This window comes from Cricetulus griseus, chromosome 4, assembly GCF_003668045.3.
Source record: "Cricetulus griseus strain 17A/GY chromosome 4, alternate assembly CriGri-PICRH-1.0, whole genome shotgun sequence".
NCBI lineage: Eukaryota > Metazoa > Chordata > Mammalia > Rodentia > Cricetidae > Cricetulus > Cricetulus griseus.
Genome location: NC_048597.1, coordinates 218,888,125 through 218,959,876, shown reverse-complemented (window position 1 = coordinate 218,959,876; position 71,752 = coordinate 218,888,125). Strand labels below are relative to the sequence as shown.

At 46.2% G+C, this 71,752-nt stretch overlaps 2 protein-coding genes and 1 long non-coding RNA gene across 3 annotated transcripts; all 3 read right to left on the bottom strand.

Annotated features, from left to right (window-relative positions):
- Positions 1–5,934: 5,934 nt before the first annotated feature.
- On the bottom strand, positions 5,935–22,150 carry Dclk3 (doublecortin like kinase 3). Its single transcript, XM_035443893.1, has 4 exons — positions 20,714–22,150; positions 10,500–10,632; positions 7,095–7,262; positions 5,935–6,128 (listed from the first exon to the last, which is right to left on the bottom strand). The coding sequence occupies exons 1-4, from the start codon at positions 22,133–22,135 to the stop codon at positions 5,935–5,937; spliced, it is 1,917 nt and encodes a 638-aa protein (XP_035299784.1). The 5' UTR covers positions 22,136–22,150.
- Positions 22,151–38,854: 16,704 nt separating this feature from the next.
- On the bottom strand, positions 38,855–52,782 carry LOC113835514 (galactose-specific cell agglutination protein gsf2-like). The gene is made up of 4 exons (XM_027414252.1): positions 52,695–52,782; positions 39,930–40,838; positions 39,434–39,862; positions 38,855–39,384 (listed from the first exon to the last, which is right to left on the bottom strand). The coding sequence occupies exons 1-4, from the start codon at positions 52,780–52,782 to the stop codon at positions 38,855–38,857; spliced, it is 1,956 nt and encodes a 651-aa protein (XP_027270053.1).
- Positions 52,783–59,997: 7,215 nt separating this feature from the next.
- Positions 59,998–67,001, bottom strand: LOC113835532. The gene is made up of 3 exons (XR_004769558.1): positions 66,967–67,001; positions 61,479–61,594; positions 59,998–60,253 (listed from the first exon to the last, which is right to left on the bottom strand). It is a non-coding gene; the product is annotated as an uncharacterized LOC113835532 (long non-coding RNA).
- Positions 67,002–71,752: the final 4,751 nt, after the last annotated feature.

The following is a 71,752-nucleotide window of genomic DNA, read 5'->3' as shown; positions in this document are numbered from 1 at the left end:
TCCAGAACTACTTTACACTCTAAAAAAGAAAAAAAGACACATAACATCGTCCAAAGGCTTAACAGCAGCTCAGACTCCTGCAGGGGGGACAGTGGTGTACACCTATTACCCCAGGACTGGGGTGGCTGAGCCTGGAGAATCACAAATTTGACACCGACCTGGGTATATTACCAGACGTTTTTCAAACAAAATGTGAAGTTAACAAACGCATTGTCTCCTGCCCACTGCAATGCACCACCAGCAATCTGTATCCTCCACTAGCATGCTCGACTGCGGCTAAACCCAGTGTGATTCCAAATGCTTGGAGCGCCACCTACTGCTCAGGACATGCAAAGTCTGGTTTGTCCTTTCTCCTCAAAATAGTAAAATGGTTCCCTGCAATTTTTAAGTGGTTTGAGGGTGTTTGCTGTCATGATAATCCAAAAATAAGTTAACACAAATGCACACCAGGTTATCAGACTGATAATGATATAGAACTAGACTCCATTATCATGTTTATTTTGCATTTCAGGGAGATTCTGCCATAGGCAAGATAACATCTTAAGGAAGCATTAACATCAACCGAAGCTCAAGGATTCGGGTATCAGCTGCACGGTCATAGAAAGGGCTGTGAGAATGGGGCTAAAGTGTCCCACCCACGTCACACAGAGATCTAATTCAGAAGAACCTGGGACAGGACAGTCAGGGACATGTTCACCACGTGAAAGACAATTGGAAGAACACAAAACATCACGCAGTCCATTGAGCTGGCACAATCATAGATAGATATGGCTTTATGTGCAGCTAATTTGTGATTTTCTTTTGTCTTTGTGATGGCCCGTGATGACAGGGATAAGAAATGTGCACCCGATGCTTGGCAGCGGTGGCGCACACCTTTAATCCCAGCATTTGGGAGGCAGAGGCAGGTGGATCTCTGTGAGTTCAAGGTCAGTCTGGTCTACAGAGTGAGTTCCAGGACAGACAGGGCTACTCTGTGAAACTGTCTCAAAACACCAAAAAAAAAAAAAGCAAAGAAATGTGCACCTGGTATTGTGTGTAATATTTAACGTTGCAGTTTAATGTTTACCATACATTTACGATGTATAAAATGGTTTCATTCTTTCTAGTTTGTTCCCCTGTTTCTCTAGTTCTGTGTGTATCTGTGTTTCTGCCTCTCTGACTGTTATGCAGTCATTCCCTCTGCATTGAAACAATCCCCCTAGAGGGAGAAGGTGGGTCCAAAATGAAGACTCAAACTAATGAAACTTCCAAGGCTCAGAAAGTTACTAAAATTACAAGACTCGGGAGTGTAACTATCTAAAATGTAAGATTATGTATTCAGCCGTAGACAGTAGAAGTTGGAGGTAAACTTCAGGGGAGCTGCCTGCAACTTGAGCAGGGAACTCCTCAGTGATGCAGCTGCCTGAGTCACCCACACTTTTGTAAATAACTCTTCATCCATGTTCCTGTAAAGAGCCCAAACAAGCTAACTGATCACCAAGCTCCACTTGGTTGAATCCTTTCTCTGGTTTGCTATTGGTGCTGTATCTGTTGATGTCTCTCCAGAAATCCTACAAGATTCTGTCTCTCCATTTCTTTTTCTGTCTCTCTCTCCCTCTATTTCTGTGTGTGTGTCACTCTGTCTCTCTCTGTGTGTCAGTGTTGCATCTCTGTGTGTCTCTCTGTGTCTCTGTGTCTCTGTCTCTGTCTCTGTCTCTCTCTCTCTCTCTCTCTCACACACACACACACACACACACGCACGCACGCACGCACGCACGCACACGCACGCACGCACGCACACACGCACGCGGGTACACACTTTGCTATTTGGTGGGTGGGTGGATGGATAGATGGATAGATGAAGTCCATATAAAGTCTTGGTTCCTTTTCCTGTTGCATCATTTTTAAAAATTACCCTAATAAAAGCAACTTAAGTGGAAACAGGTTCTTTTCACTCCCAATTCAAGTCACAGGCCATTATGGTGGGAAAGTTAAATCGGCAGCAGCCTAAAGCCGGTGCTCACCCCACACCCACAGTCAGGACGGGACAGGTGCCATCACTCAGGTCTCCTTTTCCCACTTTTACATTCCAGGATCCCAACCAGGGAAGCAGTGCTGCCCACCGTGGGCAGGTCTACCCACCTCGATCAATGTATAGACAATCCACCCACAGAAATACCCAGAGACCCGTCTCCAGAGGAGTCCAAATTCCGGTCGTTGCCAATCGACATTAACCATCATAAACATGGCACTAGACGTTTATTCCCCTAAAGGGAGAACATACATGACTCACCATTGGTCTGCTTTGGGTTGGTTATGATGTAGCTCATGACAAACAACCCCCAAGTTTCCACAGCTCCTAATTACGACCATCTGTTGTTCTCCGTGGTTCGGAAGATCAGATAGGGCCACTCTATTCCTGTGTACGGGTCAGCTTCCTGTCCCTTCCATGGGTCTGTCTTCTTTAACCAGGAATTCCCTGGGAATGCTCTTTTTGTGACAGATGGCAGAAGCACTGGGGCCAAGCTGAGCAGGCAAATACACCTACAACCGTGGGTCACTGACTTAGGTGCTCGAACCTCATTGGCTAACGCAAATCATATGACTACCTACTTGTGGCAGGAAGGAGTGGTCTTTCAGAAGCTAGAGGAATCTGGAGCAAGGATAGGAAGGTGGGCAGAGATGCAGATAAACCATACACTCTTCCACAGACTCAAATTGGTTGGTTGGTTGGTTGGTTGGTTGGTTGGTTGGTTGGTTGGTTGGTTGAGACTGGGTCATATGGCTGTCCCTGAGCCACCAGCTCCAGGTTCCCCAATGCTTATGTAGTTTCCACAGAGACAGGGGCTAGGACCTCTGTTGACAAATTCTGGGAAAGAACCTTCACCTGGCTGGATATGTCAAATGCCCACCTTCAGTGCAGTTAGCTGGGTCTGGTGTTGGCAGCAGGTCACAAGGCATGGACACTCTCCATCAGGGAAGTGAGATGGGGGGATATAGTGGAAAGGAAATGGCTGGTGTTCCTATTTCCACACCCCAAATTTTACCCTGGTTGGTGTTCCTCATTCTGGGTCACATCCTACAAGCTGCCATTTCAATGTAACACTCAAGTGAGGCTGTCCTGGATGAAGGCTGTCCTGCAATGTAAGGGGAGGGAGGGATACGGGTGCCCATCCGAAGCAGTTGGCCACTAGGCTCAGAAAGCTGTTATTCCCAGGGAGAAGCAGCACCCATGGATAAACGTGGTCAGACAAGTACCTTGAGAAGCAAGTACGTGGGGATGCGTGTCCAAGAGAATACCTGCTGGTCCCACTCTGGCCAAGAGAGGACCTGGTGCCTGTAATCCCAGCATGGGGAAACTGAGACAGTAGGGTCATCATGTGTGGTAGGCCAGCCTGGGCTATAGAGTGAGTTCCAAGCCAGCCTGGGCTACAGAGCAGGGACCTTGTCTCTAAAGGAAAGGAAGAGAGACAGGGACGCTGAAAGAGGAAAGGTGCCAAGAAAGGGGGAGGAAGAGGAGGAGATGTAAAGAGAAAGGTAGCAGGAGAGAAAGAAAAGACGGGAGAAGAAAGAGGAGGAGGTGGAGAAAGAAGGAAGGGGAGGAGCAGAGGGGAGGAGGGGCGGAGTGAAGCCAGGGGCACAGCAACAGGAATCCCCCTCTTGAGGCTGAAGGTTTGGCTTTGGTGTTTGCTAATAGAACCAGGCTCACTGATCTCTTTGGGGATGGGGGTGGGGGATGCTCTTCTAGTTTTGTATAGTTTTGAATGTGTTTTGCTTCTCTTCTTCATGAGTACAAAAGTGGGGACCAGCCAGGGGCCACATCTGAAAAGTGAAGAACTGAGCCCCACGGGGTACCAAAACAGTAGAGCAAGACATCTGTGCTGTGTGCCAGTGGTACTTCTGTTGTGATTTTTCAAGCCTTTTGACCACACCTCTTTCACCACAGAGTTCCGTGTATTTCCTACAGGTGACCTGAGATGAGTCGGTCTGTAAAGCTCTTAGCTTACAAGCATGAGGCCCTACGTACAATGCCCAGAGCCCGTGCGTGTAAAAGCTGGGCATGATGGAGTGATGTAACCCCCCATGCTAGGGCGGCAGTGGCAGGTGGGTATCTGGGGCTCACTGACTAGCCAGCCTAGACTATTTGGTGACTTCCAGGCCTGTGTCTCAAAACACAGGATGGATGGTACCTGAGGAACAGCACCCAAGGGTGTCCTCGGGCCCCTACATACCTGTGCACCTGCACATACACAGGAGCACACGCCACCTGCTGCATTTGACTGTGGTGAGAAATAGAATACTTATCTTCCTCTCCACACATCTGTCCATGTCGCAGATCACAGCCTGACCATCTCCATAACGTAAGAAGCATGGGCACTAGAGCTATGAAAAGCCCTTCAGGGAGAGCCCGTGCCTCTCGGGTACGGTACCTCCAATGGGATGGTACCTCCCTCAATTTCTCCTTCTCTCTCTCCCTATCGGGAACCAATTCTTCAACTCCATAGTGAAAGTATTGCAACAAGAACAAAAGCTAGGAACAACAACAGCTAAGATTGTTTTTATAAACTAAATAATGTTGGGCAAATCAGGCCCCTCCTAGCCCCAATTTTTTCATCTGTAAAGTAGAATGAGAATTGTCAACACAAAAGACACAGCTCTTGCTCCAAAAAGAGTAAGAAATTATTTATTCTAAGCCAGTGTGAGTGATCATGGCCTGGCAACACGCATTCATGTTGTCCTAAATGACATATCCCATCCTAGAAATGATTACATGATATTTTTATTATCATCACCAAATAAAACAAGTCACAAATCAACGAATTTACCAAATATACTGGTGGTGGAATTAGGTAGGTGGCTTATGGCAAAGCAGGGATGTCTTTCTGTAGGCTCTGGATGCTCTTACATCTTAGCTTTAGGATTAGTAGAAGCTAGCAATTGGCTGAGTTAATACGCTCTAACAGCTTTATCTGTTAGGTTGGATACACAATTTGGTGATACATGACTATTAAGAGGACTAAAGATAACCCAAGATAATTTTTTGGCTCTCAGTCTAAACACTCCAATCCTCCACAATCATGAAGTTCTAACCAGTCAGCCTGCAGACACTTGCCCCCCCCCCCCCCCCGCAAAAAAAAAAGTGGTGTCTTTTTTTTTTTTCATGGAATTTCAGCTCATAGAGGCATACTTATTGGTCTCTTTGCTGTTCTGAGATGAAACAAGATTTTACCACAACGTCAAAGGTTAAAACACAGCTGTGTTGAGCTGTACTTCCCCATCTCTCCCCACCATTGAACAAGGCAGCTCTTTCTCTGTTACAGCATGTTTTAGTGAGCAAGAAAAGCCAAGATTCGGCCGGGCGTTGGTGGCGCACTCCTTTAATCCCAGTACTAGGGAGGCAGGGGCAGGCATATCTCTGTGAGTTCGAGACCAGTCTGGTCTACAAGAGCTAGTTCCAGGACAGCCTCCAAAGCCACAGAGAAGCCTTGTCTCAAAAAAAAAGAAAAGAAAAGAAAAGAAAGGAAGGAAGGAAGGAAGGAAGGAAGGAAGAAAGAAAGAAAGAAAGAAAGAAAGAAAGAAAGAAAGAAAGAAAGAAAGAAAGGCCAAGATTCAACCCATTCATTGTACAGGGAGCTCAACCAATGGAGAGCACACTTGTGTAGCCCACTGTGAACTTGACTACAAGGAGGAAACAGATTTCCTTGTTATTATCAAAATTCCTCATTCATGGCAATTCTTACCCAAAAAAAGTATTAAAGACTTTAAATATACAAATCTAAAAATATCATAGAGCATTTATCATTAGGACTTGTTTTTCAAACACTCTTTAAAATGTGCCTGGTGTCTCTTCTTTTTCTCTAGTCTGTGGAAAAGTGTCTTGCATGGTCTTCCTGCAGACTTCCACCTTTTCTGAGTCCTCAGGAAGAGAAGGCTGGCTAGATCACCCAGAGAGAATTATGACACCTGCTCGGCAACCTTCTTGTGCTGGCTCTGGAATCGACCATCACTGCTGGGGGAGTCATCCTTCTGTGAGTTCACTGTGCTCGGATGCCCAGCCATCTCAATCCAGGGGTGCTGAAGGACCTGGTGGGCTGTGTACCGCTTCTTGGGGTCCACCACCAGCAAATGTCTCACCAGATCTTTGGCGGCTATAGGAGGGGAGAAACAGGGGAAAGAGTGGTGAATACAGGTGGCTTCACAGTGTTCTTTCCTTCTGAGCCATGAAGTGGGGGGGAGCACACTAGCCACATCAGTGTGTGGGAATGCTTGTTCAGTACAGAAAGACAGGAGATGGAAACATCCCAGACCTGTTCCAACCACTCATAACATTTGTGTGTGTGTATGTGTGTGTGTATGTGTGTGTGTGTGTGTGTGTGTGTGTATGTGTGTGTATGTGTGTGTATGTGTGTGTGTGCATTTGTGTGTGTGTGCATTTGTGTGTGTGTATATATGTGTGTGTGTGTGCATTTGTGTGTGTGTATGTGTGTGTATGTGTGTGTGTGCATTTGTGTGTGTGCATTTGTGTGTGTGTGTGTATATGTGTGTGTGTGCATTTGTGTGTGTGTATGTGTGTGTGTATGTGTGTGTATGTGTGTGTGTGTGTGTGCGTGTGCTCATTTGTGTGTGTGTGTGCATTTGTGTGTGTGTGTGTGCATTTGTGTGTGTGTTTACCCTGAGATATATGACGTGAGAGTTAGTGTCAGCAATTAAGACTGGAATAAAAGAACCTGTGTTAACCTTGAACCAATTACCAATCTGGCAAATTGCTACCATTAAAATTGCTTTGTGGGTTTATTATTACTCAGTAAATTCTGCCTTTGTGGAAAGAGACACAAGTGATTCGTTTATCTGTGTTGCTGACATAGCATGCTCAGGACAATATCTTTCCCAGGAAAAGTTAACATACACCCCTTCCAAATCCCGGGAGGATCCACAGACTGAAAGGCAGCATCGAAACTGAGAATCCTCTAAGTCTCTCATCTACGCACGAGGACAGTTGGCACGCCACTCCAAGCTTCACCCACACCTCTGAACACCACTCCAGGCCACTCTCTGAAGGAGTAGGAAGAGGCCCACAGCCCTCCCTCCCATCACAGGGAACCCCCAAATCTCACCATCAGAGATGTTGTCCCAGTAAGGGGCGAGGAACTCGAACTGGCCCAGTTGGATGATGTTGAAGAGCTCATCCTGGTCCCTCTCAGGACTTCTGAAAGGGGGGAAGCCACACAAGAGGATGTAGAGAATCACACCTGCAGCCCACATGTCCACCTCCAGGCCATAACCTGCAAGAACACAGGAAACCCCCGACAGGCCGGTCAAAAGTGGCAAACTATCTCTTGAACTGTGTGACCTCAACAACAACACACAAAAAAAAACCTGCTGCCCTTAAGTTGCCTTAGTTGGATATTTTGTCACAGCAAAAGGAAAAGTAACAAATATGGTAATTGATTATGATATAAGGTAACTTTTTGGAGACAAGATGTACAAAGTAACTGTCCTAGTTAGCATTAACTGTCAACTTTTACATAGCCTGGAGTCCCCAGGGAAGGGAATCCCAGGTGAATGGGGGCCTGTGAGTAATAGAGAATCATCTTGATTATTAGTTGATGTAGGTGAAAGGGCCAAGCCCACTATGGGCAGCACTATCCCTAGGCTTGAGGTGAATAAGAGAGCTAGTTAAACATGAGCCTGTGAACAAGCCATCAATCATTTTTCCTTGGTTTCTATTGTATTTTCTGGTTGTGAGTAAGTTCCCTGGTTGGAATAGCAAGAAGCCTGCCTTCAGCATCCTGCCTTGTGTACCCACCCCGACTTCTCTAAGTGATTGACTGTGACCTGGAAGTGCAGGATGAAGTAAGTCTGTTCCTCTCCTGAGTGGCTTTTTTGGTCATGGTGTTTGCCACAGGAACAGAATGGAGCTAGAACAGTGATGCCCAGTTGAGGCTTTTATGCACCTCACCTGTCATCCTCTCACAAATGGGCATGTACACATTTTCAAGCACTTTCTGACTTCTCACCGTTAGAAAATGAACACAACTGGTAGCTTTAAATGGACATTGGAAGTTCATTACTAAGCCTCGGAGCAGGCTTACCAAGACACAAATCAGTAAGAGACTAATGTGAGTAAGAAGTCCCTGATGGCCCCTTTGGGGCCAGCTCAATGATGTTCAGTTCTCAAGAACTGTTAACTCTCCGGGACAGATTCTTCTGCCCCACCTTCTCTCCAAACTTTCTCTTGGCCTCTCAAACTTGTTTTTTCAAAATCCACTTCCATCTTCCATATATCCCAGCCTTCTACTGACTGCTTTCCCTCCTGTAGACAGGACCCGTGGCTTGTCTAAGATTAACTGTCCTTACCCTGCATTGCTGCAGAGCCACCAGCTCACCAGTTCAGTCATCAGATTAAAAAGTCCTAACATGACACATTTATCTAGGACTTCCCTTGCCAACAGGCCAACAGTATGGGTCTATACTGATATCTCTCTATATACAAATGTCTCTATACTGATATAGTCTATACTGATATCTCTATACCAAAGTCTCTATACTAATGTCTCTATATTGATGTCTCTATACTAATGTCTCTATTCTGATGTCTCTACACTGAAGTCTCTACACTGAAGTCTCTACACTGAAGTCTCTACACTGAAGTCTCTATACCGATGCAGTCTATACTGATATCTCTACAGTGATGTCTCTATAGTAATGTAGTCTATACTAATGTCTCTATTCTTATGTGTCTACACTGATGTGGATCTATAATGTTTTAGTTGGTATGCTTTCCCCCATTAGCTTATGATAATTTGCTTTGTCTCTCATCTAATTCATCCTTGCTTCCATTAAAATGTCTTTTGGTGCTCTCTTGTACCATTGTCATCACAGTACAGTGGCCATGGCTTCTGTCCTTTAAAATCTAAACACTTGTTTGAGATAGTCTAAGTTAAGCCTACTGAATCCACTGACTCTCTTCACTCTATAAAACTAGTCTTCTGAATGAGAATGGGAGAAGGGGAGGAGTGAGGAGAACATAAAGGAGCAGGAAGGTTGTGTGGGGGAAAAATAGAGGAGAGCAAAATAAGAGATACCATCGGAGAGGGAGCCAGTATAGGTTTAAAGAGAAATCGGGCACTAGGGAAATGTCCAGGGATCTACAAGGATGACACCAACTAACCATCTAAGCAACAGTGGAGAGGCTGCCTTAAATGCCCTCCACTGATAATGAGATTGATAACTAACTTATATGTCATCCTAGAGCCTTCATTCAGCAGCTGATGGAGGTAGAAGCAGACATTCACAACCAAAAACTGAACTGAACTGGAATCCAGTTGCAGAGGAGGAGGAGTGATGAGCAAAGGGGTCAAGCCCAGGCTGATGAAAACCACAGAAACAGCTGACCTGAACAAGTGGGAGCCCTTGGCCCCCAGACTGATCACTGGGAAACCAGCATGGAACTGATCCAGACCCCATGAATGTGGGTATCAGTGAAGAGGCCTTGGAAATCTATGGGGCCTCTTGTAGTAAGTAGATCAGTACTTATCCCTAGTGTAGGAATGGACTTTGGGAGCCCATTTCACATAGAGGGATACTCTCTCAGCCTAGACACACGGGGGAGGGCCTAGGCCCTCTCCCAAAGGATATGACAGATTCTTAAGACCCCCCCATGGAAGGCCTCACCCTCCCTGGGGAGCAGAAATGGTATGGGATAGGTAGGGTGTTTAGTGGGGGGCAGGGGAGGAGGGGAGGGAGAGGGAACTGGGATTGACATGTAAAACAATCTTGTTTCTAATTTAAATTTTTAAAAATGGAGGAAAAAAAAAAACTAGTCTTCTCAAGTCTCCACCCACTAGCCTCACACATGTTCTGTCTCCTGATCACAGCTTCCGTGTGCCTGTGTTGATGGGGAACTACCCATGCCTTCCACCTATGACCAAACTGTCAACCCTCCCAGAGCCTCTCTCAGCCAGTAGGTAAATTCACTTCACAATGCAACAACGGTCAAGCTATCTTTCATATATTTTCTGTTTATGTGCTTTAAAAAGTAGGTTGCCAAAGTAGTTCGTTTGATCCTCACAAATGAGTAATGAATATTCATGGAGTTTGAAATGATATCTCTTTTGCCTTTACATGGAAACTGGCCAAGAAATGCTTAAACTTTTAGCGTAAGAAATGTTTCCATTTTCTACCCTAGCAGTAGACCTGGGCCTTCTCTGGGCACATTTCCTTTCCACTCCCTGTTCTCTGTCTTTCATCTCAATGTCCTGCCTACACTCATACACACACACCACACACTCACACAACTCACACATACACACACACACACACCCCACACACTCACACACACCACACACTCACACACACACTGACACAATTCACACACACACACACACACACACACTCACATACATGTACATAAATAGGCTTTTTTTAGCAAGCATTAGTTCCAGATTTCTGAGAGTTTTTAAGCAAGGTATTTGTTGGTTGCTGAGCTTGAGTACCAAAGAACAAAGGGAAACACTTACCTTTCTCAGAAAGAATTTCAGGAGCTACATATGTGGGCGTCCCACACACAGTAAATATAGGCCTCACCACATGCTTGGCCAGGCCAAAATCAGCCAGCTTCAAGGTAGTGGACTTGTCTTCATTTCGCTGAACCTGGAAGGAATCGAAACGTCCGAATCATCAAAACTGTGATAGAAGCAAAGAAGGGGTATTGAGACCACATATATGTGCAGCCATGTCAAAGCAGCCCCGACCCATGGAAGCTTCCAGGGTATCCCAGGACGACACACCCTGGCAACTCAGTGCAGCTGCTCACACCGAATCAGGTTCACTGTGCCGTCCAGAACATCGTCACCATGTTATCAGATGGGATGTCCAAATTCATGCTTCAAAACCCAGTTTCTCAGCTGCGCTGGGCACATGTGTATGTCCAACAGCCCCCTGTGAGTTGGGCACCATGCTGGACAGTGTAGACAGAAACTATTTCTACTGGGCAGCACTGGGTTATAACAAGGATCAGTGGTGCTTTGAGCATAAACTAACATATAAGAACAAGAAAAGGCTTTGAGGGGCAGTGCGATGGCTCAGTGGGTAGAGGTGCTCGCCATCCAAACTAATAACCTGAGTTCAATTTCCAAGACACACAGGAAGAGTACTTGACTCCAGCCTACACATATGATGTGGGACACACTCCCACCCCACTCCAAATAAATGTATGTTGCACTCTACATAGCACAGATGATGAGTGATCAGACCTAGTGTTACCCTTCTACAAGTTTAAGATGCATGGTACTCCCATATAATAGAGGCTGGTTCCATCTGGAGGGAAATTAAGGTAACCAGACACAAATTCTAACTCTGGCCTCCTTCAGGGTTAGTAAGCACATACCTATGTAAGACGAAAGATCAACTGCTGTAGAATATTATCTTTGCTAGGCAAAGGTGTGTTACATTTGTTTATGCTGCAGAACATTACTTTGACTGTGTAAAGGTGTGTTGCTTTTTTATGCCGCATTTTTTAATTATGTAAAGATGGGCTGCATTCATTTCACCTTGACTGCCGAAGGCACCTGATTGGTCTAATAAAGAGCTGAACAGCCAATGGCTGGGCAGAGAGATGATTAGGTGTGGTGGCTGCCAAGCAGAAAGAATAAATAGGAGGGGAAATCTAGGCTCAAGAGAAGAATAAGAAGGATGAGAGGAGGAGGAGAGAATGAGGGTCACATCTAGGGCAAGAAGCCAGGCAGATGCCAACCTGACAGATGCAGAGGGGAAGTAAGATATACAGAAGAAAGGTAAAAAGCCCCGAGGCTAACGGTAGATGAAGAGAAACGGGTTAAGTTGTAAGAGCTAGCAAGAAGAGAGAACTACAGTGTAATAGGATAATAAAAACCCAGAGACAGACAGTGGGGTTCAAGCTGAAGATCAGAGAAGCAAAGCAGCCAGCCACTAGAGAGTTCTCACCTCTACCAATGTTCAGACCAAAGGGGCGATCCACTGATTGCATCCCCAGCCTGTACTGCACTGAGATCCTTATATTCTCTATAGTGCTGGGATTAAACGTGTGAGGTCTGTTAATCTTTTAGGATGATTCACTCTTGTGTAGCCCTGGGTGGCCTTGAACTCACAGAGATCCATCTGCCTCTGTCTCCTGAGTCCTGAGATAAAAGGTGTGTGCCACCACTGCCCAGCTTCTACAGCCGTGGCTAGCATTGCATTGTGATCCTTCAGTCAAGCTTTATTAAATCATAAATAAAATATCACCATAGCATAGCCTCAAATTCTTTCATTGGCGATTCCAAAGAAGATGGTAGAGGGAGATCCTGATGATGTCATATTTTCACACATGTGGTTCCACCAGTGAATTGACATCTCTACAAGTTGCAAGTATCTGAGTTGCTGAGTCTGGGTCAAGGCTGGCATATGAAAGGAAACAATGACAGAGGTAAAAGCTGGAAACCCTCCCCAACAAGACCACCATCTGAGGAAGAGCATGCACAAGACGAGCTCTCTCTACAGGTCCACAACTGCCCATCACGGGAGCCAGGGAGCTCGTGACCCTTACCCAACTGGGGCTCATTTCCATTCTCTAACACTTTTCTTCCTTAGTATAAACTCTGTTTCTGTCACTACCATGTGTCCCAGGTCCAGTTCCTTGTTCTGAGACCCTGGAAATCCCAGTGGGTGCCCTGCAGACCCCCATCCAATCTGTACACATCATTGTCTCCTAAACTAACCTGGCCAAGAAGAGAGCATGATTTCAGATCCCCAACACAGTTCTGCCCACTCTACATACAGAGACAGATGCAGCCTGAAAGAAACAACAGAATAATTTAGGCTACAAATTCCTGTTGGAAGGAAAGGAAAACAAAATATTGTCAGTGCCTGGAATCGCCAGATGGACTCTCTACATTCATCATATTTACTGGGTAATTGTTGAGAAAAAATGTTCCCTTCAAAAATATTTGCAAATATTTCCTGACAAATGATTGGCATTAAAAATATCTGGCCAATTAAATACATCAAAAATTAGCTGGGAAAAAAATAGCTGGGAAAAATTAGCTGGGAACTCCCAATTCCAAAGCCTAGCCCCACTGGGCCAATAGAAAGCAGATGAAGTGTTCCGGACACTCAGACTTTTCTTTGTATTGCATTCAATGCCCTGGATATGCTCTCAGAACATCACAACAGTTTTAAATGGTTGCATGGGCCAGTCTAGAACATAATACACTTCTCTTTTCTCTTCATAGCTTAGCTTTTCCCACCTGGAACACCAACCCACTGCTGTACTGTACAGTAAGGAAGACCCTAGCTCAAAAAAAATAAAACAAACCCAACAAACAAACAAACACCTTAATAAATAAATAAAATAAAAAATACACCTTTAGTCTCTGAGCAGAAGAGGGCAGCAGAGTACAGACCAACAGCAAGGAGGAGCCCTTAAACAATAGGATCAGAGTATGCTTATTTATCTCTGCTAAATTACTGCTTGAATCTTCGTGGTCCTTTGGATCATGTCCCTCCAAAGTACATTTCAAACTAATAAGGACTGAAACAATCTTAGAAACCACATAGTATCAAAATGCCCATGCCACAAACTGCTTTACGCTTGAACATAAACGGTACCGTTTCCTTGATCATAATATTTACAGCCACACTGTTCACAGTAGCCAGGAAATGGAACCAGCCTGGATGTCCAGCAACAGAAGAATGGGTAAGAAAATGTGGCACATATACAGAATGGGACTCGATGCAGCCATAAAGAAGAGTGATATTATGGCAGTTGCAGAGGAAAAATGGATAGAACTGGAAATTATAGCATTAGGCAAAGCAACCTGGACTCAGAAAAACAAATGTGACTTGTTTTCTCAAATATAGATCCTAGACCTTATTTTTTTTACATGTATGTTTATAGAGAGAGTTCGTATGTGTCATACTAGAAAAGAGACCCTTGAGAGGAGGAGAAGAGGCTTCATGGGATGGGAAGCAAAGATGAGGGAAGATAAGGAAAGAAAAATAAAATACCCTAGAGGAGGGGACCAGCAAGAGGTAGGCAGAGGTTCTAGGAAGGGGTGTGGGGAAGAATGATCAGCAAAAAACAAAGTTATGAAAACTCCCTAATGAAGCTCGGCACTCTGTACACTAATTTAATTTTTATCAGCTTCTAGCCAGAGAAACAAACTCAGCTTTAATCTGAATATACCAGGGAGCACAACAGCCTGGAGCACAGCAGCCAGGAGCACTATAGCCTGGAACACTGAAGCCCGGAGCACAGCAGCCCGGAGCACAGCAGCCCGGAGCACAGCAGCCCGGAGCACAGCAGCCACCAGGTTGCTTTGACTTTTCATCCCAGCATCTGGTTCAGAGCAGCAGCCTGTTGAGGGAGAATCATCAGACATTCTTGTTTCTAGAGTTGGATCTGATAGCTTTGGATTTCACTGCATGTCACATCACCACTGTGTCATCTGACAGGATGAGAATCAAACTCAAGATGAGGAACAAGGCTTCTCCCTCACTCTGCTCCTCTCTCAGAGATTAGAATCCCAGCCCATAACAATGGCTGCATTATCACATATGGTCAAACCCCCAACTTAAAAAACACACAGCCTATTGCAGCTACACATCTCTTCAGCTACTGTTCCTGTTCCGTCTTGTGACCTACACACACACACACACACACACACACACACACACACACACACACACCCCTTGCAATAGATGTCTGTATATACCACATGCAGTTTTTCACCACCCCTGATACCCTGAACTCAGACAAGCTCACATCCCTGTGATAACCCTACAGTCTCCCTCCTCCATCAAAAAGATGACTCACACTAACTAGCTGCAGACTGGAAACACCAGAGTCCTCTCTCCTCACCCACCGTCCCGACTCTTTAACAATTCAGGGCATGGCCCTTAGGATGATCACCTGCCTCTATTCACTTCTACTGAATGCCCAAAACCAACCTCAGTGTCTTCTACCGGAGCCCAGCTTGGAGCTTACCATGGTCCCAGCCGCATAACCTTACATAACCCCCAGCAGACAGAACTTCCAGCAGAAGATGAAACAGAGACAGAGCCTAAGGAGAGCTTGATCTGGAAACTCATGGAAGAGATTTTCTGAGCTACTTTCTCCAACTAAAAGAATTTTGAGAAATTTAATCTTGGAACCTCAAAGGGCTCACAAGAACACATTCTCCTAGGAAGGTGACAACAAGATATTCCCAGTATTCACCCTAACAAAATGACCTGAACAAAAGGCCCGCTGTATTTCACTCCCTCTTTATTCCATATTATTAATAATATATAATATTATTATTATATACTATAACATTAATAATATATAGTGTTCCATATTATTGCTGAAATCCATGTTTCTTGATTTAATGAAGTCTAGCCTAATGAGATATGCTGCATAGTTATTAACAATTTTTTAAATTGCTAATACTTGGAGCATTAATAAGAAAACAGGGGTATATTTCTAGCTTCTAGATAAGGAGAAAAGAGTTAGAGCTGGGAGAAGAAATGCCTTGTGGATCAGGAAGAATTACTACCATGGAGCTCTTCTTGTATCATAGCAGAAGTGAGAGGGAAAAAAAAAAGAATGCAGGGAATTAAGGTCAACAAAATTACAGAAGAAGCCTGCTCTAGAGGAAGACTGGGCAAGGGATGGGGTGGGCCATTGTCATTCTAGGCTTTCATTGTCACCTGAAGGACACAAACCAGTGCACAATCCCAGCTGTAGTTCGGTAGTCAGACAGCTAGACAAATCTACTTCATCCCAAGACCAACGAGACATCAGAAAGAGGACCCACCTTTGTCTTCACCGCGCTGTGGCCTGTCCCCACCACAACACCACCATTTCTCCTGCTCCAAGCACATACTGGGGCTGTAGCCCCTGGGCTTAGGGAACGATGATAAGATCCAGGAAAAGCAACTTCCTGTCAGCTAGAGGAGCAAGTAATCACCCACCATCACATTCCTCCCAGCGCCTTTCCTGAACAAGACTCCACTCTTCTCTCCCCTTCCCACTGGAAAAGATGCTTCTAGAATGACTCTGCTCCAGCCTAGCATCTCTCCATTGCTTCCCTGCTCACCCAGCTGTCTTGGCTGACTCTACCCAGCCTAGGTGACTTACACTCCCTATCCTGAGTGAGTTGGCCTAATCACCATCTCTTGTCAGGCTCCTGGGTCTTCCTCCTTCCTTCCCTGGGACTCAGTCAACAGTATCCCAACCCCTCCAGGGATCACATACTGGCAGAAGAAGCAATTAACATGGATATTTCTGCAAGCTGGAAATTCTAATAATTAAAACTTTGTTTGCAACATCTCAGGAGTCTAAATAACCCTAAGGGATGAAGAATTGTAATATCAGGAAATGAGATCAGTGGGCTCAGATGAACTTGGCAATACAGGCCCAAAACGTTACTCCAGGGCCTAATTAGCAGATGTAAATATTTCTGTTGATTAAAACATCAAGATAAGCAGCTATATTCATTAAGAGATCTTAGTGCGCTCAGAACATGTCTGTAAAAGCAGCTGCAGTTATAATCCACTGCTCAGTCAGAAGTTGATGCTGACATAATCATGTTCCCAGGCTTAACAAAGACAAGTTTAACAGAAACCCAGCAGCTATCCCTTAAGGGAAGGAAGCATTCGTTTGACAGAACGTTTAGGTAAGTGCAGAACACCAACTGATGGATGGTGAGCACCATGGCAACAGTGATGAATATTGAATCTTGGAAAACCAAACAAATTTGCAACATAATTATCCTATCAACAAGCTTGGAAATGGTACCCAGACAATCAGCAGTTGTCAAGTCTAGCATAAGCCTTATCTTGGTCTGGACCATGTTTAGACTCTGGACATGATATGCCAAACTTTACTTAGCCAGAGAAAGGACAAACATGTTTCATGAGTGTGGTGGACATACCTGTTTCTATAAGTGCATACTGACAAATCACACAGAAAGAGCAATGCATATCTCTTCCACAAAAGATGGCTCGCACATAGCTTCCTGCTGATTTTGAAGCCATACATGTGCACATGCACACACACACACACACACACACACACACACACACACACACACACACACGAACATGGCAGAGAGAGAGAGAGAGACCGGTTGGGAAGAGTCGAGTGAGCAGCATCAGGAGAGGACAAGACACTTATGGGAAATGAATATGCTCAGAATATGTTGTGCAGATGTATGTAAATGATGAAAATTTTTAAAAAGAAAAATTACAGCTAATCTGCAGTTTGTCATCACACACACACACACACACACACACACACACACACACTCTCCACTTCCTCAAAGCACTAAAAGATGTCAGTTATGATATCTAATTCCATGAAGAACTGTGCCTGCCTGAATTTTCATAGACATTTGTCCACATTGAGCATATTACCTTTACTGTTTCTACTGCCCAGAGCAACTTCCCACGTTCAACATGCCGTGGAGCTCACTCACCAGTGAGACAAGGCTGGCATATCCATCCCCTTACTGTGAGAGCAGACTGAACCCCAGACTTATTCCAGTACATTGTTAGAAAACACAAGATAATAGCTGGGCAGTGGTGGTGCACGCCTTTAATCCCTGCACTCAGAAGGCAGAGCTAGGTGGATCTCTGTGAGTTCGAGACCAGACTGGTCTACAAGAGCTAGTTTCAGGACAGCCTTCACAGCCACAGAGAAACCCTGTCTCAAAAAAAAAAAAACAAAGAAAGAAAGAAAATACAAGGTAAGCCTATTGTCCCCAAGTGAAAATGGTCCTGGGGGACACCTGATCTCACATGTGGAAATGATGGGCATGTATAACTGGTAGAATGCATTGGTGGTCATCTGTAGGAAATGCCCAGCTCTCAGGACCCACCCAGGGCTCTCACATGAATCTCTCCTGCTTAAAGGATTCCGTGGAAACAGCAAAGGAAAGAGAAGGACTCTAGACATCACATGTGGAAAATGCCTCAGCTCAGACTCAAAAGACAGACAATAAAAATGGGTGAGTGGAAGGGCCTAGCACACATGAAATTCTTGGTTACATCCCCAGAGTCCCATAAACCAGGTGTGGCATAGGCCTGTACCCTCAACACTTGGGCAATGTAGGCAGGAAGGAAAATGAGACATTTGAGGTCATCCTCAGGCTGCACAGCAAACTGAAGGCAAGTCTGGGACATTTCAGTGAACATGTTAGCCAAAAAATACTGAAAGTAATGATAAAGAATTTTTAAAAGCAGTAGAGAAGGGACAAGGACACCAACAAATATAAAAGTTCAATTTCCCCAATGAAGACTAATTCAGACTACACAGGCAACCAGCCAAGTCATTCTTGCAATTCTATTAAAGCTGGCAAAAACAGGAGAGCCTGAGTTAATGGTCAACATAACCCTCATTTCACCCGACAATGACCTGCCTCAGTCTGCCCTCATCCTGCTCATGGTGGCAGTTCACAGACACAGCTCTGCAGCCCTGCAAATCAAAGAAAACATGCTAAATTCCTGACCCCTCTGCCCCGTTCCCCCCCCCCAAAAAAAAGCCAGTGACTTATTGGCATAACTGTCTCTATCTGCTATTGCTTTAGTCTGCAGCAGCTTGTCTCTGAGTGCGTCTTCATGACAACTGCCTGGCACCACAGTCCTTTCAATATGCTGATCTCAGTGGTATCAGTAGCCAGTGGAATGCTTGCTGTTTCCCAGGCATCATGCAATGATGGCGACCAACTAATAATTTTCCTAAAAAAAAACGAGGAGATGTAGAACATATAAGGTGTGGTCAGAACCTGTCAGATGGTGATCAGAACCTGTCCGGTGTGATCAGAATGTGTCAGGTGTGGTCAGAACCTGTCAGATGGTGATCAGAACCTGTCCGGTGTGATCAGAACATGTCAGGTATGATTGGAATGTGTCAGGTGGTGATCACAGCTATGAAGAAGAAAACGAGACAAAGATTACAGATGGTGACAGTGTGAGATTTGTTGTTCTGACCAAAACTCCCAGGGGCATACTTATAAGATATGTTCGGTTCATTAGCTCACTGTAGTAAGAGAGAACACTCTCTGCTGGAATCTTCATCTAACACAGAAAGCATCCAAAACACTCAAATATTGAGACTGTGTTGGTGACTAGGGACAGTTCGAAAATGGAGGGGTTAGCTTCAGGTTGAGCAGGGTCAGGAAGTGTAGTTCCATGGTATCTCTCTGTTGAGATAGGGCATTAGCCTGCAGGCTATGGTGCACGCCTTTAATCCAGGTCTCAGGAGGCAGAGGCAGGAAGATCTCTGAGTTCATGGCCAGGCTGGTCTACAGAGTGAGTTCAAGGACAGCCAGGACTACACAGAGAAAACCTTTCTCAAAAAAAAAAAAAAAAAGAATCATAGGACATTAAAAAGACCAGGTTGGTCCTTGAAATACCAGCAATGACCTTCAAGTCCTGATCCTCCTGCCTCTACCTCCCAAGTGCTGGGGTTACAGGTGTGCACCATATCTGGCTGTCTATGATTGGGTGTCTTGATTCCATGTGAAAAGGAAGCAACAGTCTTGATAGTCATCATAGGGACATTTAACCACAGTGCATTCTGACAGTGTTGCAAAGAGATATGCTTTTGTCTTGATCCATTCAAGATATCTAGTGGCCCCAGGGAAAGCAGGTGTACTGTGACATTTTTATGTTAAACAGGAGAGTGCCACAGCCAAGCTGGGAATACTGTGCTAACTCCTTCATGTCAGGAGGCTGCTGCCTTTTCTCATGTTTGTTCTCACTCAGCCTCCCTAGATACTACTGATAGCATTATTTTCTTATTAAATCAGGAAACTAGAGCGAAAGATGGCCCATTGAAAAAGAAAGAAAGAAAGAAAGAAAGAAAGGAGAGAGGGAGGCAAGGAAGGAAGGAAGGAAGGGAGGGAGGAAGGAAGGAAGGAAGGAAGGAGGTTGAGCAAGCCATGGAGAGCAATCAGGTAAACAGCACCCCTCTGTGGCCTCTGCAATCAGCTCCTGCCTCCAGGTTAGTGGCCTGTTTGAGTGCCTGTCCTGCCTTCCTTCCATGAGGAGCTGTGATACAGAAGCATAAGCCAAATAAAGCCCTCCCCTCCCCAATTTGCTTTTGACAGTGATGTTTCATCACACCATAGAAACCAATTTGGTGCACGCCTTTAATCCCAGCACTCGGGAGGCAGAGGCAGGTGGATCTCTGTGAGTTCAAGGCCAGCCTGAACAGCCTCCAAAGCTACAGAGAAAACAAACAAACCAAAAAATAAAAAAGCCAAGACACTTCCCCTCCAGCCTCATGCAATTCACACACAACTCTCTCTGCAGACTGGAAACTCCTTGGCAAAGCCTTGTCCTCAAAGAGGACACAGGGAAGGTCAGATGGTAACTGGAAAACTTGAGGGAGAAGCCACCCCGGTAGACACTCATTGCCTATGCCAGAGGATATGTAAATGTTCAAGAAATTAAGTCACATGATCACCAACAAAGAAAACATATTTATCTCCTAGGGAAGAGGAAACATTTTCTGACTTATTTAAATCAGAAGGTTTATATTTCCGTAACAATCAAAACAAATTGATTCAGCAATGTAGGAACTATAACCAAGGTTTTAAAGTACTGAAATAAGCACATTAGAGTAGCGTAATTCTCTCAAGCATAAAGGTAACAGCATGAAGTAGCTGCTGTTTATTCTATCCTGCATTTTATAAGCCCTCTCTGGTAACAGCAAAACTTCCGGGCTTACCAGAAGGTTTTCCGGTTTCAGATCCCGGTGGACGATCTTCTTGTCGTGCATGTGGACGAGGGCCTTGCACAAGTCTGTGATCATGAGTGCAGCATCGGGCTCCGGAAACTTCACACTCTCTATGATGGCATCAAAGAGGTCCCCTCCCTGAACGTACTCCATGATCAGGTACATCTCTGCTTCCGTTTCATAGACCTCGTGCAGTTTCACGATGTTGGGATGACTGAGACTCTGAATGATTAAAATCTCGCTGTCAACTATGTCCTCCTTACCCTTCAGCTTGGACTTGTCAATAATCTTCATGGCGAAGGCCTGCTTGGTCTCGCGGTGCTTGCACTCTTTCACGACGGCAAAGTTCCCGTCCCCAATGACGCGGCCGATTTCATAGTGCTTCCCCACATCCCCTGAGATGATGCCCAGCGCCCGCAGCTTCCGGGCACTGGGTCGTTCTGCTTTGCTCTCTTCCAGCCTCGTCTTAGGCTCCTTCTCCAGCCCCATCTTCCTCCCGCCTGACCCACCTGGCTTCTTCTCAGGCTCTGCTTCCTTCTCCTCCCCTCGGGTCCTGGGAAACTGCGGGGCTTCGGCCTGGTGCTCTCTCAGGAGCCAGGCACCATGCTTGTTCTTGCACGTGTGCCTGGTGTCTTTCCTCGCATCGGCCAGCCCCTCCTGTGCAGCCGGGGGACCTTCCGCAAGGTCCTTCTGGGCCTTGGCTGCTCCTTGGGGGTGACTTTCCTGAGGTTCTGAGCCTCTGTTCTCTTTCTTGTCTGAGTTATGGCTGGGTCTCCTCAGCTCCTGAGGGGGATTCCTGGGGCTGCTCCGATGGCTGTCAGCCTTCCAGCCTTCCTCCCCGTCTGTGGAGTTTGCCTCAGAAGCCCTCCTGCAGCTCCTGGCCCTCACCAGCTTCTCTGAATCCCACTTCTGACCCCTTCCCAGGTCCAGCTCACTGATCCCCAGAGGACACCGCTCCCTCTGCAGGCCCAGCTGCAGCTCCCTTTCTCGCTTGCACTTCTCACACCTGACGATCTCCCCCGAGGTCTTTTCAATCTCCACCCCCAGGTGCTTCTCCCCACTAGCATGAGTCTCCTCCAGAGGGGCTTCCCTGGGTGGTGGCAGGACACCAGGTTCTGGCTCCTGTTTCGCTCTCGCCCACTTCTTCTGGGCCCTCACGTTGTCTTCCGGGGCCGGCTCTGCAGAGGTCTTGCCCTGAGGCCTGGTGACTGCCCTGCTCCTCATAACCTCACTACAGCTTCCCACCTCCCCACAGCGGTGGCCTCCTTTCAGAAGTTTGCTGGGAAGTCTGCTTCTCAGCCTTGGGGAGGGAGCTCTGCTGTGTTGGGGGGCCAGGGCAAGGGCCCGGTTCTTGGGATACAGCTCCTCCATAGCCAACTGGATGCTCTTCAATGTCAGAGGTTCTTTGCCCATAGCTATGAAGGCATCCCCCTCCCTGAAGAAGTCAGACACACTCTTGACTTCCCTGCCCTTGAGGGTGAACAGCTTCCGCACACGGTCATTCTTCCATCGTGGAAAGCCCAAGGCTTCAGAGATGTCTGCTAGGAGCTGCTCAAAGGTCTGCACCGACCGCCTGTTGAGGAGCAGGGTGGCCTTGCGGAGGGGCTGTCCACCCAGCTTCACCACCGTCACCACCCTGGGCTTCAGTGGGCTGTGCTCAGCACGGACTGAGTGAAAACCACTCGGAGGACTGAACATAGGCATGACGATACCCCGGGTCCCTGGGCCTGGTTTCTCCAGAGGTCCTCGCCCGGCAGGCAGCCAGGAGCCTTGCAGCTTTCGCTCAGAAATCTTCGAGCTTAAGCATTTGAGAGACTGGTCACACGGGCCTCGGTGGCCTGCAACAGGAAAAGGACAAAGGAGATTAATCAGAGTGGGGTTAAAGAATCCTTTGGACTTCAGCAAACTTGAGTGGCAAAGGCACTGGAAGTGTAACTCAAACACATGAGAGGACCTGGGCTTCATGTCCCAGCTATAAAATATGTGTTTATCTCTTCATTTAAAATAAGATGTATTTGAATGTAACAAACGTGTAATTAGCATGTACAATGTACAAATCCCTGGATTATTCTATCCCAGCACACACACACACACAGGCCAGTACAGCACCACAAGCTTGTAATCCAGCACTGGTGATGCTAAGGCAGGAAAATTGCTGTAAGACGGAGGCTAGAGCCTGACTTTCAGGCTAGCAGGCTACAAAATGAGACCTTGTCTCAAGTAAGTCAGGCACAACAGCACATGCATTTTATCATAGCAGTCAGGAGGCAGAGGCAGGTGGATTTCATTGAGTCTTTAAGGCCAGCCTGGTCTACAGAGTGAGCTCCAGGCCAGGTGAAAAAATATATAATGAGATGCCATCTCAAAAAAAGTGTGGTTAGAGAGATGGCTCAGTGGTTAAGAGTAGTGGCTGCCCTTCCAGGAGATTCTTGGTGCTGGAGTTCCAGCATTCCTATAGCAGCTCACAACATACTGTTCCAGGCATGCACATGGTATGCATATTTTCACTCAGGAAAACACCCATACACATAAACTAATAATAAAATTAGTTTTAAAAGGCTAAAAGCAAGGGGACAGGAGAACTGGGCCAGTGATTAAAAGCTCAAACTGGTCTTGCAGAGGACCAGAGTTCAGTTCCCAGCACCCATATCAGGCAGCTCACAACCACCTGTGAAGCCGGCTCCAGGGGATCCAGTTCCTTCTTCAGGCCTCTCGAGTACTGAGACTCACATTTGCACAATCCCACAATCCCACATCCACACACACACACACACACACACAAATATTTTGAAAGAAAACAAAAATATTCTTCAAGTAACTTTACTGTTGAAGCTCTCATTACATTACAGAGTGATCACCTGTAAATGTACTTGAATCAATCACAGCAGAAACCTCACTCATGCAGCTTGGCCCACATGTCCACACAGAATGTGTTTTGTTTTTTAATTATAACATACAATCTGTTCTGAGACAATTTCTATCCAGGCACATTGTCAATCAGATGACAAAGTAGTAGCTGGCACTGATCTTCCCACATGCCACGAATTTATGAGCTTGACAATCACAGTTACAGTTGAGGGATCTATTTATGGACATCTGTTATACTTCTCACAGTCACCCTGCCCCAGTTGTACGCAGCAGGAACACTGACCTGAACTCCCTGCGTTGCAGACCTGAAGAAGGTTATGAGGAATGATGACCGTGAAATGCATATGTCTGTGTGAAGAGTAGGTGAAGAGCATAAGAAAATAACGACATTTGTTTTCTTATGCTTTTCATATAAGGTAGGACCTTGATTCAGACCTATCAAATTCTTGGTTGAGAAGTCAAAGTCTAGGAACAGAGAATGGTTATTGCAGCCAATATCCCAGACAAGGGCTATCCCAAGTAGAAGTAAAGAATGAGCAGGGTAGCTCAAAGAACCAAATGTTGGCTAGGATCAGACAACACCTCCAGAAAGCCAAGAGGCAGATCAAAGGCAAATATCAGAAGAAAGAGTATCCAGAACGATTGAAGGACAGGAGTTGACTTGAGCCCTCAGCACTAAATGGGGTGGAGGCCTCTAGTAGAAGGGTCCAGGACCCTGCCATGAAATTGGACAGGTTGTCCATGTGGTCTTGGGGTTACCACAAATAAACGCAAAACTCAAGGTGGAGCAGAAAATTCCAGTTATTTGGAGAATTGATCAGTCTCTACACGACAGTGTCAAACCAAGGGATGATACAAGCCTTGATTGGGGAAGAATTGTATTGGAGGTGGGAAAATAGCGAGCTCTGAAGCAGCTAAATTCCCAGCCCTGCCTTCAAAATACATGGGGTTTGCAAGAGAAGCATCCTCTGCTCCAGGGAGGAAGAGAAGAACGGTCCTCAGATGTTGGGAGCCAAATCTCAGGGCTTAGCATGAGGTCCTAGGCCATGCTTGGCAGACCACATAGTTTACCTTTACATAGAAGCTCCTTAGAACCTCAGCTCAAGAAAAAAAACAACCTGACCCAGTCTTCCACCCACAGGCTCAGTCACCTAAGCCATCCTTCCTAGACCTCTTACGAACTCTTTACCCTGCCAAACATCCTCTTTGTGGCTTCCTAATATCCTGCCTACACTAACACCTGGTGCACAAACAACCCATTCTGCCCCTCCCCATATCCTGACTATATAAGCTAGCCTGAGAAAAGTAAAGTTTGCCACTTGATCAGAATCCTGTCTTGTGGTGGTTCTTTCTGTGTCTCTTGTCCCCATTCCCTATCCCTGACTCTCTTGCCCCAGGTTGATGTCCTGCAGGACGGGACAACTGGCACCCAATGTGGGGCTGGATAGAATTGGGGATCTGGGAACTTCAGTGCTCATTAGAGGGATGGGCCCGTCCATGCAGTGAGGTGTCCACAACAAGGTCAGTTGTGAGCCTCGGTTGGAAGAAGACCCAGCAGCCTGCCCAGTACTTGGGACTTTCGGTTCATGAGCACCACATACGTGGAAAAGGTGAGTAATGGGACAAGCATTTAGCAAGGAAGATTTATTTCTTTCTGGGGTCAAAGAATCCCTCAAGATGCGGGGAATTTGGGTTAAGAAAAAACAATTAAGAAAATTCTTCCTTTTCATTGGGGATCTCTGTCCCTGGTTTCCCCAAGAAGGGACCATAAGTGAGAAAAAAAAATGGGCTAGAGTTGGCAACTGCATCAAGAGTTGATCGTCTGACAACATGGCAGACCAGATGGGTTCATAAGACACGAAGTGCAGCCGTACTGTGTGGGACGGGGCCAGGGTAGGGAAGGTCACTAGTGAGAAGCCCATGGCAGGTTGGTTTAAAAAGTAAAAGAAAAAAAGCTTCACACGATCTTCTTAATGCTGTTACATTTGAAACTGCCAGTGCTTCTTTGTTTCTGCAGCTGGCTTGTGGATCCATGGCGAGTTTGTCCACTATTACAGTGGCCAATGGTGGGGAAGAGTTCAACATTCTCATTGTCAATTCCTGGGGAATGCTGGGAAGTTGTAAGTGAGGTCATGGAGTTAGAGAGGTTAAGGTTGACAGTGAACCTAAGCTGGCTCAGCAGTGCAGGAGGTAAGGAGATGTGGATCTCAGGAGGGGCCCCTATTATTCCACACCTCTGAACCAAGAAGACAACCCAGGACACGGTCAAACGGAATGTAAAGACAGAGCAGTTCAGTTTCTACAACAGAGCATCAATTACACCCCATCCACTACCTAGACACCCAGATCATTGGAAGCACCGTAGTCTGAAGGAAGACAGAGAACTCAGTCCCTCACCCTCCCAGCAACACTGGAGCCTACAGAGTTCTTGGTTCAGCAAGGAACTAGGGAGCCCCAGGGAAAACACCTCTGTATTATTGACGTATTTGTTGCTCTTCCTGCAACTGTGACAGAATACACGGCAAAGTGACTTAAGGGAAGGAAGGTTTATTTGGGCTGAGGGATACAGTCCACCAAGCTGAGGAAAATCATGGAAGCTGGAAGCTGGTTACATTCTTCCCATAGTCAGAAAACAAAAGAAGATGACGACTAGCGTCCAATCAGCTCTGCGTTTCAGCCCAGGACCCCAGCCCATGGACTGGCCCTGTCACGGTCCCTGCAGATCGGCCCACATGTAGGCGACTCTAGACCCTTTCAGGCTGACAATCAAGATCAACCATTGCACACCTTTTGCCACAAATAACAGTGTCACTGTTTTGAGCACCAAGCATCATCACTGAGCAGACCTGCTGGATGGATTGCACCTGGAGGGTGCAATTTGTGAATTCTGTGTGGTTCGTCCTCCACGAGGAAAAACCATCAAGGAGAGTATGTAAAGGCAAGAGTGATCCATTTGCTCAGAGTTCGAGAAAACTTCATCTTGCAGCCATAACATCATATGTGGAGTCAGAAGGCCTTCACTAAATACCGAATCTGCCTGAGTCTCATTAGCTGAGTGCGTGCAGGAACATTCTACTGTCCCTCTGAGTTTCAGCTTTTCTATCCGCCTGTCATTTTGTCAGTTTGGAAGGGAAAAGTTCACTGAGGAAATGCCTTCATCAAACAGGCCCATAGGCATGTCTGGGTGACATTTTCTTGATTGTGGACTAACATGGGAGGGCCCGAACCTGATGTGGAAGGTGCTACCCCTGGGCAGATAGGCCCTCGGCTGTATAAGAAAACCAGCTAAGTGTGAGCCTGGGAGCGAGCCAATAGGCAGTGTTCCCCCGTGGTCCCTGCCTCTGCTCCTGTTTGCATTCCTGCCCTGATGTCCTTCAGTGATGGGCTGTAAGCCAAATAAACCCTCTCCTCCTCAAATTGCCAAACAGCCACAATGTCTCATTCACCCTGAGGGAGCTGGCACCCTGCTCGGCCTGGATGGGCTCTCCAGTAATTTTCCACATTCTGAAAGAAAATGTGACCTGTAAGCTTGAGTTTCCCCCAGATCCACAAAAACATCGAGGTCAAAGAGAAGATATGTTAAATATGATCCAGTAGGATAAATTTGTCATTCATGTAGTAAATAAGAGCTATCCAACAAACCTAAGTACACAGGCTGTTTGGTAGGATAACCCAGCATCCTGCTCACTGGCCCTAGGATGCTCCAGTGCTGGTATGAGCAAGGATGCCCAGCACCTGAACCAGCTTGCTGTGGCATTATGCTCTGGGATTGGTTTGACTTCAAGACTCCATGACTATCACCTGCTGGTGCTACTCACATAACATAACATGATTCCGTGGTGACAAACTCTGGGAGTCACATTAACCCAGTTTCCTCTCTAATTATTTGTCACCACTTGTATTTAGAAGACTAGCTGCCAATCACCAAGTATATAATCAAGACAAAACTAACATGAGCCTAATATTTTTACACTGTCTTTTATTGTTCATCACAAGGAGAGTTTACCCATGTGTCTTATTCAAACAAGCAAAAACAAGTCATGCCTCTGATCAGTATTACCTTACAAGAAGCTATAGTAACCAACTAGAAAAAGAAAGCATCAGGACTGGAGAGATGGCTCAGTGGTTAAGAGCACTGGCTGCTCTTGCAAAGGACCCAGGTTTGATCCCCAGCATTCATATTGTAGCCTACAAACACCCGAAACTCCAGTTTCAGGGGGTCAAACAGTCTCTTCCAGCACCAGGCACCTATGTGATGCACAGATACACATGCAGGCAAGACAACCACACACATAAAACTTAATTATTTTTAGGAAAGAGAATTACACCCAGTTGCTACTGGACACAAATTAGAGGCACTTGGGAGAGCTTGGTGTGTCACCAGTAATAACAATGTATAAAAAGCAGTAAGGTACTTTTGTTTTCTTTATCAATGCCTCCAGTTTCCATCATTTGGATGTTGGCTAGGTTTCCCATGTACAGAATAGTAGTATTTCCACAGATTACTGTGAGGCCATGTTCCAGTTTTTAAAATTCATTTAGGAAACTCTCCTTGGGGTGTTTTGCATTATCAAATGTGACTTCACAGATGTTTCTCTGATCAAATATCCTCAAGTGAGCAGAACGAGTTTGTTCCCAAATGGTGTCTGGAAAATGCCCAGAATGAACGACTCAGTGAGAAGGAAAATTTCTTCCAGTCCCCTCCATCTCTGCCTGCTAAGTGAATAGTCTCAGCACTGAATATGGAGACTGCAGTAATTAATCTGGGGAAATCACCAAGAACTGAAGGGTCGATAACAGGGAAAGTACTCTAAAGGGAATTTCCCTGCTAGGAAGATCGAGTTAATAATTCTGTATTAGATGCAGTAAATTTTTATTTATTTATTTTGTATTGGATATTACAGGGTATTTTAAAACATCAATTTCCTTTTTTTGTATTTTGTATTTTTTTAGAGACAGGGTTTCTCTGTGTAACAGTCTCTATTTGTGGACCAGGCTGGCTTCAAACTCACAGAGATCTGTCTGCCTCTGCCTCCCCAAGTGCTGGGATTACAGATGTATCTTCCAGAGTATCTCTAAGTGAGCACGCCTTTCTTCACTTTAAAGGTCTGTCCCTGTTACCTTTCAAAATGCCTGTCCCTTCTCCCTAGACTTACCCACTTACTCTCAGCTGGTCCCTGGTTCCTACCTGTAACAATAACTCTTTCCACCAGCCGCCCAAGCCCGCCACCACTCTAGGGGCCCTCAAACAACACACAGAGTCTTATGTTAGTTACAATACTGCTGGCCAATGACTAGGATTTTTCATTTGCTAGCTCTGTCTTAAGTATCAACCATAACCATTAATCTATATATTTTATAAAGACTTATCGAGGACGCCAGCCTTAGCATCCTAACTTCCTGGTGATCACATGGGGCAACTCTGTCCCTTTACTACATTTCCCAGAATCCTCCTCCTCTCCTAGTCTTGCCTAACTTGCTTCCCTATTGGCCAACAGTGCTTTATTTATCAACCAATAAGACAAACATATACACAGAAGGACCTCCCCTATCACCTACCCATCCTGAAGACACCCCAGGACAAAAAAAACAAACAAACAACAACAACAAAAAAAAAACGACACCCTAGGACAAAAAAAAAAAAAATGGAGGAACCCAGGCTCAGAGCTCTCCCCTCCTGTACCTACTGCCTTCTTGAGTGCCAGTGTTAATGATTAAGCCAAAAGCCTGCTGATTAATTTCCAATTTGCTGCTGCTTTCTGTAGTCCAGGCCTTCCTGAATATCAGAGTGCAAAAAAAAATCACCTGAAGCTTGTTAAGCATATGCTAGTGGCCCCAGAATTTTCATTTCTCATAATCAATGTTACTGCTCCCTGCCCCACACTCTGAGTAGCAAGGATATAGAGTCAAAGTCCAAGGTTTCGTAGGAGTGTTACCTGTCTGCAAGTGTTTAATTTTAGAGTGAGGAACTTGTGATATTAGCAAAACATGCTACCAAGAACAGTGGCATGGGACATTCAGCATGGTTATCTTTCTTAGGGAACAGAAACAGACCCAGACTTGAGTGTACACCCAAAAGCAGGAAGGCTAGGGCATAGTGGGGAAGGCATTTTTGTGCACAGGCTCCTGAGATCCTGGGAGAAGATAGCAGGTTCTCTGTCTGAAGAGGGTACAGAAATTGGGTTGTAGCTGACTGGTAGTGTACTAGCATTCATGAGACCCTGGGTTCTGTCCCCCCACCGCATACTCCGGATGTGGGGTGCACATCTGGAATACCCACACTTGGGGAAAAGGGGCAGGAGAATCCAAAGTTTAGTCATCTTCCAGTACATAGCAAGCTTAAGGACAGCTTGAGACCCTGACTCAAAGAAAAAAAAAAAAAAAAAAAGTGGGGCGGAGGGGGTGGGGCTGGGGGACAGCATGGCACTTAACCCTGTTCACCAATCCTAGAACGTTGGTTCAAGAACCTCTGAGAACGGAAGTCGGGAGGGGCTAAATTTCCAAAGCTTTGTGAGCTCTGGAGCCACCCCTGCCTGCTGCCCTGCTCAGGCCCAGCAGAAGCCACAGGAGAGATGGTGACAGCAGGAGGGCAACAGAGGGAGGGGTCAGACGTTGCATAGCAACTGGGGGAAGAGGAGGAGCCACAGTACCCGCAAGTGATTCAGGCCTCTGTGGACTGAGGTTGCAGGAGGAGGGCCTGTGTGAGTGTGAGCAGAAGGCTGCTGGGACTCAGCACCCTGGGTATTACCAATAGCATGGCCCCGTTTGCTCCCAGAGCTGGCGGTAACGGTGACTCTTCTTTCCGGCTTCCTTCCCTCCAGATCGGCATTCCAGCCTGGGGTGTACTTCCCAGCTCTGTTTTCCTCTTGCTGGTTCTGAAGTGGCCTGAACTCTTAACTGAACAGCCTCCCTGCCAGCCTTCTTCATGCCAATCCACCCCATCCCTTACAGTGTCTTTCTCGAGGACACTTGAGGAGGCTGGCCTGCTTTGACCCTCCAGGGGCTCTCTGGGGACAGCTGGTCTTTCCTTCCTGCCCTGGGTTTAATGTTTCCTTCCAGTTCACCTACAACTGCATCCCCGAGGCTTTGCCACCCACTCCATGAAATCCCCAAAGGGTGCCGCTGCCAGGCCCGGCTGCTTCTTTCTTTGACCTGAATTGTTAAACTTAACTCTGGTGGAGGAGATTCTCAGTAGCTCTGCCTTGGGCTGAGTGCTACATAAGGAGGGCTTTTGGTGGGTCCTTTCAGAATACTACCCCCCACACACACCTTGTGCCCACTCCTCCTCCAGCCATCTAGATGCTAAGACCCACCACTGGCTTGTTCCATCTGGTTACTCCAGATTCCCCAGGCCAGAGGGAGATTCCACACACTCTCTCCCTGTTACCATTTAATGGGAAGATGCACCCCACAGATTCCTGGTTTTGAACAATTGGGTCCCCAGAGAGATGGTCTTTTGGGAAATTGCAGAACCTTGAGTAGGTGGAGCCCACTGGAGGAAGCAGGTCCTTGAGAGATCCTGACCTCTCTCCATGTTCTGCAGAGTGTGCCTGCCACACACCCCTGCTGCCAAGGAGCCATCTGCCACCATGCCTTCTCTGCCACAGTGGATTGTATCTGCTCAAACTGTGAGCCAAAACAAACTTTGCTTCCCCCAAGTTGCTGGGAACTTGCTCTGTAGATCAGGCTGGCTTCAAACTCAGATCTGCCTGTTTCTGCCTACCAAGTTGGGATTAAAGGCATGCACTACCACTACCCAGATGCAATTAAATAAGAAAAAAAAAAGAGCAAACTAGCATGTCTTTTTTTACTCACTTATGTATCTTCACAATTCTGTTTGGATGGGGTTAGATGGATATAAAGATACCTGAACCATCAGTCTGTACCTGCAGCTAGGACTTCCCCATTTGTTATGTGTGTATCTGAACAGGGAGAGCCCCTATCTGTTACTGTATAGGACACAGAGTGACACAGCCTGAAGATTCTTTAAACGGTCATTGTTTTTTGGAATGGACTGTGGTGGTTTACACCTGTAATTCCAGTACTCAAGATATTGGGGCACCACCAGGCAGTGGTGGCACTTTGGAGGCAGAGGCGGGATGATCTCTGTGAGTTCGAGACCAGCCTGGTCTACAAGAGCTAGTTCCAGGACAGCCTCCAAAGCCACAGAGAAACCCTATCTCGAAAAAACCAAAAAGATAAAGAAAAAAAAGATATTGGGGCAGGGGACTGCCATGAGTTGGAGTCCAGTCTGAACTACATGTCGAGTTCAAACCTTTGCCTCTCCCAAGTATTCTTTTAAGTGATGTTGACTTCCTAGTAAGACCACCTCAGTGAATCCTAAGTAACTAAATAGTGAACAATTAAAACAATTTTAAGAAGGGTATTTCAAAAATATACAGCTTCAAGGGGATGACAAGACTGCTGAGTGGTTAGGGACATTTGAAGCTCTTGGAGAGGACCAGAGTTCAGATCCAAGCACCCACAGCTGTTGCTCACAAACACAGGAACTCCAGTTCCAGGGGATCCCATGCTCTCTTCTGGCTCTACCTACAGAGGCCTGCACTCATGTGCCCACACCCCCACACATACACATAATTTTAAAAATAAATATTTTAAATATATATTTTATTCATATTCATGATAAATGGTACATTTGGGAAATAGTGGGGTTGGTTGTAAAATAAATAATAAGGAAATATTTTGAATGATTTTATAATAAATAATACACATGAAATTTATTAATGGAAGACAAATATTGCCTGACTTCACTGTGCTCTTATCTGAGTCTTGGGTACACCTGACTGGCAAGACACTTCTCATAAATATTCAATAACGTGGTGGCTTATGTGGTCCACTTGAGTTTCTGGTAAAAATGCCTAAGAACAGCTTGTGTTGAAACAGAAATCCTTTGTCAACAAAAGTAAAGTCACAAATCCAGTCTCTGGAGGACTGTGTTGGGTGCAAAGGCTGCCTGAATACAAATATTTTGTGCATGATAGGCAAGCAACCCCTGATAAATATACAACTCCAGCTGCAGACAGTGAAGAGTTAGCAATCACCACCCAGGCCAGCAGCAGGCACTAAAACAGTTCTCCCTGGATCCTGAGTCATTTTGAATGAGAGCTTTGGCACATGTAGGTTGGCCTTTGTAACCACAACATTAAAGCAAACTTTCACGGTCTGTGGAGAACAGACACAAGACTCAGCAGTGGGCATCAACACTTCAACAAAACAGCCTGAGCTCAGCTATGCCCTAGTTGTGAAGCCAGCCAGCCTCCCACTGGGTAAAACACAGTCACACCCTGTTCCCAGAGCTGGTGATAAACAGGTGAGCATCCTGATGTCCCTACAGACAGAGTGTTCTAAAAAAGAAAGTCTAAAGTGGATGAAGAGCCCAAACAAAGGAGAATGTTGGCATAAAGCAGACTAAGGTGCAAACAATTCCTCCTCGGGATTCAGGTTGGGTTTGGTTTTCTCCTGACTTGAAGAAGGAAAGGGGTGGTGGACACTTGCCACAGCAGCAGGTGTCCACAGAGCTCGGGCAGCCATCCCAGTATCCACTCAGAGGAGCAGAAGCCAGGAGAGCATCACAGATGCTGGCCTCTGTGCCACACCCAGCCATAAACTCTGGTGCATGCAGCAAGCACACTGTGACTACAGCGCCACTGGGGGCAGGCTGTTTCCCTGCAGGAAAAACAGCTCTCCCACAGAGCCCACCACACTTTCTGGGGGCATCAAACACACATGGCCCCGGAACTTCCAGTTGCCCCTGGCAGCTCCTGGCTCTCCTGGGGAGTGATGGTTAACTTTCTTTGGGAGACCTTTCAATACTGTCTCTTGCCATGGGGCAAAGAAGGAGGAGGAGGAGGAGGAGGAGGAGAAACACAGCTTGCAAGAGTGGAGTCTACTAAAGAAATGGATTTGCTTGGGAAAATTCCACGCATACCAAGCTATTGCCAGGACTTCCCTATGAGGGAAGTCATAGGTGGTATTAGTGAAAATAGCCTGTAGCCTGAGTCTGTAACCACCAGAATGTGCTGGGCGAGCATGTCAACCATATCCATGGGTTTTCTATCTCTTTTTGTCTCCCCTCCCCCCCCTCTGTCTCTCTCTCTCTCTCTCTGTGTGTGTGTGTGTGTGTGTGTGTGTGTGTGTGTGTAGCCCTGGCTATCCTGGATCTTGCTATGTAGACCACACTGACCTCAAACTCAGAGAGATCCTCCTGCCTCAGCCTCCTCAGTGCTGGGATTAAAGGTGTGCGCCACCATGCCCAGCTATTCCATCCCACATTCTACCTAAAACTTCTCAGTCAGCTTTCTGCAGGTCCTACATTCCTCAGGCTGGCGACAGTGTCCCCTATCCCCAGGCAGGCAGCTGCCTCTAAGCACTGTTCTTGCTGTGTTGGCACTGAGGCTCCGTCTATGGCCAGTTCTCCCACGCATTACCTTCTGCTGCCTGAATTTGCTCCATTCACCCATGAGTTCCACACACACTCGACATTTACACCAGGCCTGGTCAACGATGATTGACAGAGAGGCAGGAGAAACACAGGACAGCTGCCGGAAATGACAATTCCCAGGTGTCAGGTATGCACTGGAGGTCTCCAGAGACTCACGCTGAGATGTGACCCTAAAAGTGAGTGTCCCCCTCACATACATGTGCACCCTATAAAGACGTGTGTGTAGAAATGCCAGTGAATTATCTCCCAGAGCTCATTGGAGTGCCTTCCAACTGTTTCTTTCATGTACCCTTCCTTTGCTCATATCTGCCAGAGACCCCATGGCCTACTCTGAGTCATCCACTGAGGACACACAACCCTCTGTACAGTCCTAACAGAGGATCTGGGATGCTCTGGCCTCTGCCCCTGGCCCCTCCAGCTCTAATACCACAGTGCTATGATGTTGCTATGTCTACCACAGTGGCATACAGTAGACTGTCAACAAATACACATGAATGAATGAATGAATGAATGAATGAATGAATAGTTCATAGCAATTATCAGTGATTATTCTGGTAACCTAACTTCAAAGCTATTTCACTAAAAACAGATACTGTCAAGAAAATGGAAAGAATTAACATGTAAGAAAAAAATGCTAATCCAAGAAAGGATATGCCTATTACTGGCTGTGTTATAGAGGAAGGTAGTTAATTGTAGGTTAAAGAAACACAATGCCAACCTCCAACCTAGTGCATCAGGAAGCACTAGTTTGTGTCAGCTACTCAAGGCAACATGGGAAATGTAGAACTCTCCTTTTTCCCTGCAAAATGAACAGACACTTAACACTCTACTCCATGTTGCAAAGTAAAAGTCCACTGTTGGTGTGTGTGTGTGTGTGTGTGTGTGTGTGTGTGCGCGCGCGCGTGCAAATGTATGTGTATCTGTACACACGTGTGTGTCTGTGTGCATCTGTGTGTGCACGTGTGTGTGTGTGTGTGTGTGTGTGTGTGTGTGTGTGTGTGTGCACGTGCCTGGGTGTGGGAGATCCAATGTCTTCCTTAATCAGCCTTCACTTTACTTTTCATTTGTAACTATTATTGTGTGTGCTCACTCACCCACACAGTAGTGTACATTCTATTGAGTATGGAGGTCAGAAGTTCAGAAAATGTTGTGAAATCGGCCCTCTTGCTTACTTTTACATGGATTCCAAGGGTCGAACTCAGGTCACCAGGCTCAAGACCAAAGTGCCTCTACCAGATGACCCTTCTCGTCTGTCCCTTCACCTTGTTTTTTGAGGCATCACCTCTCACTACACGAGAGTTCACTGCCTGGCTAGACTAGCTGGCCAGCAAGCCCCAGTGTTCCTCCTGCTGTCTTCTAAAATGGGATGAAAAGCCTGTGTTGTCACAAATGACTTTTCACATGGGTACTAGAGATACCAACTTAGATCCTCAAGCATGGCAAACACTTCACCAACTGAGTCTTTTTTCTCTCCCCAGTTGTTACCACACTCCTAAGAGCACTTAAGAACCCACACACTATGTCTGTGTCCCAGCCAGCATCCTGGAATCCAGGGTAGGAGGCCCAGTCTACTTCTATGCCCGCCCCCTGCACCTCTGCCAACATGCTTCACCGCTTGTTACTGGCCACCAAGAAAGTATAAGTAACTAAACAGAGAAAGGCCAGGCAGACATACTGTTTTTACTTTGTGACAGACCAAATGGTATAGAAAAAGGAAGTAACCACCATAGATGCTAGGGACACAGGACCCTGGACTGTGAGGGGACTTCCAGATTCCCTCTTTCTTGTGAGCGTGACAACTGTCTTCCCTTCACAGAGTCAACATCTTTGGAAACACCCTCTGCAAGAGCAGGGAAACCTCTTCAGCTGTCTGACCAGTCTGTGCATAAAACAACCAAATCATCAAATGTCTAACTTAATAAAGCAATACTCAAGGAAAAGCACAAAATGGCTTCCATAGCCAATGCACAGCAAATTACCATCCACAAACTGGAGCTGTCTCTTAAGTCAGATGCAGGGAGCTCTGCAAGCCTGGGGCTTCAGGTGACCCCAAATCCCACATATAAAGGGGGTTGATGCTAATATACTCAACTTTCTGTTTTCTTTGTACTTTTGAAATAGAACCTATTGTTTAGTTTTCTCAACATGTGCACAGGTTAAGAACATGACTTGGGACATGATGTCCTTACACTTACTTTTATGTTAACCAGTCTGGCCTGCCAGGCCTGTCCTTAGCATCAATGGAGAGGCAGCTACCTCTGGCACCATCTGCTGTTACACAGGCTCTCTTATTACTGACAAGTGCCAATTGTCTGCAAGAAGACTTTGATGTGTAGACTACTGGAGTCTCTGAGCAACACAGGTGTGTTTTATACATGTGGGAGATTATGTCTCAAAGAGAAAATGCATGCTAAAGCCAAGCCACTTGTCTTCACAGCATCTGTAACTCTGGACTTGGCTATGAGAACAGACCTGTGATGCCAACAGCCTCTGTGACATCAGGACCTGTGATGTCCACAGCCTCTGTGACATCAGGGCCTGTGATGTCCTCAGCCTCTGTGACATCAGGACCTGTGATGACCACAGCCTCTGTGACATCAGGACCTGTGATGTCCACAGCCTCTGTGACATCAGGACCTGTGATGTCCACAGCCTCTGTGACATCAGGACCTGTGATGCCCACAGTCTCTGTGACATCAGGACCTGTGATGTCCACACCCTCTGTGACATCAGGACCTGTGATGCCAACAGTCTCTGTGACATCAGGACCTGTGATGCCGACAGCCTCTGTGACATCAGGACCTGTGATGTCCACAGCCTCTGTGACATCAGGACCTGTGATGTCCACAGCCTCTGTGACATCAGGACCTGTGATGTCCACAGCCTCTGTGACATCAGGGCCCTGTGATGTTCACAGCCTCTGTGACATCAGGGCCCTGTGATGACCACAGCCTCTGTGACATCAGGACCTGTGATGTCCACAGCCTCTGTGACATCAGGACCTGTGATGCCCACAGTCTCTGTGACATCAGGACCTGTGATGCCAACAGTCTCTGTGACATCAGGATCTGTGATGTCCACAGCCTCTGTGACATCAGGGCCCTGTGATGTCCACAGCCTCTGTGACATCAGGACCTGTGATGTCCACAGCCTCTGTGACATCAGGGCCCTGTGATGACCACAGCCTCTGTGACATCAGGACCTGTGATGTCCACAGCCTCTGTGACATCAGGACCTGTGATGCCCACAGTCTCTGTGACATCAGGACCTGTGATGTCCACACCCTATGTGACATCAGGATCTGTGATGTCCACAGCCTCTGTGACATCAGGGCCCTGTGATGTCCACAGCCTCTGTGACATCAGGACCTGTGATGTCCACAGCCTCTGTGACATCAGGGCCTTGTGATGACCACAGCCTCTGTGACATCAGGACCTGTGATGTCCACAGCCTCTGTGACATCAGGACCTGTGATGCCCACAGTCTCTGTGACATCAGGACCTGTGATGTCCACACCCTATGTGACATCAGGACCTGTGATGACCACAGCCTCTGTGACATCAGGACCTGTGATGACCACAGCCTCTGTGACATCAGGACCTGTGATGACCACAGCCTCTGTGACATCAGGGCCCTGTGATGACCACAGCCTCTGTGACATCAGGACCTGTGATGACCACAGCCTCTGTGACATCAGGACCTGTGATGACCACAGCCTCTGTGACATCAGGGCCCTGTGATGACCTCAGCCTCTGTGACATCAGGACCTGTGATGACCACAGCCTCTGTGACATCAGGACCTGTGATGACCACAGCCTCTGTGACATCAGGACCTGTGATGTCCTCAGCCTCTGTGACATCAGGACCTGTGATGACCTCAGCCTCTGTGACATCAGGACCTGTGATGACCACAGCCTCTGTGACATCAGGGCCCTGTGATGACCTCAGCCTCTGTGACATCAGGACCTGTGATGACCACAGCCTCTGTGACATCAGGACCTGTGATGACCACAGCCTCTGTGACATCAGGACCTGTGATGTCCTCAGCCTCTGTGACATCAGGACCTGTGATGACCTCAGCCTCTGTGACATCAGGACCTGTGATGCCCACAGCCTCTGTGACATCAGGACCTGTGATGTTCACAGCCTCTGTGACATCAGGACCTGTGATGACCACAGCCTCTGTGACATCAGAACCTGTGATGTCCTCAGCCTCTGTGACATCAGGACCTGTGATGCCCACAGCCTCTGTGACATCAGGACCTGTGATGTCCACAGCCTCTGTGACATCAGGGCCCTGTGATGACCACAGCCTCTGTGACATCAGGACCTGTGATGTCCTCAGCCTCTGTGACATCAGGACCTGTGATGCCCACAGCCTCTGTGACATCAGGACCTGTGATGTCCACAGCCTCTGTGACATCAGGACCTGTGATGTCCACAGCCTCTGTGACATCAGAACCTGTGATGTCCTCAGCCTCTGTGACATCAGGACCTGTGATGCCCACAGCCTCTGTGACATCAGGACCTGTGATGTCCACAGCCTCTGTGACATCAGGGACCTGTGATGACCTCAGCCTCTGTGACATCAGGACCTGTGATGTCCACAGCCTCTGTGACATCAGGACCTGTGATGTCCACAGCCTCTGTGACATCAGGACCTGTGATGTCCACAGCCTCTGTGACATCAGGGCCTCCACAGCCTCTGTGACATCAGGACCTGTGATGTCCACAGCCTCTGTGACATCAGGACCTGTGATGCCCACAGTCTCTGTGACATCAGGACCTGTGATGTCCACACCCTATGTGACATCAGGACCTGTGATGACCACAGCCTCTGTGACATCAGGACCTGTGATGACCACAGCCTCTGTGACATCAGGACCTGTGATGACCACAGCCTCTGTGACATCAGGGCCCTGTGATGACCACAGCCTCTGTGACATCAGGACCTGTGATGACCACAGCCTCTGTGACATCAGGGCCCTGTGATGACCTGCCTCTGTGACATCAGGACCTGTGATGACCACAGCCTCTGTGACATCAGGACCTGTGATGACCACAGCCTCTGTGACATCAGGACCTGTGATGTCCTCAGCCTCTGTGACATCAGGACCTGTGATGACCTCAGCCTCTGTGACATCAGGACCTGTGATGCCCACAGCCTCTGTGACATCAGGACCTGTGATGTTCACAGCCTCTGTGACATCAGGACCTGTGATGACCACAGCCTCTGTGACATCAGAACCTGTGATGTCCTCAGCCTCTGTGACATCAGGACCTGTGATGCCCACAGCCTCTGTGACATCAGGACCTGTGATGTCCACAGCCTCTGTGACATCAGGGCCCTGTGATGTCCACAGCCTCTGTGACATCAGGACCTGTGATGTCCTCAGCCTCTGTGACATCAGGACCTGTGATGCCCACAGCCTCTGTGACATCAGGACCTGTGATGTCCACAGCCTCTGTGACATCAGGACCTGTGATGTCCACAGCCTCTGTGACATCAGAACCTGTGATGTCCTCAGCCTCTGTGACATCAGGACCTGTGATGCCCACAGCCTCTGTGACATCAGGACCTGTGATGTCCACAGCCTCTGTGACATCAGGACCTGTGATGACCTCAGCCTCTGTGACATCAGGACCTGTGATGTCCACAGCCTCTGTGACATCAGGACCTGTGATGACCACAGCCTCTGTGACATCAGGACCTGTGATGTCCACAGCCTCTGTGACATCAGGACCTGTGATGTCCTCAGCCTCTGTGACATCAGGACCTGTGATGACCACAGCCTCTGTGACATCAGGACCTGTGATGACCACAGCCTCTGTGACATCAGGGCCCTGTGATGCCCACAGTCTCTGTGACATCAGGACCTGTGATGTCCTCAGTCTCTGTGACATCAGGACCTGTGATGTCCTCAGCCTCTGTGACATCAGGACCTGTGATGCCAACAGCCTCTGTGACATCAGGACCTGTGATGTTCACAGCCTCTGTGACATCAGGACCTGTGATGACCACAGCCTCTGTGACATCAGGACCTGTGATGTCCACAGACTCTGTGACATCAGAACCTGTGATGTCCACAGCCTCTGTGACATCAGGACCTGTGATGTCCACAGCCTCTGTGACATCAGGACCTGTGATGTCCACAGACTCTGTGACATCAGAACCTGTGATGTCCACAGCCTCTGTGACATCAGGACCTGTGATGTCCACAGCCTCTGTGACATCAGGACCTGTGATGTCCACAGACTCTGTGACATCAGGACCTGTGATGCCCACAGCCTCTGTGACATCAGGACCTGTGATGCCCACAGCCTCTGTGACATCAGAACCTGTGATGCCCACAGCCTCTGTGACATCAGGACCTGTGATGTCCACAGCCTCTGTGACATCAGGACCTGTGATGTCCACAGCCTCTGTGACATCAGGACCTGTGATGTCCACAGCCTCTGTGACATCAGGACCTGTGATGTCCACAGACTCTGTGACATCAGGGCCTGTGATGTCCTCAGCCTCTGTGACATCAGGACCTGTGATGTCCACAGCCTCTGTGACATCAGGGCCTGTGATGACCACAGCCTCTGTGACATCAGGACCTGTGATGACCTCAGCCTCTGTGACATCAGGACCTGTGATGTCCACAGCCTCTGTGACATCAGGACCTGTGATGTCCTCAGCCTCTGTGACATCAGGACCTGTGATGACCTCAGCCTCTGTGACATCAGGACCTGTGATGCCCACAGCCTCTGTGACATCAGGACCTGTGATGTCCTCAGCCTCTGTGACATCAGGGCCTGTGATGTCCTCAGCCCCTGTGAGTCTCCTTGCTCCCTCTCTCCCTCCATAAATTCACTTCATTCTAAAACATGCCTATTTATTTATTCTGAGCCACCTGGAAAAGGCAAACTGAGCTCATAAAACCATTTTATGTTTTCTTCCTGCAAAATATAAGGTAAAAATACTTAATGTCATATTTTCTTATACCTTAAATTCAATGTATAATGGAAAGTTTATTCACACATCAGCTTTCCCACAGAAACTTCAATGAGTTGGGTTTTTTTTTTTTAATCAACTTGTGAAAATTTCTGGGGATAGCTTTAACTAGAAATGTGTTGATCCATGTAAGGACTGGTATAAAACTGAGCATAGGCCATTCGGGGAGGGGCTTGGTTGCCAAAGTGCTTTCTGCACGCGTACAAGGCCCCGCATTCAATCCCATGTAAAACGTAAAAAGCTGGATACAGTGGTACCTGCTTCAAACCCCAGCACTGGGGAGACAGATGAGGCAACTCCACAGCCACCAGCCTAGTCATCAGCAAGTTTCAAGCCAAATGGGAAACATCGTCTCAAAAAGAAATTACTGAGCTAGTGAGGAACAGCATTCAAGGTTGCCCCGGTACGAACACACACACACACACACACACACACACACACACACACACACACACACCATCAGAGCTATTGAAAGAGCCAGATGAACCGCAGTCCACGGAAGAAGATAAAACTATAAGAACTCACACCTGCTCTAAACAGTTCCCAGCTCTTCCCCACTGTAATTGGTAGGTTCGAGGCTATTTAAATACCAGTGTAAGTTTCAGGAGAGAACAAGAAGTAGGTATAAAGAGTGAAGCTCGTAAAACACAGTGGGGTTTCCTAAACTTTCCCACTCTTCCTGTAGAGTCCTGTAGGGACGCACGCCTGTGGGAGCTGCTTCAAGGTACCCATCCTCAGGGAGGTATAATCTCAAGGGAGGTAGGTGTGCATTGGATCACAGGGTGTGTGTGTGTGTGTGTGTGTGTGTGTGTGTGTGTGTGTGTGTGTGTACATGTGTTCACGTGAGAGGAGGGTAGGTGTGTGTTGATGTGGAAGCCAGAAGTTGATATCAGGTGTTTTTCTCAATCATTTTCCACCTTATTTTCTCTTTGCAACATTCTCTCATGGAAGCTGGAAGTCACTTTTAGCTAAATCATCTGGCCAATGGCCCAGGGATCTTTCTGTGGCCATCTCCCCAGAGCTAGGATTGCTGGCATGAGCCACCACACACAGCTTCTTATGTGGCTGCCAGGGACCAAACTCAGGTCCTCATACTTGCACAGCAAGCATTTTGCCAACTGAGCCATCTCTCTGGTCCAATTACAAGAAGCCTATGGCCAGTCCCAACATCACTGATTCTGTAGGATACAGGCATCTTCAGCATCTCTCAAGAGTTGACAGATGTTTTGACTTCATAATCATCAATACTGAGAATGCCATTTTGCATAAATACATAGTAAAAATGGCAATATTATGTTTGAGGCCATTTCAGTAACTGTTAGAAATTCTGTCCTAATCCCAAGCCAAAATTCATTGAATTATTCTTGATGAAATGCAAGCCAGAAATTTAAACAACCATTCTTAAAGTCAATAATTCTGAAGCATCACTAATTTTACACTTGCATGCTGATAAATGGAAACATGAAAACACTAAAAGTCTTTAAAAGCCTTTTGTAATTGAACCATTGTGCTTTTATAAGAGCAGAAACTTTGTGTGTGCAGAAAAACTATGACAATTCATAAAATTTAATAGTCTTTAATCAGAGCCAAGGTGTTTTACCCAAGGTTCCTTGGGGTTAAAGGGCACGGCATCGTGCAAAGGGCAAAGTGCATGTGTTTTACATTAAGAGTCAAAGCTACAGTGAAATCCCAAGAGGAAATAGCCAGGAACACTGCTAGAAACACCTTGGGTTCATTACGTGTTTGCCTCTGAATCAATTTTTGGTTGTGTATTCAGAAACCCTTCTGTTGCCAAGTGTTTCATGACCCCCACATTCAGTTATACAAGCCTGTGTGGGTCGAAAGCCACTGTTTAGGAATCTGTAACCACGAACTACAGAGATCTGATCTCAATGGCACTTTTTCAGAAATTCAAGCAAATAACAAAACTAGAGCCTCCAAATAGCTGCCACTTCACACTATAATTTAATATAGAATCAAAGATGATTGCCACCCAAGCAGGCAAGCTGGAATCATTTTTATTCAATATTGGGACAATGGGCTAACGATTTAGAAATAGAGTGAATTTGGATAAATTTCATAAATAACACCAAGGTGTCTTCCGGAGGAGTTAAAGGTGACACAGAAAGTCATTCATTTTTACTTTTAATCTTAACCACCACCCCCACCCCCCACCCACTCCACCCCACTGAGAAAAGCAGCTTAGAGGTGAGAATCAGGCAGGTAAGGGGATGTAATTCAGTTGGTTGAGGCTTGCCTACATGCAAATCACCAGGTGTTGGCACCTTCCTATAACCCCAGCACTCAGGAGGTAGAGGCAAGAGGATCAGAAGTTCAAAGTCACCCTTGGCTTTATAGCTGGTTGGAAGCCAGTCTGGACTATATGAGATCACGTCTCAAAAAAAAAGCAAAGGAATAGATAAAAAGTAAACAATCTTAAAAAGTGAATGTGTGGGTCAAGAGTCCTCACAGAGGATGGAGACGTAGAAAGTGCACAGACTTTGGCAGAAGCCCCTTAGAGGGTCTGTCTGATGTTCGGGGTCAGATAAACAAGTGGCTCAGCCAATAAATGACAAGAAGCCGAGGGGTTTTACCACAGTAGGTTTTTGCTCTAATGAATTCCAGTGTGACTACAAGGCTTCTTCTACCTCATCGCCTGCATCTGAGCAACTCGGTTCCCAGAACTGCCAGAGCTACAGAGCAGAGTAGAGGAGGTACCTGACTTTTAACTGCATAGCATGGGAAATGGCAAACAGTACGCCCACCTACAGTCCACTTACAGTTGCTGTTCGCACAAACCCAAACAAGCCCCAAGTAGTGGACCTCCCCAAAGCAGAAGCGGAGAAAGGATTTGAATGGATTTGGGTTTACTCTGCTAATCTCTGGAAGCTGCAGACATGTCTCCCATCCATGGCTGTCCTGCCCGGGACACAGACACTGATTACTATCTGCATCACTCTGGCAGTTGAGGATGGTTCCGACGCACAGGAACTTTCAGGTGCTTCTGAACTGCAGTAAAAATGGACCAACCATGCCCCTGCAACCAGAGAAAGCCCTCTCACAGGGATGGCCAAGGTGGCTTGCAAAGGACAAAGTCGCTTGCATCAGGGCAAGATAGGTGATATGCTTGGGGACCATGGACAGAGACAATGGCATCTGCTGAGGAGGGGGAGCATGTGGGTATCTGGCAAGAAGACCCAACTGTCTCTGTCACACAGAAACTGAACCTCCAGAGAGCTCTAGCTGCAGAAATGAGAAACAAAAAGAATACCCTCAAGAAGTCATCCTGGCACAGCCACTCCTAAAAACCCAGTCAACCTTGAGGCCCAAGGATGCTTCCTGTAGAGTCCATCGGGAGCAATGTTTGTGGGCTCTGCTCCATTGGAGAGGTTCATGCTCATGTGGGCAAAGGGCCAGTGTGGAAATGTGGAAGCCAGAGGTTGATGTCGGGTGTTTTCACCAATCACTTCCCTCCTTTTCTTTTCCTTTCCTTTTTTTTTTTTTTTTTTTCAGCTGAACTGGCTGGCCAGAGGACCCCCGGGATCCTCTTGTGGCATGTGCCACCACGCACAGCTTCTTACATGGCTGCCAGGGACCCAAACTCGGGGCCTCATACCTGCACAGCAAGCATTTGCTGACTGAGCCATCTCTCTGGCCCAGTCATAAGAACCCTATGGCCAGTCCCAACAGAAGCAGAGGAAAGAGGCTCCATGGCTCCCTGGAAATTCCAGAGGCTCTACTTTGATTCTTCTCCCCAAGGCATGGAGGCTGAAAGGTCAACACTGATGAAAAAAAAAAAAAGAGGAGAGAAAAAGCCACTTGAGGATGCTGTCTCATGATACTTGTGTCTACCATACATTAGGTCAATCGTTATACAGAAAGAAAACAGTGAATAACATAAAATACTTTTGTTTTTACTTTTTAGTTTATTTTCCTCTGTGTGTGTGTGTGTGTGTGTGAGAGAGAGAGAGAGAGAGAGAGAGAGAGAGAGAGAGAGTGTGTGTGTACGCGTGTGTGCGCACGCACACGGGCTCACTGACACACTCCCCAGCACATGTGTGGTAGTCAGAGGACACCTCGCTGGAGTTGGTTCTCTCCTTCTACCACGTGGGTTCCATCGACTAAGCCAAGTTAATAAGATTTGATGGCAGGTGGCTTACCCACTGAGTCACCTCACCAATCCCAAATATATATTATCCTGAACATTGCAGTGAACATAAGACTTCACTCTGGAAACCACACACACACACACACACACACACACACACACACACACACACACACACACACACATTATTTTATGACATTTTGCATGTTTCCAGTTCTCTCTCACTGCCCCCTCTCAAAGTGCTGAGTTTCCATTTCCCTTGTCACGTAATTGTCTAGAGATCATTTAACCTCAACAGTGTTTCTCTTCATAAGCATGCTAAGCATCTCTGCTTTTAGAAACAGAGTGGAAAGTTTACAGGGCTCTTAAAAGTTAAAGCCCTTTGAAGAAAGAAACAAAAAGATACAGTTTCCTTGTGTTGACTTAAATCACTTTGAGGATAATGCATCCCGCCCCCCCCCCACACACACACACAGTGACACTCAATAGTTCTGAAGCCCTGGTGCTCAGTGCTCTCCTGTGACCAGAAACCAAGGACAAGCAGCTCAATAACACCCCCATCATAGCTGTAAATTGGCTATGTTAAGCACCTGGATTTAATCTGATGGGGTGGTGCTATTTTTGCTAAAGCAGCATCTTTGGTTCAGTCTCTGAAGACTCTGGTGTGCTGTGTGCCCTGCCCTATGGGCTGTGTGATGGCTCAGTTCACTCATCAGGCTGATATCTCCACATTTCAATTTGTTAATTTTCTTATTAGACAACTAAAGTAATATTTAATGAGTTTTGGGGAGAAGGCTCAGTTAGTACAGTACTTGTCAAACAATCATGAGGACCTGAGTTCAATTTTCAGCACCCACATAAAAAAAAAAAAAAAAAACCTGGGAGGTGGTGGCACCTGTGATGCGAGAGTTGGGGAGGTGTAGGCAGTAGGATTCATGGAATGTGCTAGCTAGCCAGCCTAGAAGGCAAGCTCTGAATTCAGCGAGAGAGTGGAGTGATTGAGAAAGATACCTAATGTTGACTTCTGACCTCCACGGGCAATGCAAACAAGTGAACACAAACATAAACACACATACATGCAAATAAATAAAAATTAAAACTAGTATTTCCTCTTGGAAGGCAGAAGCAAGTGGATCGCTATTAGTTCAAAGCCAGGCCACTGAACAAGCGGGAGCACGTCCACCCCAGATGCTGTCTGGGAGGCCAGTACAGGACTGATCCAGACCCCTGAACATGGATATCAATGAGGAGGCCTTTGCACTCCAGGGGGGCCCTGGTAGTGGATTAGTATTTTTCCCTGGTGCAAGAAGGGACTTTGAGAGCCCATCCCACGTGAAGGGTTACACTCTGGCCCTGGACACATGGGGAAGGGCCCAGGCCCAGCACAGGAAGATTTGGTGGACTTTGCAGAGCCCCCGTTGAGGGCCCTACCCTGCCTGGGGAGTGGAGGGTGGATGGGGTGGGGGGTAGGTTGGGGGTGGGGGAGGAAGGATGGGGGTGAGGGGAGGGAGAGGGAGAAGGGATTGACATGTGAAACAAGCTTGTTCCTAATTTGAATAAAAAAAAATTTAAAAAAAAACAAGGCCAGGCCACTCTACATAATGAGCTCCTGGAAAGTCAGAGCTACATAGCAAGATCATATCTCAAAAAATATATGTATTTCCTTATGCAAATTGTATTGCTAACTCAAGAATAAATATGGGAAATACATATATGTGGCAAAACTTGAGCAGAACACAATCATGTAAGAGATTTGGCATCATGAAAATAAAAATACAAAATAAGAACAATTTTTGAGACCCTTTAGTCCCCTAGAGTATATCAGGCTTTCCCAGAGTGCAATGCACACTCTAAACTAGAGGATAAATCAACTCTGGTTAAGAGACATCACTTTGTCCAGGGTGTATGGGATGGAGTTGGTGGAAGCAGGAAGCAAGTCTGAAGACAGCAGACTCCGCATGAGGTCAGGTGTGGTGAGAGTGAGTGGTAAGGCAGTAGTTAAGGGAACTCACAACCATCTGTAACTCCAGAGTAGCTAAGGTCCTCTTCCGGCCTCAGGTGCATCAGGCACATAGTATACAGACACACATGCAAGAATAACACCCACACACATAAATAATTACTTAGTATAGAGAGAGGCAGCAATTCCATGAATGAAATGACATGACATATTTGTCTTTTTTTAAACATTTCTTTGCATATGTGTGTGTGTTTACATGATCACACATGTGTGAATTGCTTTTATGTGTGTGTACAGGGTCACAAGTTGGTTCTCTCCTTCAGTCCTAAGGGTTCTAGGAATTGGGCTCAGGTTATCAATCTTTGTGGCAAGTGCCTTCACCCACTGAGTCATCACACCAGCCCAATATTCTGTTTTATTTTCTGAGTTTGATCTATTTTGCTGAGCATGACAATCCCCAGTTTAATTTGTTTTGATTTCATCTCTCTTCATGCTGAATTCATTGTACACATACCCTGTTTCCTTTATCTGTTCATCTCTTGGTGGACATACTGATTCCATACCCTGGTTATTGTGAATAGCACTGCAATAAACATGGGTATCAAATATTTCTACTGTGTGTAGATTGGATCGTGTGGCTGTTGGGTTTTCAGGGTTTTTCTTTCTTTCTTTTTTTTTTTTTTTTGACATCTCATACTGATTTCCACTCTGCGTGGACTAATTTAACCCACCTCCAGTGTATTAGGTTTCTTCCCCACCCCTATCCTCACCAACATCTGTTGTTTTCTTGAAGATGAACATTCTGACTAGAGTGACCTAGAATCTCAGTGCACCCTCTAATTGCCCATCAGCTCTATAAAATGCTTTTGCCCCTATGTTATAATTATCTGTTTCAATGCCAGATCCTACCAGGCCCACCACACTGTGGTGGGACCAATGGCCTTCGGACTCCTGAATCCTCAAGGCCAGCTTAAGAAAGAAGCTGTATTGGCCATTTAGTTAGGAGGGACTTTCTCAAGATGGTTGATTCCAGGGCATCTGAAAGCAGCTGGATTAGAATCAGTGACCACCAAGGACAACATCTCACTTAACAACAGAGTCCCTCAGCCATCTTCAGCCAGGTCCAAGCCCAGACCCTTCCAAGAGTCCTGAACCTGCCTGCTGTCGAATCGGCCCATGTCTCCAGTACACTGTTCAGCCCCTATGAGGAATCAGACTTTCCCTGGGAAGGAATGACTACAGACCTTGTATTAAAAGTGTGGTCTCCAGACAAGAAATGCCTACAAGAATTTAGGAGCTAGTAAGAAAAGCAGAATCTCAGACTCCAAGACATTCTGAATCCAAATCTCCATTTTTACCTACACCACCAGATGGTTCAAATGCCCAACGCTGTTTAAAAGTTTAGTAGTCAAACAATCTCTTCTGCCTAAACATGTCAGTCACTTCAGTTGTTTTCAGTTGTAGCATCTGGTAGGCGTTGTGCATCACCGTCTCTTCAGAACAGTTGGAACAAAGCCACCTTGCCAATAAAGGAAACAAGCTCAGAGAGGGTTGGTTACAGGGTCAAGAGGCCTTGAAGTTTCAGAGCCAGGGTTTCCAGGCAGGTGTGAAGGACCCAAGAGCCTTCACTCCATAACCACACAGAGCGGGCACCTTGAGACCTGCAAACCTCTGATAATATTTCTCTTTTGAGGGTAGTGCAGGCAGCTCTAGAGACTTCTTGACCCTTCATGCCACCACTGATCCAGGATTTATCTCTCTTCTCTCTCTCTTACTACCCATAGGATGAGGCCTCCACACAGGCTGTCCCCAGGAGACAGCCTCTTATCCTAAGTAAGCACTTTATAGGCTTCCTCAATAACTGTTTGATGAGTTCATGAAAATATTTCCCCTTTAATCATCAACACTACTGAGGTGAGCCGAATGGCTATCATTAAGGAAAGGAAGGTAAAGACTCTGGATTCCCAGAGAAGTTCAAAGTCTTGCCTGAGATCTCTGAAGAATTGGACAACTAGGAATGAGACCCAAAGCCCCTCCCCAATTCTCAGGACAAAATGTCTTTGTCCTCTTCCTCCACCTTCCTGAATTTCTGACCTCCACTACAAGGCAGTTCACAGAAACACCCCTTTCAAATTACTCCCCTACAGACACTTTAAAAAGTGCTCTGACAGCTGGGTGTGGTGTCCCACGCCTCTAATCCCTAGTACTCTGGAGGCAGAGGAATGTGGATCTCTGTGAGTTCAAGACCAGCCTGGTCTACAAATTGAGTTCTAGGACATCTAAGGCTGTTACACAGAGATAATCTACCTATCTTGGGGGAAAAAAAACCAGGGGGAAGGGGTATGCTCTGCCACCAGGCAGGATGAATTTAAATGTTAACAGGCAGCCACCTGGGAAAAGGGGAAACTTGGGGCATGAATACACACAGGAACCTGAACCCCAAGGAAGGAACGTTCATCAATCAAGGGCCTCTGAGGAAAGCAGTCCTCAGAGCGAAGTGACAGAGACCCTGCTGTGGAAAGGGGGCCTTCTAAGACCAAGCTGGAAGAAACCAGCCACTCACCCTAGCAAGGCACCCTGTAACTGCAGCTGTGAGATTGAGGTTCACACAGCACTTTTCCTTCCTTTTGTGGCATTTAGAAAGACACTAAGGCCTTTATTTGCACAGCTTGTCCAGAGAAAAGTAAAATATTTGCCTGAAATATTAAGGGAAAGGTAAGGGGAAATTTCTCTTGAACTAGGAAATGGGAGGATTTCACACACACTCACACAAACACGCACACACACATATACAAACAGAAAGAGACACACACAAACATGTACATACACACATACATTCGCATGCACACACAATACAATCACACAGAGACAACACACACACAAACACACACACACACACAGAGAGAGAGAGAGAGAGAGAGAGAGAGAGAGAGAGAGCACTTGGGACAGCAGAACAACTCTTGACTTTGTTTTTTTCTTCTCTGCACCCCAAGCCCAAGGGCTGTGCCACCAGGAACACTAAGCATCATGTGTACTGCCAAAGACACACTAATGAGGGTCATGACACTGTGACTTGCCAGTCCTAGTCTGGGCACCAAGACTCATGGACCTAGACAGGATATTTTCTGTGAATTCACCCAATGTGTTTCTGGAGGACTCAGGCTGTCCATTGCTGTTTGAGTGGGGTAGAGGAACACATTGTCTGAGAAGGCTGTCAGATATGGAGATGGAAAGAAATGCATTGTCCAAGAAGACTATCAGATCTGGGGACACATATTTGTAAACCCAGCACTCAAGAGATGGAGGCAGAAGGATCATGAGTTCAAGACCAACCTGGAGTACATAGATAGTTGAAGACCACCCTGGTTTACATGAGATCCTGCCCCCAAAAATAAACACGGGAAGAAAGGACGGGGAGAGGAGAGGAAAAGAGAAAAGGGAAAGAAAGAGAAGCGAAGGAAACAGGAAGGGGTACTGGTTAGTTTTTGTCAAGTTGACACAAGCCAGGCCATTTGAAAAGAGGAAACCTCAATTAGAAATGCTTCCATGAGACTGGCCTATGGCAAGTCTACAAGCATTTTTCTTGATTAATGATTGATGTGGGAGGGTTCAGCTCACTGTGTGCAGTGCCACCTCTGAGCAAGTCAACCTGGATTGTATAAAAAAGGAAGCTGACCATGCTATGGGCAGCAAAACCCACTAAGCAGCATTTCTCCATGGCCTCTGCTTTAGTTTCTTCCTCCAGGTTCCTAAACTGACTTCCCTTCATGGTGGACTGCAACCTGCAAGCTGAAATAAACCCTCTCCTTTTGGTTATGGTGTTCACAAGAGTGTCACAAAGCAAACTAGGACAGGAGGGAAATGACTACATGTTTTCAGATTTTTTTTTCCCGTTTGGTTGGTTGGTTTGGTTTGTTGTTGCTCCTTGGAGTCAGATACTGAGAAAGAATTCCTAGACAGCAAGTTAATATGTTAGCATGTTAGCAGTTGTTCATAGGAAAGAATGGTTGGAGAATGAAGAAGTGAGCTAAGAAACCAAAGCAAGCCAAGCACAGAAGCAAGGCCAGCAAAGATCCTCAGGGGCCAATCTGATGGAACTCCATAGGAACTTTTGGTAGACAAAGGGCACCATGCCTCACTCAGTGTCCTAGTGAAGAGCCTGAGAGCTAGTTAATATTCTCTTGAAGATCCACCAGCTCCTTGTGAGGGGCTGCCCCAGAGGGATTGCAATCCCACCCAGTCCTTGCTCTGAGCTTGTATGAACAAATTCGTGCAAAGGTCCCTCCAACAAAGGCAGAGGGGCTTGCTGCTGGGAGTGAAGTACTCAGGGCACCAACGACAGACAGGCATAGCAGAGCTCGCCATAAAAGGACTGTGCTCAAAAACCTTTAAGGCTAAATGAAAAGAGAGTTGGAGCGTGGACCTTAGAAGTCACACCGGCCTCTATCCGCTCTTTCTCCTGTTAGGCATCACCCTACCAATGCTATTTATTATATGCCAACATGCTTCTCTGAAGTTAGGCTATGGACAAATCAGACTCCAGCTCTGCTTTCCTCCCAGGGGCTCCGCTTTCTGCTGCCTGCCCCAGGAACGGTGTGAGTGTGCCTGCCTACAGCCCTTCGAACCTCAGCCCAGCAGATCACCCTTAAGAAGCAGCAGACCCCCACTCGGCAGCCCCCAACACACTCATCACAGTGCAGATCTTCCCAGTGCCACCATGTGTTATAAGAGCTGTTGACAATGGGACCTAGCTTCCATTGGACAACTACCATCAAGTAGAGGGAAGAGAATTGTCTAGACTCAGGAGTGAGGGAAGAAAAAAAAAATGACTCACTGTCAGGAGTGAACAACCTAATTCCCTCCACAACTTCTCCCCCCCACTCCCATCAGGCGGATGCTCTGGGAAGGTGTCCCCAGACGCCTCTGCCCAGCCCCGGGTGTAGCCTTATCCTTTCTCCACAACACCTCGCCCCCAGAGCCAGACGTGGAAAGGAGTCAAAACGTGGCTCTATATTTGAAATGGATTGATGGTTCTGTTTCTCCCGCTCTGATTTATCGTGTTAATACCCAGATGTTCTGCCTGTGGTGGTTTTTCTCCTAATCCTCCTTTGTTCTTCTGTGTCTCTCTAGCTGGAATCAGCGCTCTGGAGAGCAGGGTTCAAGAAACTACTCCACCACTCTCGGGTAATCCTAGGCAAGGCGGTGGCTCTAGAGCCTCAAAACAGAGATTCTTTCGGGAAAGGTTGGGATGAGGGAGGTCCCTAGGTGACTAGTGCCTGATGCATGAAGACAATTAATCAATGACAGCTCCCTCCCTGTGTGTGCCCTCCTCCTGCAGCCTTGCTGCACTTGCCCGGAGTGTTTTTCCAGGAATGGCGCTCTGGCTCATCAGATTGGGGAGCAGCTCCAGCGGCTGTCACTCCCTAGCAAGCGAGTTTCCAAGGGTGTAGAGGGGTTGCACAAATGCACACACGCACACAACACACGTATGCACGGTGCAGCCCGGTGGGGTCTGCCTCTGTTGTCCCATGCTCCAGAGTGGGGTTCCCACCGACAGTCGCCACGGGCACTTACCCGGGATGGGAGGCGCAGGGCGGCTGGGTGCCGGAGGGGCTGGGGTCGTGGGCGGCGGCGGCGGGCGCAGGGCGGGCGCAGCTGGCATGGCTGGCGGCCTGGCTGCAGGTGGCAGCTCCGGGACGTGGCCCGACGGCGGCTCGGCCAAGCGAGCACGGAAAGGCTCGGAGACTACACTCTGCACCGAGCAGCCTGTCTCCTTTTAGCTTTGGCTGGCGCAGGCGGCAGCCACGGTGCAAAGACAGTCTCCCCAGGCACAAGCTTGACAACCGCGCGCGCCGCCCGCCACCCTCCAGCCCGCCCCGCCCGGCCCCGCCCGCCGCCCACCTCGCCCTAGGCTGCCTAGGGGCGGTAGAGTTGGCGGTGAACTTGAGCCAGCAGGACACTCCAGGAGAGCTCTCAGGACAGCCAAGACCTCGGGAGACCTCTCTCTCCCACCTCCGTGCCTCTTCCTCTCTTCTTCCTCTCCTTCCTTTCCCCCTTTTCCCTCCGCAAAGCTGTTCCAGCCAAAGAACTTGGCTAGAACTGTATCTAGATCTACAGTGCTCTCAGTACTTGACTCCCAAGTCAAGGAGGCCTGCACCCCAAGCAACCCTGCCTCCCCTTGCAGTACAAAGGTCAGACCGTAGGTACTCCACCAAAGCGTCCTTCCTTCACACAGAAGTCAAAGTTAGGCCACAGTGGTTCAAACGCACAAGTTCCAAGACACTGCAGAAGGACCTCCCATCTTGGGGTTACTGACCCCATGGAAGGCCTCTTGGGAAATGACCCTTCTCAGCACCACACACCTAAGCATCAGAGTTGCAGTAACAAATACAGCGCTTCAGCATTTTTTTTTTTCTTTAGAGGCCTTTAACAGCCACTCTTTCTAGTTCTGTCATTTACATTTGGGGGAAGAGAAAATGAGAGACAAATAACCTGAGCTTGGGAGATTAGATGGTATGTTTTCTGCAACAGCTGATGGCTGGGTGGATAGCCATCATTTACATGGCTTTGGTGAACACATGGAGCAGTAGGGATGAAGCTCTCAGCTCAAGACAACACACCACAGTGAAGTGCAGTTATTCCACACTTTGCTTCATGATGTGGGGAAAACTGCTGTTCCCTTATTCACTGCCCTGTTTTTCTTTTCCCTATTAACAGAACCCAATTTTTAGCTGAATACACTGCAATTCACAATAAAGAATATATTTCCCAGGTATCCTGGTGCCCAAAATGACCATAAGAAAAGTTTTTGGCCAGTGAAATATAACTGGGAAGCTTTTTTTTTGGGGGGGGTGGGTTGAGACAGGGTCTGGGAAGCTTTGTCTGGGACTCTCCAAATGTTTCTGAGATTCATAGATACATCCCATCATCCCTTCCAACCTCCTGCCTCATCCTGGTATCCACAATGATGTCTATAGTACATTAGATTATGGGGCAATTATTTGCTTCATTTTCTAATAGAATTAGAAAATCTACCTGTACAGACAGTCTTCCATTACTGTGACTAACCACCCAAGCTAACCAATCACCAAATTTTAAAGATCTCTTTTATTATTTTAAATCATGTGTACAATGTGTAGGTGGGTATGTGCACATGAGTGTAGGTGCCCACAGTGTCCAGCAGAGGGTAACAGATCCCGTGGATGTTGTAAGCATTTGTAAGCATTGTGTGGTGCTGGGAACCAAATTCAAGTCTTCTCCAGGAGAAGTAAGCACTCTTAAGCACTCAGCCATCTCTCTAGCTTCCTAAGTTAACCACTTTAAATGGAGGAAATATTTGGTTTGGCTTACGGTCTCAGAGGTTTCAATTCATGCTTGCTTGGTCCTGGTGGTGGCACAGCATGTCATGACAAGAACACAAGAATGAAGAGACCCATTTACATCATGATAGCCAGGAGGCAAAGACAAGAAAGTATGGGACCCCTGTATCCCTCCAAGGATGTGATGCTCATGACCTAACTTCCTCCTACTAATTACCACACCCGATGGCCCACCACCTCCTAATAGCACCACAGACTAAGGAATAAGCCTTCAACTCCTAGACTTTTGAGGAAGATCCCAGATCCAAATAATAAAACCACCCCTTGTCCCTTCAAACTATAGTGTTCCTCTGCATCTTGTCTTTAATTGTGACCATCCTACTTACATGACCAATAGGACACTATTGGATGGGTACCCTCCCAGATTAAATCCCTAGCATCTTCTCCTGCCAATTGTTGAGTAGCTACTTCACAAGGAGAACATAGAGAAACATGAGTCAGACCTCAGTATCAGCTGGCAGCTAACATTGGACCTGATATGAGGCCACCACATAGGACTGTAGACAAGAAGTGACACAGATAAATAGATGCCCACAGTTATAAACAACTGAGTCCTGAGTTACTTTATCCCTTAAGATTATTGCAGCAAAAGCTAGCTAATATGATGGCTGGAGCTCCGGCAGCCTTCCTGAATTACATGGTAGCCTTAAAATTTTAAGACAAACCCAAGAAAGTTACAGAGCAATAAAATAGAGGCCTGGGTCCCTTAAAATAGCATGAAACTATGTCACCTTTAAATTTCCCCTTTAAGAGAAAAGACACCCTTGTATATTTAAGCAACTATGGTGTTATTACCTGAGAAATGGTATTTGTGTCCATCCTTCAATAAAAGGAAACATTTCCTTTCACACAAAGAGAAACACTGAATACAGACATAGGCAGTTATTTAAATGCAAAATAGAGGTCTAGGAAGGAACACCGTGCTCACTGTGAGCCACTGAACTAGAAATTATTTGGTGTAGCTCAAGGGAGTGGAACAGTAGCCATGGAGCCTGGCAAAGGCATAGGACTAATTGTTCATAAGTGAACAAAATTCACTCACAGATCTCAAATTAAGAAGAAGAGTCAAAGGCATTTTGAAGATGTCTAAGGAAACCTTCAAGGGGTGGAGCGGTGGATCAGTGGTTAGAGCACTTGCCACACACAGCTGAGGGCTAGAGTTGGGATCTCCAGAACCTACATAAGTGCCAGGCTAGTACAACAGCTGACCTGTTATTCCAGCTTCAGAGGCAGAGATGGGGGAGGTCCTCAGAGAAACTTAGATAACAAGACTAGCTATATTGTCAAGCTAAGTTCTGGGTTCAAAAGACTCTGCCCCAATGACTAATATGAAAGAATGATCAAGAATGATTTCAAAATCAACATTGGGCCTCTACATGCATTTGAAATCACCCACATACATACACACACCAACACACACACATAACACATGTGCCCCCCCACCCACACACACAAACGAAAAAAGAAAAAAGTAAAAAGAAATGTGCAAGTCATTCAAAAGCAGTATGGCAGGACTGACTCCATGATCTCACTCTGAAAGGCCCCTCACAATTGCTATTTCCCAATCTGCCTTCTCCAGAGAAAGAATGCACTCACCCCAGGTGATTTATTCTAACTAGCCAGACTCTGGCTCACCTCCTTTGGAACAGAGAGGTCCCTCTCTGTCCAAAACATCTATAAAACAGCAGGAAAGAAGAGAGGAATAAAGGAATGGCTGTCGTATTGAAATGTGTGGTTTATTCTGGGGTCCCCGCTCCTGAGGCTTTGTCACTGTGTTTAAAACGATGAAAAGAATAGGTAATTTCCTTCCATTTGACCACAGAGTTTCAAGACAGAGGGTCAGGTCCAGTAGACTATTAGTGCTAAAGTTCCCAGAAGAAAGTCACACCTATGCAGAGGACTGAAGCCCAAACAGCTGATTAGGATTTCATGGTTGTAGAGCTCTGGAATATTGCAGCTCCAGAACCAAATCTTCTTGGGTTCTCTTTAGCCCCCTTAATAGTCACCCACTGTCCACGGCTGCATCTGACCCGGAGTGCTTTACATGCATTAACTTAGCAGACCACAGCTCTCACCAACCCCAAAGGTAAGAATGTCATCAGACAGCATCTGACACCTGCAGCAGGGTCACCTCTACTTTGTGATGACCACCTACCTGATGCTCTTACTAACATGTGTGGGAAATGCCTTGATTTATGACTTTGGTCCTATGACTATAAAAGTGTCATGAACCTGTTTTCCTGTTGACACATGTCATTTGGAGCCACCTGAATCTGTGTCCCCATTCATCCTGGCCATTCATATTTGGCTCAGAATCAGTTATCTTTTATTCCCTTTGAGGTGAAATCAGTAGTTGGAACTGATGTTGCTACCTAGATGTTGCCAGATCTTTGCATTTCCCCTCGTGAATCTACTGTTTTCTTTAAAGAACAAACAAACAAACAAATCCAAAGGAAGGCAAGAACAAAAACAAAAATCACTTGGAGATCCCGGCGTCATTCTCTTGTGCAGTCAGCTCTATTTTGCTACATCTAATTTTCTTCACAGTTTACATGTAGAACATTTAAATTGCCAATGTTTATAATCTGTTTTCTTTACTTCACATAGCTGTAGAGATTTCATGGAGAAATACAGTAAAAAAAAAAAAAATCCTCCCTTAAATAACCAGAGCTGCCCTAGAAAACTCAGAGGCTTTATCAACTTTACAGAGTCCACATCTGCATTTTAAATGTTGGCAGAATATTTTATTTCGAGAATAGCATCGAATTTAGAACCTATTGCTTTAAAACCAGACTATATGGGACTGAGGCAGGAAGGTGGAGAGATGGAGGATGGTGTGGACTATGTAGTGAGATTATCTCAAAAACCGGAATCAGACTGGAGTGAAGGGTCTTTGGGTGAAAGTGCTTGCTGCACAAGACTGACCACTCAAGTTTACATCCTCTGAAGACATATGAAAACATGCATGTCACGGCACACATCTATAACCCCAACAGCACACCATGAAATGGAGACAGAGACAGAAGAATCACCTAGAAGCTCCTAGGCCTGCTAACCTGGAATCCACAGAATGGCAGAAACAAGAGAAACCTGTCAAGGAAAAAAAAAAAAAAAAGCAAAGGTGGATATCAAGAACTGAATCCTGACAGTTATCTCTGTATGTACACTCTGTGATATGACCACATAGAAAGAATCATACATACCTCATACACACACCACAACCATGAAAACAAAAGAACTAATGGATAAACAAAAACAAACTAGCAGTAGGTCAAGCTCAACTTCAAGGCTAGGCAGTTTTCAGATCCAAAACCTAGCATAGTAAGCCTCTTCAGCTACATGACAGTCAGGAAAGTCTGTCCTCTCTCTTTATATTTGAGCACAACACACATAGCTGGGGTGATCCAGCTATGCTTTGGCATTGAGATAAACCAACTAAATCATGGATAAATGTGTTAAGAGAGCTGAGGGATTTCTAGTATTTGCAGCTCAATGGATCTCATAGGTAGGAGTGAATTAGATATAAACATCTTGTGTGTGTGTGTGTGTGTGTGTGTGTGTGTGTGTGTGTGTGTGTGTGTATGTCTGGCATTGCATGCCTTATTGTGAGATGTGGGATGGGCAGTCATTTTCTTGTCTTGTCTTCACTTTGAGAGGATAGGCTTGGTAGTCCGTAGGATAAAATTTAAAAAAATTATTGTACTAACCCAGCGTTTTCAGGTTTAAATCTAGTTGGTTTTTCAGCCTCAATGTTCAACTGTAGGCAGTGTGTTTGTTTTTAGATGTGCAGACTAAGTTTCAAAAGTATGCCAGGTGCCTGAAATACTCAAATTCTTGCCATGAATCTATCACTGTATGGTAAGGACTTGGGGCTGTTTTTACTTTCCCATTGTCACTCTACATCTCAATATTGGTTAGTGGTCATGAAAACTACTTTTGTTTTTATTGCTATAACATAATAGTGTTCTAGCCAGTAGTGGCCTGTACCTTGTGTCCAGAACTGAGGAATTATTTGTGTGTGTGTGTGTGTGTGTGTGTGTGTGTGTGTGTGTGTGTGTGTAAAATTGAAATTAATTTTACTTAGTCAGAGCCCTGCAAAGTATATGACCCAGCTCTTATCACATGGGGAACCATGCTTAAGCGACTCGCATGCCCCTACAAAAGAGATGGCTTGGAGGGTATGTAGAATAAACTGGAGAACAGAAGCTGGGGCAAAGCTGATAGAACATCAGGCACACACCAAAACGAGGCAGAAAATTCCCACCCCGTTAAGGGCCTGCTCCTCCAGGCTACTTTATATGAAAGGAACCTTATGGGCAGAGAACAGAAACTGGAGCCAGTATGCCCTGTGGTCACTGTCCCATGCCTGAGGACCTATGAAAACCATGATGTTCATCAAATTGCAGCAGCTAATGTCTGCTTTCCCAGAATGCTACGAGGAGAGACAGGCAATAAGAATAACTCTGCTTTTCCCACAGTCAGACACGGTTACTGTAAGAGGCACACTTACATAAGTATAGAGATGAAGATGCCGCCAGGGTATGCATGTGGTTTAAACTGGGTCACACAGGCATTGTTTTATGTGTGTATCTTTAATAACTAGAAAATAATAATAAGAAGACATGATTCCATTGATAATCTCCAACACTCACCATCGGGGCTCTGAGACCATGTGACTATCAACCCATTTTGCGTGGTCTTCATAGAGAGGCTGGCCTGTAAGTTCTAGGGAGTGCCATGGTGCCAGTATTCAAACCAAATACCTGCACTAGTTGACATCTGCTGGCATCGTGAGGGTCTAGAATTGTGATTGAATAGCAATAAGCATGAAAGGGATGAGAGGAGGGGGAGAGAGAGAGAGAGGGAGGGAGGGAGAGAGAGAGAGAGCGCCTGCTCCATTGCTCACATGAATAGACCGAGAAGCCTGGACCCCCCACCCCTACTCCACATCTGAAGCTGCTGTTGTTACTAATATTAGGCTTTTCTTTAACATCATGCACTATAACATCTAAATTGTGGGTTTTTTCTGTAAACAAAGGGTGATAAATTTGATGGTCCAAAAGTCCCATGATCGATGTAAGTTTTTAAAGAACAAATTTCTGAAGGAACCAGTTTTTTTAAAAAAAATAAATAAATAAAGGACAACACATCTCCCTCCATTTGCAAAGGAAGCAGGCCAATCAGCCAGGATGGGCATTTTGTGGTTTTATGAGTTCATGTCTTTGTCTTTCACACTGGCATAGAAATTCCTGGTTTGAAATTTCAAGAATGTTGCAGCTTTGCAGTGAGTGCTGAGAACATCCCACGTACACTCAGTGTGGCTGGAGAATGCCAGACCCAGTATCAGAGAACACAGGACACATCATTTTTTTAAAAAGGCCCCTCAGTTTTCTCTGTTTACTTATAATGTTGTTTCTTACAGCATGTTAGCACCCAGAAAAATCATGCCAAGAAAGAAAGAAAATTCAAATTATCCCTAAGTCAGAGAAGGTAGCAAATGTAGACTTTTATTTAAAAAAGAAGAAGAAGAGAGAAAAGCTATTTTGAGAAAAGCATTTAAAAAGTACAATTATCTAGCAAGCAAAACTGATAATTATATAATTCTTCAGCTTTTGGCAGGTTGACTTTCGCTTACAGGAACGGGTTGGGATTCATCTCTGCAGTGCGTGTGCCTCAGATCTCTCTCTGCAGATGGTCAACAGAGAGCAGAGGTGTCATCAGTCCAGGGGCCCGCAGGGACAGGCACTATTTATCCTAGTGTTTATGGGGAGAAAATAACTTAAAGAGGGCAGATGGAAATTGCGGGTAATAGAGAGTCAAGATAATGGGTAAAAGAATGTTTTCTCTTACAAAAGTGAATGTGTGACATGCAATCAGTGACAAAGGACTGGCTTCCCAGAATAATGGCGCCTCCTACACCTTGAACTTTTGGAAGGTGTCACCTTGGCTCTGAGACAGAGACTCGATTGTTGAGCATCTATAATGTGCTAGGCTGTGCCATTTGCTGCGTGCGAAGTGTCTCCTGTGCTCTAAACTGTGTGTGGAAATCGTACCCCCTTGAAGGTTTATATGATAGGTTCATATAAACAACAAAGTTAGGAAATGCACCTAAGTGTTTATTTTACTCTATCGTGTTGATACAGGCTGGGAGTGAACTAGTCAGCTTTTTCTGTGTAACCAACAACCCCTGTCAGGCATGATGGCCTGTTCTTCTAATCCCAGCACTTTAGGAGGATCAGGAACTTAAGAACAGCCTCAGCTATGTAGTGAATTCAAGGGTGGGCCTGTGTTACATGAGACCCTGTCTCAAGAAATAAAATCAAGGGGCTAAAGAAATGGCTCAGTGGTTAAGAACACTGACTGCCCGTGCAGGGGACCCAGGTTCAGTTCCCAGCACCCATACAGCAGATCACAATCACCTCTAACTCCAGTTCCAGGGCATCTGACAGCCTCTTCTGGCCTGCATAGGCACTGCAAGCATGTGACACAAAATGTGCAGGTAAAACATTCATGCATAGAAAATAAATTTTAAAATCTTTTAAAAAATAAAATAATGCACAAGCATGAGGACTAGGTTTTGGATGTCCAGAACCCAGGTGAAATCCTTGTAGTCATGGCAACCCACTTAGGATTCCAGTAGGAGAGGGGCAAAATCAAAGGATCCGTGGAGCAAACTGGCGTGAGCTAGATTAGCAGAACAGATGCGTTCTGACACAAGCAAGATACCCTGCTTCGATAATCAGGTAGGGGTGACCAAGGAAGACATGAGGTACCAACCCTGGCTTCCACACGCATGCACACTCACATATACACATATGTGCACACATGTACAAACATAACCAGCATACACACCATAAACAACACCAACGAAACGCTAACTCCAAGACCCCATGTCATAAACTCACAGGCCCATATTTAGCCCGTTACTTCATGAAGTGGTTAATGATACAGGCTCACAGGAGCTCTCTGATGCTCTTACAGATGGATGATAGAGTGGCTAGGTGCTCTCTGGTCCAGGAGGGTTCTGTCTAGCAGGCTTGTCTCTGTTCCGTTAGCAGGCTGATCAAGGTTGGCATGGAGTGACTTGGCAGTGTCCTGAGAGAACAGCTGACATTGTGAGCATGCTTTGGTGACACGGGCTCTAAAGTAACATAACATCCTTGTTCCCACTATGTCCTGTCATCCATAGCAAGCCTCAAGCCCAGCTCAACTTCAAGGAGTAAGACTGAGACTTTACCTCCTAACAAGAGGAGAAGCAAGCACACTGCAATATGGGGGAGGGATGAGTTGCGCAATCATATTTCATTGTGAATTTGTATACAGTTGTCAAGAATAATGAAAACTTACCTTAAAAAGGAACAATTGCTGGGTGTGGCAGAGCACACTTTGAATCCTGGGAGGCAGACGGATCTCTTTGAGTTCAAAGACAGACTGTTTTATTTTGTTTTTCAAGAGAGAGTTTCTCTGTGTAGCTTCATAGACTAGGTTGGCCTTGAACTCACAGAGATCCACCTGCCTCTGCCTTCCAAGTGGTGGTATTAAAGGCGTGTGCCACCACTGCCTGGCAAGAAAAGAATTTTGAAAAGTGACTGAAATAAATGGCAAATGGAAAAGTAGTGAGCTGCAGTCACTGTCAGAGAGATAAGATGTAGTGAGAACAAAACGGGAACAGCGATGAGGACCTTGTTAACGGTAACTCTCCCCGCCAGCCTGGTGCCGGTGTCACATCAACCCCAAATAACTCATGAAACACTGTATTAATTATGAATACTCTTGGTTGTTTGCTATGGTTTCTTATAGGCTAGCTCTGACTTAATTATTAACCCATTTCTAATAATCTAAGTATTTCCACATGGTCTTTTCTTACTGGAGAAAAGGTACAGGCCTCTTACTCCATTGGGGTCTACATGGCATCTGCTCAGCATCTCTCTGCAGAGAAAAGAAGAAAAGAGAAGAAGAGAAGAGGAGAGGAGAGGAGAGGAGAGGAGAGGAGAGAAGAAAAAGAGAAAAGAGAAGAGAAGAGAAGAGAAGAGAAGAGAAGAGAAGAGAAGAGAAGAGAAGAGAAGAGAAGAGAAGAGAAGAGAAGAGAGGGATTTTCCTGCCTGTCCCTGCTTATATTCTGATTCTGCCTACTATGTCACTTCCTGCCTGAATCACATGGTAACTTCTCTTTACTACATTTCCCAGAATTCTCCTAGTCCTGCCTATCTTGCTTCCCTATTGGCTAACAGTGCTTTACTCATCAACCAATAAGAGAAACATGTACAGAAGACTTCCCCCAGCAGGGCCTCTGGTCCACATACTCAGCACTGGTGAGCACATGATGACAACACTCATGGCATAGCTCTACAGGGTCACAATGTTTGAGGAGTGGTTGGCTTTAAGAGCCTGTAAAACTATTTACACATTCTTTCTCAATAATTGCCTTTCTAAGAGACTCTCTTCTAGGAAAATACTCTTGGATGCAAAAAGATGGAGGGGAAGATTTACTGAATTCCTGCTGCCCAACTTTATGTTGAACACCCTGACCTTGGAAAGCTGTGGAAATGTGATAGGTACAACTTATCCCATTTATACATTAGACACCTTGTCTAAGTAAGTAACCTAGCCAGCATCAGGCAACTCTTCTGGCTCTGCTTTATCTGATCATGAAGACCATGTTCTGTCTTGTGGCTCCTCATCTCTCCTCCTCTTGCCTAAAGTTGTGTATTAGCTACTTTTCCATTGCTGTGATAGAATACTGTGACAGAAAGCAAGCTAAGGAAGAAAGGGTTTATTTGGACTTACAGTTCCAGAGTGATACAGTCCATCATAGCAGGAAAGGTGAGGCAACAGGAGCATGAGTGGTCACATGTTATCTGCACACAGGAAGGAGAAGAGAGGAGAGAGAGAGAGAAGAGAGAGAGAGAGAGAGAGAGAGAGAGAGAGAGAGAGAGAGAGAGAGAGCAGGAAGTGGAAGCAGTCCACTAAACCTCAAAGCCTACCCCTCAGTGATGAACTACTTCCGGCATGATTCTACCTCCTAAAGATCAACTCCTAAGCCACCAACTGAAGACTAGATTTTCAAATGCATGAGCCAGTGGGGAGCATTTCTTGTTGAAACCACAAGTCACAATGGCCATGATGGGTGACGGTTAATCTTCATTGTCAGCTTGACTAGAATCACCATGGAAACACACCTCCAGGGTGTCTGTGAAGGATTTTCTTGTGGGAAGATCCAACCTAAATTGGGCTGAGCTCCAAACTTTATAAAAAGAGAAAGGCTATCGGAGACAGGCATTTGCCTCTCTGCTTACTGGCTACAGATGCCATGTGACCATATGCCTCACTTCCTGTTGCTGTCTTCCCTGCCGTGATGGACTGTATCCCCTCAAACTATAAGCAAAAAAACCTTTCCTGGCTTGAGTATCCCATCAGGTATTCGGTCACAGCAGTAAACCAAGTAATTAACACAATGGCTCTGAGGAACAGATGGGGGACTTGAGGCTCCTGAAGGATTCAGGAGGATGCAACCCAACAGGAATGGTCTGCGGGTTATATTTTGGCAGCCACTGAGTTTTTTAGGCTGAGAGAACATTAAGCATATGAGCACCAAGGGAAGATGCAATGAAGGCTTGACAGGAGTTGATTCCAGGCCACTGTAGCTCTTGAGAAGGATGGAAAGGTGGGCAGGTGCTGGGCAATTTAATTTCAATACTTAGTAAATTTTAATTATGCAAAAGAGAGAAAGGGGTCCCCAAGATAACCCCACAGCCTGCTGAGTTTTCCTAAACCAGATACCTGTAATACCCAGAGGCTTCACATGAAACTGGGTCCTAGGCAGGAGGAGGACTCCCCTGCACCCTTGCTCTGTGAATAAGCACTGGTTTTGGTTTCTAGCACATACATATGTTTAGCTCCTTTGTATTTTATCTAAATGCAGTTTTGCACTGTGCACTTGATACCCAACTCCTTTCTCTCTGGTGTTGGTGAGAGTCATCAGAATGGCAGTGATTGTGCATTGTTCAGTCTCACTGGGTAAGTAGGGAATAGTTTTGACCATCTTGATATGGAAGGTGCACCTTGGTGACCTTCAACCTCCTTCACCAGAATGGCATGACATGGCATACATCAGTTATCACTCATATGGCGCTCTTAGTCATAGTCTAAGCCGGACTAGAGACTGAAGCACATAAGCCTGACCCAGAGGCCCTTTGCTTGAGTCTTTTCCCTACAGGGAGTTCCTTTCTGTGATGCCCTGGTTATCCAGAGCTCCTAATCCCCATGGAGCATCCTCAGGGGGACAAAGCAGGAAGCAGCATCCTTGGGAGCCTTATTAGTTGTTCTGCAGAATGTCTCTGGGTCATGAAGTCCCATGACTTGGGTCCCACAGGAACCGTTGGGGGTCTACCAGCATCAGCTGTATGTCTCCAGGACACATTTTTCCCCACTGAGTTGATTTCTTGTGAACAATTCCCTTGATGTTCTCACAACTGTCTCTGAAGCCCTTGATGGAGGACAAGTTCTCTGGGAACTGGGCAGTGTGTCATGAGTTCTCATCATTGCAATCTTAGGTTTTCCCTCAGAATTGTCTATCCAGCCCCAGAATTTTATATGATGAAATTAAATTACCCAGCACCTACCCACCTCTCCATCCTTCTCAAGAGCTACAGCGGCCTGGAATCAACTCCTTGTCAAGCCTTCATTGCATCTTCCCTTGGTGCTCATATGCTTAATGTTCTCTCAGTCTAAAAAACTCAGTGGCTGCAAAAATATAACCCACAGACCATTCCTGTTGTAGCTTGTTTTTTTTAATAAAGTTGCATTGGTATTCAGACTATGTCTGTTCATTGAAAAACTGTCTATAGCTGCTCTGGTACTCTAACAGCAGCAGACATCACATGTCCCACAAATCTGAACATGTTTACTATGGCCCTTTGTAGGGAACACTGCCAAGCCCTGGCCTAGGACACTGTCAGATGTCTCTTCCATCTACCCCATGTGTCTAACTCCTACTCCCTTTGCAGAATTCAGAGAAATGCAAACAGCAAACCTTTGTTTGTATCCTTTGTTTAAGAAGACCTTGCTCAGTATTCCTGAACCTTCCCTCCAAGGCCGACCTCTGCCTCCTTCCCCAAATGGTTTCCCCTGCATCTAGGATTGCATGCAAGCTTCCCCATGGTCCCCAACTTCTATGCAACTTGTGTGTGTCTCTCTGGCCTCCTCTATCCTTGTTTGGAATTTAATCTCTTTGGCCTCAGTCTATGACTTAGCCCAGTTGTTCTGCACTTCAGGGTCTTTGTGCAGTCTATATTCTGCCTGAATTCTTTTTCCCATTTGTTCTTCTCTCCACTATGTCATTCATGTGTCAACTTAAACACAGAAGAAGTCATTCTGTGAGTGGTCCCTGGAGGCTCCTCCCCCAATGCAGGGTCTAGAGGGCCCACACCTTTCAACTGGGCCTTTACCTAACCCAGTCCATGTCCAACCTGTAGGCTCCCCACACACCTTCCCTCACTCAACAAGCTCCACTGAGAGTCCACTCACTCTTGGTCTTCTCCCAGCAGAAGGCTCTACCAGAGACAGAACTACACCAGCCCTCCCATCTTCCCCAGGCTTGGAGCTGAGTGCCCCTCCTCACTATGGAGAGGATGGACTTACATCAAGGAGAAGTTGTAAGTCTTTCTGCTTCAAGCAGAGAGACCAGCCATCCAGAACCACACCAAGGGAACTCCACCATCACTCTCTTCAGAGACAACATCAGCTGCAGAGAGCTGTCTCAGGGTGGCCAGGCCCTGGCTGTGACTGCCCACATCAAGGAAAGAGGGCATGGAGGCCTGGCATTCTATGAGATTCAGGCCAGCTCCAGGTGATTCCACTCCAGAGCACCCGTCCTGACCCACAGGACACTCCCCAGCCTCTGCATCTCCTCCCCCTTAGTGGCCTTTGATTCCTAATGAACAGCTCGTCTTTTCCTCACATTCTACCTCTGCATCTGCTTCCAGAGCATCAAGGCTATATAGCCTTTGTTTATACTGTTTGGAGAGATGAGCAGAGTTCCCCTCAGACCTGGGCTGGCATTTCTCACAAGCGCTCACTTGAAAGTATTTGCTAGCTTCCCAGGTTCTGTCTTCACCTTAGCAAATGGAGAGGGAAGGCCCTCACTTCAAGGCTGATTTTAGGGTTCACTATGGCAGGATGTTTAAGTGGGGTTAAATATAAACATACAGGTATTTCTGTTTATATAAGCCTATGTGTATATGGAACCAAATGACCTTGACTCCTTGTTTATGTCCGTTTATAAGCAGCATTGTTGAAGCTCGAGTCTCAAAGCAAAGTGACCCTGAAATTTTGACCTCACTTCCAGATGCAGAGCTGCCTCATTCTGTTCAGCTGGCTTCAAGATAGGAAAGACCTATAGTGGGAAATTACCAATACGGAGTCAGGTAGAAATATAAGGGTATTTAATAGGGAAAAGCCTTACTTACAGAGCGACCTAGCCAGCCGGCATGGCAGCAGTCTGTACAGCAAGTCCAAAAGAGAAACCGAAAGCGAAAATGCAGTCACCCTACGTCCCCTGACCACACCCTCGAAAGCTTGTGAGGACATGGTCAGGCACACCTGTAGCCAGCCACTAAGTAGGTGTGGCTACAGCTTCCCCTACAATTCCCCTTTTAGTCTAAAAGAGAATTAAAGCTTAACAGTTTAAAGTATCCAAAATTAACAATCATAAAGGTAAAATATAAGAAGATCCTAACTATTTTAACTAAACCCTAAAGTCATCTGAAAGAGGTGGCCAAGCCTGAGCACCTCCTTCCAATCCCAAAGATAAACAATAAGAAGCTATCCCTAACTAGGTATATACACTATCCTAAGTGACAACAATGGGGAAAGGGGGCGTAGCATTCTCCAAGTTACTTCCTGCTGAAATGGGATGATGATAGTCACGTGGGGTCCTGTAGAAAGAAAATGTTAGCATCCAGTCCATGTTAGATGGGATTTACTTGATTGAAGATCTCGCTTGAAATCCTCAACTGACCACGCCCTCAAAGACCGGCTTCGGGAAGCGGGAAGTGTTGGTTATTTTTTGTCGCTGCGACCAACAGAGGGGATCGAAACAACAGAGGGGAGCAAAGGTTTATTTCAGACCGACGGTGGGGAACCGTCAGTCACCTTTGGGACTGTTGATGCAGGCCTCTGGTGGAGAGGGAGCCGATGGAGAAGGTGGGAGCGGATGGGGAAGGCTATCCGCCCTCTGAGGCGGCAGGGTGAGGCTCAATCTCAGCCTCTCTAACAAGTCCCAGGTGATGTGGACGCTGACCTCTAGCCCACTCTACAGAAGCCCACCTCACAGGCCTTCATGTTTCATTGTGAGATCAGAATCCCATGGGCTTAAGGTGGAGGACGGTTTGGTCTCATCAAAAACTGAACTGACCCAGGAGCATGAGAATAACCAACTACGTCCGTGGGTCCTTGGGGATAGCTTGTTTACTCGGTCTGGGGCCATCCCTTCAACTCCTCTCCCCCACTCAACCCACAGGTTTGCAACCCTGCTACTCTGCCGTCAGTTCCACTGAAGGGCTCCAAGGGCTGTGTCCAGTGGGAATCATTGCTGTCAACGAACCTAATGTTTTACTGGACACTTAGGCCCACATTTGCTGCCCCAGTCCCCCCATATTCTGAAACGAAATTAGAGAACAGGAATCAGTAAATCAAAGTGAGCTACTTCTAGTTCTCAGAGGAGGTGAGCCCTCTAGCATGCATGTGGTGGTTAAAATTTACAGAAAACCGCAAGACATGGCAGAGAGAAGACTCAGTGGCTAAAGCCCTTGCCATTCTCTCAAAGGACCCTGGTTTGGTTCAGAGAACCCACATTAGGTGGCTCACACTCTGCTGTAACTGAAGTTTCGGGGGATTCAACACCGTTGTGTGAATGTATATGTGTGACTAAATCTGTTCTTTCTAAGTAGCATTGCCAAAAGAGAATGTAACCTACTACAAGGTTTAAAGACTAGAGAATTTTCCTCAAACAAGTTGTAAGGCAGATTTATGCATTATAGCTTTGTTTAGATTGAGGAACTGTTACACACCATTGGGCCCTGAATAAGTACAACCTATTTGCAGTCCTTGACACCCTTGACTGAGATGTCTTTAGAAATGTGTCACCTGGCCCTAGGGAGAATGTATTTATTGTCTTTGGCAAGATGCCTTTTGTAAGACACATTTGGTCCCCATGGACAATTTGGGCTTTGTCAACGCATTCTGAAGTTCCCTGCCTTTCTCAGCAGAAAAGCAGGCTGCAAGCGGTTCTTCCTTTCCACGTCACTGTCACTTCCCTGTCTTCATCCTGCCTCGTACCCTTAACATGGACAGTACTTTCCCTTCTGGTCCCTCTCTCTTCTTTGTAGACTCCATCTTCTTCCCTCCCTTTAAGTGCCATTGCTCCAGGAGTCTCCCTTTTGCTCACACTCTTCAGGGATCCTTCTGTGTCTATCCCTTCATTCCACCCCTTCCCCAAGCGGGATACCCACTGGTCAACTTATCACCCAGGTAACTCCTATCTAGCTAGCTACTACAAGCATCCCAAATCCTACCTGCTCCTTCTCCAGTGTTCACTGGCTCAGTAAATGATGCCAGAAATATTTCTCAATAAATATACTTTTACATGAATCTTAAAAAGGAATAATACAGACATGGTAGGATAAAAAGGTTAGATTATTGAACTTACTCTGAAAAGAATAAAGAGAAGATATAGATATGATAAGATAAAAAGGCAGATTATTGACTCTAGTCTTAAATAAAACTACTGGTTTTAAATATTTTACATTGGATTGGATTTTTATATATTGTATGCAAATGTTGTATATTGATACAAATTTAAGATTAATTTTGCTAAAACATACTATACATGCATTTATAATATTGTTCAAGGTATTGTACCTATACAACTCATTTAAGGCCCAGGCACCAACAGTAAGCCAAGAGCACTCGGAGATACATAGATTAATAGAAATGGGTTAAAGATTAAGAGACAGCTAGCCAATGAGAAGCCTGAGCCATTGACCAGTTTGTAATTAATATAAGCCTCTGTGTATTTATTTGGGACTAAACAGCTAAGGGATCAGGCTGGACAGAAAGTTCCATCTACAAACATTAATTCAACATTTGGGAGACAACTGTGACCACTCACCCATCTTTAGCTGCACAGCCTGTCAGTGCCTGCCTATGGGCCTTTGCTTAGGTGGGCTTTATCAGGAATTCTCTCCCCTGCCTCAAACTCCTCACTCACCACTCTGCCTTGAGTCTTTAAAGCCTCGTTGGCAAAAGTATACTTCAGCCTACACAGATCTAGGCTCTCTGGAGTGAGCAAAATAGATAGAAATCTCTGCTTGTGTGCACCTTGCATCAACAGCAACTCCCATCCCATGGCTTAGTCCACCACGGAACACTAGTTTGATGAACACTTCTTTAATGCATTCACCTCATGAGAGAGACAATCCTACCCCTTTTCTGAAGCACAGTTACAGGAAGGAGAAGAGCAACAGGGGTGTGTGGAAGTGGGGAGTCCCCGGGGACAGTAGAGGGGAGGAGATAGATCCTCAACAGAATCGCACAACAGTTTCCAAATTAAAACCTGATGGAAGAGTCCTTGTGGGTCTCTGGCTCTCCCCAGGGCAAACTGCATAGCATGGCAAATGCCAGCTCTGTGTTATGGATGGTTTAATGAGTTCCCAAACAGCAGGGTACGACACAACCACGAGAAGCAAAGGGACAGAACAGGTCTGCAAGCTCAGGCACCCAACCTCAAAAGCAAGAGGTGAACCAAGAGCTGTGGCGGTGGCATAGGCACCCACAAATGAGGATGACAGCATAGATTAACTATTACCTGGGCAGGAAACTTCGGTTTGGAAAGATGGGATGACACAGAGACTGAGAAAACAGCAGTGATTTTCCTGAATGCCTCTTCCCCATATTGATTAATGATTTTATTTCACTGCATTGAATCTTATATCAACTCTGACCACATTGATTTCCTTGATTGCGATGAGCACCCCTATATCACCCACACCTCTTGTCGAGCGATGGACTAGAAGCTGAAAGACATTATGAGAGATAGCTGTACTAGGGGCTTGGTATCAAACTCTTCTTTAACTGAATCATCAGTAGAGTCTTCTGAATTCTGTGACTCAGGCTAAATGTGTGTTCTCCTCTCTACAACATACTATACACATGGCAGAAAGAAAAGAATGACGGGAACTTCCAGAATTTTCAATGTACTTAAAGCTCATATTTCCATGTAGAGAACAGCACAGTACAATGGCCAAAGGAAGTCAGAACATGGAAACCCAGTGTCAGCGTTGGAAACAATCCACCAAATTTGTCACAGTGGAGTCAAGTTCTGATTCAGCACTTTCTTCTCTAACCTTGGTTCTTTGGCATTCTCTATCATCCATCCATCCATCCATCCATCTATCTATCTATCTATCTATCTATCTATCTATCATCTATCTAGCTACCTACCATGTATCATCTATCTATTTCTTTCTCCCCATGTGTACTGTGTGTGCATGTGTGTGTGTGTGTGTTTCAGAGTAGAAAGGAGGAAAATAAAGGAGAAAGGGATAAATAGCTGAAGTCTGTCCAGTTTGGGTATCTATTTTCCAGTCCCGCAGTGGTTGAATTCCCTCTTATCTGTCTTCTGGGTTGTATTATCATGGATTTCAATCTCTTTGGGCATCCTAAGTTGGATAGTGAATATCACTCAACAATTTTCATGTGCCCTCCTTGTATCTAAGAATAACCATCTCTGTATACAACATTCCCAGTTTAACACAGACAGGATCTTGGTTATATATGTGAATGAATGCAGACAGTTCTCACTGGTACTCTGCCCACCTTTACAGATTAAAATTAGCCCTGCTTGAGGTCCACCCACTGCTATGTAGCAAGGACCACCGGGTGCCACTAAGATGAGCAAATATGTAGTGGGCAAATGAGAAAGAAGAGAATTGGAGCTGTTTGTGTGCTGTGGAGAAAGGCGGGACTGGATACAAGTCGGCAGTGAGGAAGAGGCTGATGTGAGTGGCCTGTGAGGACATGTGATTCCAGACCTGAGCTGCCTCTGAGGATCATGTCTGGGTCTGTGGCACTACCACAGCTAAGGTCTGTGTTGATATTCCTGCCCCCTTTTACTAAAGGTCATGAGGATACCCTTGGTCTGGACTGCCATCTAAAGCCATGTTGATGTCTGAAGGATGTACTATGCTTGGTCTC

What these genes read in the sequence shown, in the direction of transcription:
- Dclk3 (XM_035443893.1), bottom strand. Translation starts at nt 22,135, where the DNA reads ATGGGCAAAGAACCTCTGACATTGAAGAGCATCCAGTTGGCTATGGAG. An exon ending in TGAAACCGGAAAACCTTCTG is followed by an intron (nt 10,633 to 20,713) that starts GTAAGCCCGGAA and finishes GATTCCTTCCAG; the next exon opens with GTTCAGCGAAATGAAGACAA. An exon ending in CTGGGACAACATCTCTGATG is followed by an intron (nt 6,129 to 7,094) that starts GTGAGATTTGGG and finishes CCCCTCCTATAG; the next exon opens with CCGCCAAAGATCTGGTGAGA.
- LOC113835514 (XM_027414252.1), bottom strand. Translation starts at nt 52,782, where the DNA reads ATGCCAGCTGCGCCCGCCCTGCGCCCGCCGCCGCCGCCCACGACCCCA. An exon ending in CCCTGCGCCTCCCATCCCGG is followed by an intron (nt 40,839 to 52,694) that starts GTAAGTGCCCGT and finishes CTGATGTCACAG; the next exon opens with AGGCTGAGGACATCACAGGT. An exon ending in AGAGACTGAGGACATCACAG is followed by an intron (nt 39,863 to 39,929) that starts GTCCTGATGTCA and finishes TGGTCATCACAG; the next exon opens with GTCCTGATGTCACAGAGGCT.